This window comes from Pteronotus mesoamericanus, unplaced genomic scaffold (assembly GCF_021234165.1).
Source record: "Pteronotus mesoamericanus isolate MK-2021 breed Mesoamerican mustached bat unplaced genomic scaffold, CSHL_Meso_final scaffold_36, whole genome shotgun sequence".
Lineage (NCBI taxonomy): Eukaryota > Metazoa > Chordata > Mammalia > Chiroptera > Mormoopidae > Pteronotus > Pteronotus mesoamericanus.
Window position 1 is genome coordinate 24,021,012 of NW_026555313.1, and position 67,948 is coordinate 24,088,959.

The window sequence follows — 67,948 nt, forward strand, 5'->3', positions numbered from 1 at the left end:
CAAGTAGGAAACTGAAGCAATGGTGTGACCAGCGGACGGATAAAAATTCGGAGTATCCTTGGTGTTTGCAGAAAGCACCAGGCTTCACAATGTATTGGGGATGGGGTCTCAACTGGCCAATCACCGCCTCTGGAGGGCGGAGATTTCAATCTGTCCCCGCCCCTTCTTTGAGCGCCTTTCAAACGGGCCAACGAGTGCTCGATATTCCCTGCCGGTGGCCCTAGCTGATTGATCGGACTCCGTCGTCCCTCCCTCTGGTCACGGCTCTGGCCCACCTCTTCGCATACAAGATGGCGGCGTGCAGCGGAGTGGAGGCCGCTCCTGGGGTTTGCTGAGGTTGACTCCCTTCCCCACTTCCTAATTGCGTGCAAAGCGCCGCGCGCCCAGAGGACGGGGGCCGGGCGGGGACAGGGGCACCTGCGTAGCTGGACCGCGAGCCCGCGTCCAGCCTGCACTGCCCCACCCGGCCCCGGCCCAATCCCAACCGTTCCCGGTCTCCTCTCGTTCCGACTGATTGCCTGGCCCTGGTACGCCACCACCAGCTCTCCGAAGCTGAGGACCTTCCTCCACTCCAGGCTCACCTTCACTTTAAAAATGTTTGGCTTCTTCCTTCCTAGACAGCCAGCCTTCAAAACCGGGACTCCTGGACCGGCACCTGGTCCCCGTTCTCTCCACTGAGGCCCCGCTCACCTCTAACCCACTTCTCAGATTCTTGATTCTCTCTCCCTTAGTCGGAGACTTACTATTTCCCTTTCAAATTAATCCCTGACTTCCCACCACCTCCCTCCCCAATTTTTTTGGCAACCTTGCCACCTCTCTCAACCAAGAGCCAGACTTCCTTTTGACTAACTTCCGTAGCCCTATCATGGAGGCTGTGTACCTGGTGGTGAATGGTGTGGGCCTGGTGCTGGACGTGCTGACCTTGGTGTTGGACCTCAACTTCCTGCTGGTGTCCTCCCTCCTGGCTTCCCTGGCCTGGCTTCTAGCCTTCATCTACAACCTGCCACACACTGTACTGACTAGTCTTCTGCACCTGGGCCGCGGAGTACTGTTTTCACTGGTGGCCTTGATCGAAGCTGTGGTCCGGTTCACTTCTGGGGGCTTTCAAACCTTGTGTACCCTGCTGTACAGCTGCTGCTCTGGTCTGGAGAGTCTAAAACTCCTGGGACACCTAGCCTCTCATGGGGCATTGAGGAGCCGGGATATGCTGCATCGAAGTGTCCTCAATATTGTCTCCAATGGTCATGCTTTGCTGCGCCAGACCTGTGACATCTGTGCCATTGCCATGAGCCTGGTGGCCTACGTGATCAACAGCCTGGTCAACATTTGCCTCATTGGCACTCAGAATCTCTTCTCCTTATTGCTGGCCCTATGGGATGCAGTGATGGGGCCACTGTGGAGAATGACGGACATTATGGCTACCTTTGTAGCTCACATTTCCAGCAGTGCTGTAGCCATGACCATCCTTCTCTGGACCCCCTGCCAACTAGCACTGGAGCTCCTGGCCTCAGCTGCGCACCTCTTGGCCAGCTTTGTGCTTGTCAATCTTACCAGCCTGGTGCTGCTGGCTTGCGTGTTGGCAGTAATAGCGACTGTGTTGCACCCGGACCTCACCATGAGGCTGGCCACCTGGGCACTCAGTCAGCTTCACGCCTGGCCATCCTACCGCCGGCTTCAAGAGGATGTTGTGAGGCTGTCTCACCTAGCACTGGGCTTGGATGCTTGGCGCCAAGTCTGGAGCCGCAGCCTGCAGCTGGCAAGCTGGCCTAACTGGGGAGGGGCACCAGGGGCTCCCCAGGGTGGCCCTAGGAGGATGCCCTCAGGCAGGACCTGGCAACAGAACACTCTTCCTGAAGCAGGGACCAGATCAGAGGCAGAAGAGGAAGAAGTCGAAATGGCCAGAGTGACAGCTGCCTGGGGCCGGGAGAGGCTCAATGAGGAGGAGCCTACAGCTGGGCAAGACCCATGGAAGTTGCTGAAGGAGCAAGAGGAGCGGAAGAAGTGTGTCATCTGCCAGGACCAGAGCAAGACAGTGCTGCTTCTGCCCTGTCGGCACCTGTGTCTCTGCCAGGCCTGCACTGAAATTTTGATGCGCCACCCAGTCTACCACCGCAACTGCCCGCTCTGCCGACAGGGCATTCTGCAGACCCTCAATGTCTACCTCTGAAAACTCCACCCTCCTTGGCCACTCCTCCAGCTCCACGCTTTACACAGGCCCTGTGTTAGGACAGTGTTAACACCTGATCTCTGGGTCCTGGCTTGAATTTCCTTCTGCCCTCATGGCTGTCATGCCAAGCCTCCAAGCCATACATCCAGGACATTGAGATGGGATATCTTGGAAGACTGTGACCTGGGTGGGGGCAGGGTAACAGCTTTTCATGACTCTGTGGGTCTCTGTGATGCTGAGGGTGGTATGTCACTATGCCAGACCCTGAGACTGTTAGCAGTGGACACCCCTCCAGTTTGCCAGGACCTACTCAAATGCCAGCCTCTAGGGCTCCCCCTCTCTGCTTCTGGTTTTTCTGTTGGGGATTTGCAGGTCCTTTCCCTGCCCCCTCTCCACTGTCTCCCCAGCTTTTGCAGCCACAACACATCGGTGTCATTTGGGTGTTTTTGCAACTCAAGGGCCTTGGAATGATGTTGAACTTTTGCTTTCAGGCAGAGTTCTTGTGCCTGGTAGGTTTTGGGGGTAGCGTCTCTCAGGTGCCCTTAGAGCTACCACTTTTGCCTGTCATGATCTTATGAGGCACCCTCCCAACATTATCCAACAGCTGGGGTCAGGAGTTTATCCTTGGGGGCAGAGGCATGCATGTGCATCTGGCTTTGGGACCAAGAATCCTCACACCCCAGCTTCATTGGAAGCCTCAGGAGAGAGAACCAGATTTCTATTTATTTCTATTTCTATTTCTATTTCTATTCATATTCCTTTCACTCCCCACATCACAGAAAAATGGCATTCCTCTTCTGTTTGTCTCTCCCTGGCATTGGGGAGGGTAGACTGCACATTCCAGTAGGGTCCAAACACAGTAGCGGCCAGGCCTAGGGGCATGCAGTTCCCTGAGGGGTCTTTTGGCCCAGTTTCTAGTGAATAAAGTGTTTTTTGACAACTGACAGCCTGTGTGTGCATTCTTGCAAGGGCGAACAGGTGGTCAGAGTCAGTGACGCTATAGCAGTGTCCTTTAGTCCTGCTGGAGTCACAGGTTTGGTCTGTGGGGAACTTGATGGGGGAAGAGAGAAGACAGGATGGGATCACTGTGCCTTGGGGAGAACCCGTGCCACATGTGGCTGGATTAGCTTTCATCACCTCCAATTTGTGCCTTTGTACACATGGCTTTTGGAAAGCCCTCTCTTTTCTATTTTTGCCATAAGTCCTAGTAGACAGAAATGTGAACTTTCTCATCCCAGGTTTTCCTCTGGTGCCACTATTCGCAGGAAGGAAATTGGGTTGGGGTTCCTTTCACCTGGTGTCTAGTCTACTCTCTGATCCCTGTGGGAGCTAGTGCTTGTCTGTGTGCCTTGGCATAGAATGGTGCTGTGATGGGCTAGAGTATGGCTGTAGAACCTCCTGGTGCAGAGCAGGGAGTTGAAGCTCAGTACTCCTGATGCTTGTCTCCAGCTCACGTGGCCCAGTCCCCATTGGTCATATCTGCCCTTGCAAGGCCAGCAAGAGGGAGGGGGACATTCCCCCATAATTGTATGTTAAATCTAGGGGTATAATGCCAGGAACAGCCTTCTGGAAGTGGGGAAAGGGAAAAGGGGTAGGTCAGACAGAAACTAAGAGATCTCCACTTTCTCTTGCGTTGAGAAGGTGAGCTGATGTGGACCTGGTAAGCCCTGGTTTGTTAGTTATTGGGTTGGGGTGTGGAGCCAGGGCTGGCTTCTGAAGGTCAGAGGAGGGGAGCCTCGAAGGACTCAGACTTGGTGGCACAGCCTGAGTGGGAGTAGAGTTCATTCAGAACTCCATTTTGCAGTTGGGAGGCCTGAAGGAGGGCTTTTTCTTGCCTTCCCCCAACCCTGGAGGGGTAGCTGAGCAAGGAGAGAGCTTTGCCTCCTAACATTATTTAGTAGTCAAGTAGTCGTTGCTGGATTCTAGAGCTGGCGCGCCCTCTTGTGGTCATCTCAGAAACTACTTATCTCTAGATTTCCAGTGGCACTCGATTCTCCCGCCAGTGGGGGATCTCAGAGAAACAGCCTTCCAGCCAGTCTTCCAGCGACCAAGCAGGCAGCAAAGTCATAAGTGCAAATCCATGGCTCCTTTTTTGTTAATAATATCATGGTGTGTGTGCTAAAAGTAGCTCCTACCCAGTTCATATGACATCTCTGAGTTAGAAAAAGATGTCCAGAGCCCCACACCAGGAGGGTACTGTCCTCAGCTAGGCACTCCTGTTCGCATCCTACACATGGGCAACTCTGTTGAGTGGCCGCTCATTCACTTGGGCCTGACTCCTGTGTTTCCTTCCCCTTAGCTCATCCAGCCCAAGAGCCCTCCCTTCTCCTCCTCCCCCCGTCCCCCCCCCCACCCCGCACCTTCCCCCATCCTCACAATAAGGGCATTCCCACCCCCCCGCCCCCCCCACCCCGGCTAAAGAAGACGGCTGAGCCAATCGGAGGTTTTGAAAAGATTTATTGAATGGTCTCTAAGAAAACGGCCCAGGAGTAGAAGGAAAAAGGGAGGACTCAGCGAAGCAGACGACCAGGAAGAGAGGACCCCACCTTGGGGTCCTGGGCCAGAGGACCCACACCTGCCATCACAGTGCACTCCTTTGGTCTTGGGCAGAAATCCACCCAGTATCCTGTGCTGCAGGGCCTGATCTCAGACAGCCTCTGTCCGCATTCCCTGCCAGCAGCGGGACAGAGCGGCCTCCATTCCCCCTCCTAGTCATTCACAACATTCCAGGGGGCCAGCCTTCCCGGATGATGTGGCTAACACCGTGGCCCGCCCCCGCCCCCGCCCCCGCCCCGCCCCGCCGTGAGAAAGCGTAGGCTCACTTTCCGGTGGGCATCAAGCGAAAACAGGGGAGTTGTGCCAGTCAGAATATACCAGAAATCCAGAAAAGGTGCTGTCCGTCTTGATGCTGGCATAGATGCCAATGTAATCACCCACACCCACCTGCACCCACACCTGGTCCTCGGGCTCTAGCCTCACCATGGCGCCTCCGGAGAGCGAGGCTGGCTTGGGCCACCCCCCAAAAAACTGGAAGAAAGAGGCGATGGACTCGCCATTCTTGACCAGATCGAACTGCAGGCTAGTCCGGTAGACGGTGGCGTGGACCGCGAAGTAGTAGACCCCAGGTACCTGGCAGGTGAACTTGCCGGTGGCTGCGTCGTAATGGCCCTGTTCGTTCACCAGCACCCGGTCGAAGGGTAGGGGCGCGTCTGACGGCGGAGGCACCCGGCTCTCGGAGCGCTTGGCACTGAAGGCGGAGCGCGGGGGCACCGAGCACTCCCCCGCAGGCCCGGTTGCTCCCATGGGGCCCGCTTCTCCTCGCGGACCGGGTTCCCCACGGGGCCCCGGCATTCCTGTGGGGGTTAAGTGAAGGAGTTCGGGTGAGGGCAGCGGCTGGTCCGCCCACAGCGGTGTGCGCAGAGGGCGATTCTGGGAACCTCCTTGTCCTCTCTCACCTCTCCAGCCCACCGCCTCCCCGCTAGTCCCGCCCGGTGTACCAGCCTCCCTCTCCCCTCTCCCCCGCTCCACCCGTGTCCTGCAGGGCTGGGGCAGATCTGACCGGCTGGTCAAAGAGGGTCTCAGGGGTTCTGACCCCGCGGGCTGAGTTGCTCTCTCCTATTCCCTCCCAAGGCAGAGCGAGAAAGGGCAGGATCGGAGCGGCGCCCCCTGGCGGGAATTCCGAGCTCTGCAGAGCTGGAGCAGGGGCAGGCCAGCTCTGAAGGCCCTGTGGCCCTCTTACCCGGCCTCCCGCTCTCGCCTTTCTCTCCGGGAGCCCCGGGCGCGCCGTCTCGGCCGTCTCGGCCGTCGCGGCCAGGCATGCCCTGATTGCCGTGGTGGCCGGGCGTGCCTGGAAGGCCAGGGTGCCCCGGGCACAGGCTGGGAATCTTGTTGTCGTCCAGTGGGGGGGAGCCGGCCGCCAGGTCCAGGAGCAGCAGGGCGAGGAGCGGCCTCATGGCGCTGGCAAAGGGAGCCCGAATGCCGGGGTCTTCTCGTAGTCTGTGGGCTGGGCAGGACAGGAGTCGGGCCCAGAATTCTGGGGCCTTCCTTGCCCTCCACCCCAGGACAGCCGAGTAGGTCCCCACCCCACTGCCATATCCCTGTAGCTGAGCAGCCGCGGGGACAGAAAGAAACGGGGTGCCCCTAGGCCCGGGAACCCTGAGAACACAGCTGAGAAGGGAGAGGCCAGGCCCCTCCCTCTACCTCCACCCCTGCCCGCCTCTAGTCTTTCCCACAGTCCCCTCCCCCATCCTCATTCCCTTCCACCAAGCTCACCCACTTCCTGGCTCCCGGCACGGCTCCCTTTCTCTATGGCCTCCTTCCAGGCGCTTGCTTCTTCGGACGCTCCAGCTGACCTCTGCTCCTGCCTCTGCGCTTCTCCGCAGCCAGGCGCCCCGAGCCCGCACGGTCCGCCTGGCCCTGCGTAGTTCGCTCTCTGCCTGCTCTGCCCTGCTCCTCCCAGACTCCAAGAGGAAACCAAGAGCTCCCGCCGGGAAATAGCAAAGAAATAACTCGTGGTGTGCCAGGCGTCCAGCCAAACTTTGCGGGGAGAAAGGAGGGGGAGAGAGACTCGAGCCGGACAGACAGAGGCAGAACCGTGAGACAGACACTCAGGACACCTACTGCTCCAAGGAGCTGGAAAGAGAGAGAGTGAGTGACAGACTAAGGACAAGGCCCAAGTCCAGGAGAAATATAAGCTGAGAACTGAGGGTGGAGAGTTCTAGAGGCAGATAGAAAGCTGGATACCCAGGACTTAGAACAGGGCCTGCCACATTACTAGGCTCTCATTGAATAAATGAAAAAGAAGCCTGGAAAAATAGATGGAGAGGGAGAGGGCAGAAATAGGGACTTCGGTGGGATGCAGTCTAGGTTGTCAATGGCACGGCCTGGAGTGAAATCTGCTGCCTTTGGCAGCTGGGGCTAGTAAAGGGACAAGGAAGGAGCTGGGAGGGTAGAAGAGTCTCATTAGCCTGGCTGAGGACTTCTCCCCTTCCTGGGAGGCCTCAGAGAGGATGGGCAAAGTTCCATGCTGGTCCCCCTTCCTTTGTTCCCCTGCCTGCCCTCCCTGATAGGCCAGGGAGGAAGGGCAGGCAAAGGAGAGGAGTCCATTTCAGCATCAGGGCTGGGCACAAGCCTCCAGGCCAGCTGCCTCAGGCAGCCTGTTGCAGTTGAAGGGCCAGGGGGTGCCCAGCAGTGCCACACCAGACTGGCACTGGCGCTCTGCCTCCTGGCAGACAGAACGGCAGGGAGGAAGAATACTGCCCAGTGGGGTGCAGTGGGGCACCAGCAGCCTGCAGAGGAGTCTCCAGAAATTCTGGTAGCAGGGTAGACTTGTCAGGCTCTGTGGAAGGAGATCAGCCCTCAAGCACCTGCCCTCCAGGCTCCCTCCCCTTCCTAGGGGGTTCCCTTCTTATCTCTTCCCAGAGCACCTTGTAACCTCTGAGGACCTCCATCACCTCTTCCTGGGTGGCCATGCCAACCCAGATGTTAGGGAAGGCTGTGGTGTTGTAGCTTAGCCCCATGCACATCTCCACTTGGATGGGCTCACAGGCCATCTCTGCAGGGGTAGGAGGGGAGGGTCACTGTGGGGACTACCTGGCTGTGTAACCGGGAGCAAGAAGGGAGTTGTGAGAATCAAAGGAAATAAAATGGAGAGATGGCTTTACACATATTGAGGATTCTGTTATCCTCTAGCAGGGGTGTCCAACCTTTTGGCATCTCTGTGCTACACTGGAAGAAGAAGAGTTGTCTTGGGCCACACATTAAATACATTGCGACATGTAATCACAAAAAAAAAATCTCATAATGTTTTAAGTAAATTTGCGATTTTATGTTGGGCTGCATTCATAGTCATCCTGAGCTACATGTGGCCTGCATGCCACAGGCTGGACAGGCCTGCTAGAGCCTGCTCCAAGCATCATTGGCCAGCCCTGGGCATCATGCAGACCTCTATTTGATCTCAGAAAGCATGGGATACCAGCATTAGCAGAGACCATTCAGCATCTAGAAGGAACTTCCCTGATTTCACCTTCTTTAAGGTGGGCTATGGAGAGAAGGGCCTTCTCTCTCTTTCTGTGACAAGGCTGGACTGGTTCTTGAGGTCCCAAGCATTAATTCTCATTTAACTTGGGGGTGACACAGGACTCTGTAAAGAGCCAGGATAGTGAATCCCCCCATCAGGAAGGATAGGGATGGCCGCTATAAAGAGTGTTATGAATGGGTGCCCAGCCTGCTCAGGCCTGCAATCCTTGTCCATGGGGCCATGATGAAGGCTTCTCACCTGGGGGTGGAAACAAGGGGCTGCTGCACTTGTCATCACTGCTGTCTGTGCAGTCTCTCCATGTGTCACACATCCACTGCAAGCTCTTACATCCTCCATCTTGGCAAGACGATTCTCTGGGTCCACAGGGGTCTGTAAGACACAGGAGGAATGGCAGTGCTCTCAGATATGTCTGCCTGTCCCTCACTGCCTTCACAGTGCTCTGACCAGGGTCTAGAGTCCTTCCCCCATTCTCCTGAAGGTACCTCTACTGCGCACACCTTCTTGACCAAGGGCACCTACTCTCTGTGGCATTGAGAGCCCGGTAGATGGCTGAGAAGCCCATGTTGCTGATGCCATGACCTGTCCTAAAGAGTACAGCCAGTTGGTGATGCGAGGAGATGAGGCGAGGGGGCAGCTCTGCTCCACAGAACCTGCCCAAAGCAGAGAGCAGTCCTGGGCATGCTGTTCCTGGCTGGCTGGGGTGCACTGAGGCTGCACACAGGCCTTGCCCAGAGCTGGGTACTTTGGATGATGCCAGAAGGGATGGGAGGCATATCTGATTCATGGAACTCAGAGTCTAGTGAGGAAGACACATGTATTCAGTAGACAACGTACAATATTAAACAAACTGCTTGAACTCGAGCCCCTTTGAGATGCGAAAAATCAGCAAGTGTTCCTGAGGGGAGTGGAATTGGACCTGCAGGTGGGAGAACTGGGAGAGGGATAGGACTGGGAAAGGGTTCCCTGGAGGAGGGTGATATAAGGAACAAAGGCTCTGAGGTGAGAAAGGATAAGCCTTTTTTACGGTGACAGTGAAGAGACTTCTGGCTTGGAGTAGCCAAAGAAATGGAAGCTAGGGAAGAAGTTGGCTAATTTGTAGGAAGCTGTGACTGTCTGACTGTGGAGGATGGACTTGATCCTGGGCACCTCCCCTGGCATTGCTCGTACCTGCCCAAGAGGCCAAGGGCCCCTGAGTTGCTGGTCTCATACACCTCCACATAGTCAAACTTGCACTCTCCTTGAGTTTCCAGGCTGAAGTTGTGGAACTGTAGTTCTATGCCATGTCCAGCAGGAACTGAGATATGCCAGGTGCAAAGCTGGGGGAGGGCACAGATGGCATACTTCACAGGTTCCTTCTGTCCCAATCTGAGCATCCAGGCTGAGTGCCAGAAGGCCTTCCTCCCTGCTGCAGGCTAGGCAGTGCTACCTAGTTCTCACCATAGGTGCTTCTTCAGATAGGAAGGGCCTTTTAACTTGTCTGGTCTCAAAGATAGGTTTACTGAGCATGTGAACATCTGGGTATAGGGTAGGCACTTAATAATGCTCTCTTCCTGCTTGCTTAATCTCTGACCTTCACAAGTACAAGGCAGTGTCTACCATGCTGTTCCTAGACACACTAACTGGGTGCTCAGGTGTGCCCACATTGCCTTCCTCATGGAGTGCTGGCTTACATTTTGGTGAGGGTATTCCTGCAGGTAGCTAGTAGTAGAGAAATTTCCCTGGAGCCCAGTCAGGTTTCCCCCACATCCTGGAGAGAGGAGGAGACGTTCATGAGTTGTTCAGCATCTGTGCCTTTACCTAACAGGGCCAACATTAACTGTGGAGGAGAGTTTGGTCATGCCTGTGGGAAACAAATTCTAGGCCAGAACAGTTGCCAGGCAGATTTGGGGCTGGACCAGAGCTAGGGAGCTCAGCCTGAATCTAGATCAGATGCCTGACTATAGCCCCCATCCTGAGGCTGCTGTGGCCCATACCTGAGGACCGGGCACTGCAGTTGTTCTCGTCACTGCCATCAACGCAATTGGCAAAACCATCACACACTGAGTCAGGTAGCAGGCAGATGAGCTGGTCACAGGGAAACTCATTATGGGCACAGCTCCCTGAGTGTAAGGGGGAGCATCTGGATTCAGAAACATCAGAGTCTCCACCCATTTTGCCAGTGCTGGGAGTGACTGGAGGGGAGGGAAGTGGACCATTGACACATAGCTGGGTACACTGTGGGAAAACACTCACCATGCCCAGGAGCCACAGCCTGGTACCAGGCATAGAAACCAAATCCTTGCACACTGCTGTCAGAGACGAAGGCCACTCGGAGGTGGCTGGCATTGGTGTTGAGTGTAGGTGGAGGCACACTCCCACACACTCTGCAAGAAACCAGGTCAGGGGTGATAGAGGCTCAGAGCACAGGACTAGCCAGAATGGAGCCTGCCTGAGCTCTGCAGTCCTCTTTCCTCCAGCTCCAAACTTGTGACAATGTAGTCAAAAGGTTCATTTCATTTCCCAGGGGGCTCTGATTTTCTTATCACCTGTATATCCATCCTTGCAGCATTTATTCATGGGAAAGGAGGTACTGGCTCCGTTTTACAGCTTTGGAAAATGTGGTTAGAGAAGGGAAGTGACCTTCCCAGGGTTATATAGCAGAGCTGGGCCCAGATATCAAGACTCTCAATTTTGTCCCAGCTGAGCCTTTCCCACTGTCGCTCCCTTGCCTCTGCCCTCCAGATAGTGATTCAGGACAGGAGTGGGACCTTCTGGGGGCAGAGGGACCCACCTGAGGAGGGGGCCTTCAGGCTCAGGGAAGATTTCCAAACGATCAAAAAGACAGGAGGCCACACTCTCTATGCTGAGAACTTCGATCTTGAGCTGTATTGCATGGTTTGTGGACACCTGGATGTTCCACACACAGTGGACATTGGGTGGGTAAAAGTCTGGGTAGCTGGGGCTGTTGAAAAAGCCTCTTGGTCCAGGAAGGAGGCCCCCACAGGCTGCAGAGATAGAGGTTAGAGTTCAGAGCTCAAAAGGAGAGAGACCCTTTTTGTCCAAGGTGCCTCTTCCTGACCCCCTTCCCTCCTGCTGTATTGGGCCCTTCAGGAAGGTCTGCCCTTCGCACTCACCAGACTGGGGTGTGGGTCTCATGCCTGCTTCCTGCTGCCATTTAGATGTCCCAGTTGCCTGAGATGTGGTAGTGGTCATGGTAGGGGGAGTGCCAGTGGTGGTGAGGCTTCTGGCAGGCAGTGGATGAGAGGAGGCCCCAAATGGGAGTGCGGCCTGTAACTCTGGAGGCAGGAAGATGGGGGAGTGGGATTCAGAGGAACTGGATCCCTGGGAGATGGGTAACATAGCTCATGGAGTCTCGTTTGAAAGTTCTTCTCCCAAGCAGCAGGTCATAGGTACTTACGGGCCAGGATGATGGCTGTCAGCAGCCCCAGCAGCAGGAGCAGCAAGCTGGCCAACAGCAGGACACACAGCCAGGAGAAATGACAGTCTGGCTGCAGACCTCGGGGGCGCCAACCTGAGGGCAGGTCGGGTGGGATTTTGAGACATCCCTGCCCACCCTGCTCTGGCATCTTTCACACTGCCTCCAGCTCCTGGACCTCTCAGTCCTACCCCTCAGGTCACCCTCCTGAGCTGATTACCATGCCAGGGAGCTCGGATGCTAGAGCGGGCATCCTCCCGAAAGGCCAGTGGAGGGCAAGGTGGCCCTGATTCAGGCTCAAAAGCAGGATTGCAGAATTCAGTCTGAAAGGGAGAGATGTTAGGGCTGAGGGCAAGGTGGCAGCACTGCCTGGCAGGTGTGTCCACTGGGCACTGCCAGCCCTAGGCAGCTAGGGTTTGGAAGAGTGGTTCCTTGTGATCCTTACCTTGCTCAGTTCTGCTGACTCCACACACAGGATGGTATCTGAGCAGTCCTTCATGGCTCAAGGCTCTGCATGGCTTTCTGGAGTCCTTGAAAAAGCCCAAGACCCCCAAAGGTGCACTTCCTGACCCCAAAGTCCCAATCAAACGGGTAGCCTGTGCTTACTGAGGGAATAGGCTACCAGATGAGACCAACTCTCAGGCTACAATAGGCAGATTGGCTCAGGCTCCTGACTACTTTGGCTTTGTGTGGAGGAAAGAGCAGCAGCCAGAAGGAATTTGCAAAGGCACGAAATGGTCCCTTAATCCAGCTCAGCTGAGGACGCTAAGGTCAATACCCTGGCACAGGGCAGCAGTCTGTAAAGGCACAGGCAGTGGCTGAGAACACCCCATGGAGGACACTAGGTGCTCTCTGTGTGGGGGTATGATCAGGTGTGTACTGAGGTAGCACTTGAGGGGTGCTAGGAGGACAATGGGGGCTGTTTTGCAAGCATGAAGGAGTCATAGAAACTGAGTGTAAGGGTTTGGCAGCTTCAAGGCCTATGAGTCTTAAGAGCCCTGGACTAAACCAGCTGTCCACTGCTTCTCCCCATTAGGGCGACTGGGGCATTAGCCAAGCCTGGGTCTGTGGAAGGCCCCTGTTAAAGCAAGTGTATGACCAGGACGAAGAGATAAGCCATTATAGGAAGAACATGGTATATACTGGCTGCTTATGTCTGTGCTACCATGAGTGAGGGAACTTGAGAGATTGGCTGCTTCTTACTGGTACCCCTCAGCCTACAAAAGAAAGGACAGAGGAGAAGGAGAAGGTGCCTGAGGCCTTGGGTCGGGTTGCTCAGATCAGCTGTGGAGCCTGGCAGTTGGTGCTGTCTGCTATTGCAGGATAGGGTACATATACTCTGCAAACAAGATCACATCATACCTCTTTCTCCATCAGTGAAGTTCTCTTGGAAATTCTCAGTCTGGCCCAGATATCCTCAGGGAGAAAGGCAAGGGATGGTTAATCCGATTTGTGTTAGCCATGCTCAGGCTGAGAGTCAGGCAGGGCAGGAGGTAGGGAGGCAGCGTAATGTTTCTGGCTGCCATCTGTAGACTGTCTGTTATGTGTTAGGCCCTGAGCAAGAGGTCTTACATGCAGTTTCTCTCTTTTTCACTCTACGAGGTAGCACAACTATTTTTCAATTGATGGCACTAAGGCTTTGAGAGATTAAGCAACTTCCCCAAGTTCACACAGCTGGTAAGATACAGAGACAAGAGTTTAATGTAGGACTAGGGAAATCCAAAGTGCACTTTTTCTGATGCTCCTTTCTCACCCTACACCAGAGCCAAGGTAAAATGGAGGAACAAAGTTGGGGAACTCAGTAGGGAGAAAAGAAACAAAGCAGACAGATTATGTAATCCTAAGGCAGTTCTCCCAATCAGGAGATTTCCCCAGCCCCCAAATTCTACTCCATTCACCCCCTGTAGGGTCTTGGGCTGCTTTTTTCTAAGGGGCAAGCCTTTTCTTGGACCCTTAGATGTGGACTGCATTGAGGATTTCAGAGGTCAAAAGTATTTTTACAATAACACTGACATTATTTTCACTCTCAGTTGTGGAGTATACAGTGCAATTTTCCAGAGACTGCATGATGGGTGCTATTGTGACACATTGCGTGCAGTAGATGAGAACATAGCTGTCTTCTATTAAGCCAGGAATGAATGACATTTGAAAAAATGTAAAACAATGCTACCCTTCTTACTAATTTCTTTTTGACTTGGAAAATGTAGTTCTTTTAAAAAATAAATATTACTTATCTTAGGATGTAAAGGGTTCTAATTTTTTAAAACATATTATTAATACAGTATTTATTTGTCTTTCCTCTGTCAAACCCTGAGCCAACCACTTTCCCCGGGCTGCCTAGGGAGTATAAGAAAAGGAACATACAGGGCAGACAAGACACGAGAGAAAGAACTATGGAAGGTGGTGACGGCTCCTTCACATGATGAAGAGGATGAGAAAAGCCGCCATCAGGCAAAAGAGCCCCATGGCCTCTGAAAAGGCAAAGCTCTGAATGGCGTCCAAGAAGAGCTATTGCTTCAGAGAAGGGTTCCTGGCACAACCAATGATGAGGCTCCCAAACACAGTCCCAATTCCAGCCCCAGAGCCTGCCACCCCTACTGTGGCAGCCCCAGCCCCAGTGAACTTGGCTGCTGTGTCAATGTCCCTTGAAATGGCGCTGGTTTGGAAGCTGCCGCGAGAAATAGGTGAGTCAGAGGACGTGGGGCTGCCAAGCTGCTGGGGCTCTCATCTGTCAGTGTCTCTGTTTGTATCAGCACCACTGCAGATAGCGCCGGCTCAGCAGCTGAGAGGTGCTCCTGACCAAGGTGGGGGCAGAGACAAACTTGGCGCAGGTGTACATTTTCAGAGGATGAGAGGCTATGGCAGGAGAGCTGCTCCCAGTGTGGAGAAGACAGACAAGGGTTCTAATTTTAATATGGTAAATATTGATAGACATAAGCCATGTAAAAATGTGCTTTGGAGTTCTCAATCATCTTCAGAGTGTAACTGGGTGCCCTGAGAACTGCTGGTTTAGGGGACAGACATGAAGACAGTTTACTGGATCAGAAGATCAGAAATCAAACACTGGGTAAACTGAAGCAGCAATGCCTCCCTCTGATGGAGGGCAGGCAGGGGGCTTTCCTGGAAGAGGTGGGCATTTAGTCTGAAGTTTGAGGGTTGAAAAATATTTTAATAGGCAGAACTTGGGGGTTGGTAGGAAATTCCAGAAAGGAAGGGAGGCTTAACACTATGGCTAAGCTGAGGAGCCTGGGTTTTTAAGCTGTTTTAAGCAAGGACTAGCTTGGTCAGAACTGGGCTTAACTCAAGATGGACAAAAGACTTAAATATAAGTCACAACACCATAAAAGTCCTAGAGGAGAACATTGGCAGAAAACTCTCAGATATCCCACGCAGCAATTTTTTCACTGATATGTCTCCTAAAGCAAGGGACATAAAGGAAAGAATAAACAAGTGGGACCTCATCAAAATAAGAAGCTTCTGCATGGCTAAAGAAAACATCAGCAAAATGAAAAGGGAGCCAACCATATGGGAAAATATATTCGCTAATGATACATTAGATAGAGGTTTGATCTCCAAGATATATAAAGAACTCACTCGACTCCACTCCAAAAAGACAAACGATCCAATCAAAAAATGGGCAAAGGACCTGGGCAGACGCTTTTCCAAGGAGGAGATACAGAGGGCCCAGAGGCATTTGAAAGGATGCTCAGCATCACTAGCCATCAGAGAAATGCAGATCAAAACCACCATGAGGTACCACCTCACACCGGTCAGAATGGCCATCATAAACAGATCAACAAACAGCAGGTGCTGGCGAGGCTGTGGAGAAAAGGGAACCCTAGGACACTGTTGGTGGGAATGCAGACTGGTGCAGCCACTATGGAAAGCAGTGTGGAATTTCCTCAGAAAGCTGAAAATGGAAGTGCCTTTTGATCCGGTGATTCCCCTGCTGGGACTATACCCTAAGAATACCAAAACGCCAGTACAAAAGAACCTATGCACTCCAATGTTCATAGCAGCACAATTGACAATAGCCAAGTGTTGGAAGCAACCTAAATGCCCATCAGTAGATGATTGGATCAAAACATCATGGTACATATCCACAATGGAATACTATGCAGCAGAAAGAAAAAAAGAACTACTAAACTTCGCGATAGCATGGATGGAACTGGAGAGCATTATGCTAAGCGAAATAAGCCAGGTAGCGAAAGACAAATACCATATGATCTCACCTGTAAGTGGAACCTAACCAACAATACAAAGATGGAAGGAAAATAAGATCAGCAACACTGAAAGGAAAAGAAATCAACAGAGACAAGAGGGAAGGAGGGAGCTGGGGCGGGGAAAAGGAAGGGAAGGGGAAAGTCAAGGAACATATAGCAAGGACTCATGGACAAAACCAAAGGGGAAGAGCTGAGGGAGGGAAGAGCTGAGGGGGGCAAGGGAAAGTGGTGGGGGGTAGGCAGAGACAAATGTATTTGAAAAAATAAATTAAAATTAAATTAAAAAAAAAGTAGGGAAAAAATAGAACTGGGCTTAAAACAGTTTACTTGTAGGAAAACAGTGGAAAGGAGGCAAGGGGGAGGCTGGGAGAGCAGGATCCTTCTTCAACCTTGACCTTCACCTCCTCATTCCTGAGTCTTTCTTTCTTTTAAAGATTTTATTTATTTATTTTTAGAGAGAGGAGAAGGGAGGGAGAAAGAGAGGAAAGATACATTAATGTGTGAGAAAAACACTAGTTGCCTCTTGCATGCATAACCCAGGCATGTGCCCCGACTGGGAATTGAACCTGTGACCTTTAGCTTTGCAGGACGACACCCAGCCAACTGAACCGGACCAGTCAGGGCTTGGTCCTGGGTCTTTTCTAGTCTCTGGGATCCTGGAAGACTGCAGCTCAATCCCAGCCAATGCACCACTATCTCCAAGAGACACGTCATGCCGAATATCAAGAAATTGGCAAAACTTACCCCTTGCATTTGGAATGTCCATTCAGGGCCTCTACTTCACTAATGCTGCTAGATTTGGTCAATGCTATGCTGACTGTGCATTCCTAAGCCTTTGTCGAGTATGTTTTTGGTGAAAGAAAAGAAGGCAGAAGCATTTTGAGAGGCTAGGGAAACTAAATATTTGCTGAGGATCATCCACCAAGGGAATCTTTATAAAAAAATTTTAGTGAATTTATTGGGGTGACATTGGTTAATAAAATTATATAGTTTTCAAGTGTACAATTCTATACCACATCATCTGTATATTGTATTGTGTGTTCACCACCCCAAGTCAAGTCACTTTCCATCACCATTTATTCCCCTTTACTCTCATCTATCTCTCCCTACCCCAGTTTCCCTTTAGTAATCACCAAACTGTTGTCTGTGAAGAGAATCTTAATGGAGCATTGATGGTGTAGCCCTGGAAATGGTGTCGAGGTGGGGGGGGCAGAAATGGGCATTTTTTGAGTACCTACTATGTGTAGACACTCACAACTCTCAGTGGATATTGTTATGCTCAGATTACAGAGGAGGAATCTCTCTGAGGCTCAGAGAGATTAAATAATTTGCCTGGACTGTAAAATGCCAGCCTCTTTCTGCTGTTTCCTGCCTGTTTCTGCCCACAGAGTGAGGAAAGATGGGGACCTTCAGAGGGGCCCAACCCAGATGTGTTAGGGCCTGGTATGCAATTGATTGTGCAGCAATAGGTTTTGCTGTTGGGTAGGTGTGTATGTATAGGGTCAGGGAGTTCCCTTGTTACATTGCTGTTCAGTTCCTAATAGACACAGGGTTGGAAAATTTGGGCAGGAAGTCCTGAGAAATGCTGTAAATTATTCACCTAAAGGCAGAGTATTCAGATGGAAAGAGAACTGAGTGGTGAGTCAAAAATACCTGGGTTCCACCCTGCTTTTGTCACCCATAATATGGTGGACTTGAGCAGGGCCGCTCTAGTGCTTGTGTCCTTATTGGCAAAATGAGAACATAGACAAGGTGACCTCTATGGTCCTAACTCTAAAGTTTTATGGGAGAAAAGTAGTATGTATTTTTGAGCACTTGTCACATAAAGTATATATATGTTTATATATATTTTTATACATATACAAACTTCATAAACTGGAACCAGAGAACCAAAGATATGTAAGTCTCTAACTTAAAATTTGAGGCATGTATTTAGAGAAAAAGTGACTTAGAATGAGAAGACTTGAGCTGAGACCGTCAAGGTCCACTAGTTCAATCTCCTTAATTCACAGGTGAGGTGGGGAGGTTCTTGTTTAAGGTCACGCAAGGGCAGTTCCAGGGGAGCACCTCCCCCAGGGAGAAGCCTGCAGGGAACTCAGTCAGAGAATGTGGGAAGAAATCCCAGTTGCTAGGAGGCAAAGCTGACGGATAAAGAAACACAGGACAGATTTTGTTTGGGATCTGTGTAGCACTTGGATCTGTTGCCATGGGGATGAGAAAGCACTACAGGTTAAGTACAGAAGGAAGAGCTGGGAACAAGGGTAGAATAGGGAGCTGAGCCTTGCCCTTTATGTTACTTATAGTCCGTCTGTTCTCCAGTGAAAGACAGTAAAAATTCATAGGTGGCTTCTACCTCTAGGGAAAACTATTCAAAGGAGAGGTATAGCAACTTACATTGATTTGGGGTTCACCTGTCCACTTTGCTTCCATTTTTGTAGGCAATCCTATTCACCTGTGGTTTGGGGAAAATCAGCATTTAAAATCTTACTCTGGGCTAGGTCACTCCCAGGGCAGGCCAGGGAGAAATGCTAGGGTTTGAGCCACTGCTGTTTGCAGTCCCTCTTTTCCACTCTTGGGAAACATCCAGAATAAAATGCCCCCACTACTGTCTCCCCCTATTAGGTGAGTCTGACAGCAGGTGCTGCCTTCTCAGCAAGGATGGAACAGACAGGCCTTGATTTTTCAGTGTCGAGAAGGAAAGGCAGGTAGGAAAAATCCTGATAAAACACTGTAGGCTCGACCGGTGGAGACGTCAGCTTCTCATGTTCTACGATCAGTGGCAGAAATGGAAAATCTTAACAGTGTAAGAATTAAAAGATAAAACCAAAGGAAACTAGTCCCTGAATGCCCCAAAGAGGCAATCTCTCTAAGTAGCTAAACCTGTTGATGTATTGAAAAAGGCACTTTAAGAGAACAAAACCTTAAACATAAACACAGTTGTTTCTAGGTGTCAGTGGGGCAAGTTGCAATCTTTTGTTCATCAAGGAGCAAGCTTTGATCACTCCACATTCCAGTAGAGCCATTCTGCTTTAAGAGCAAACTTTGTTTTACTCAGCCTCTGCTGGAAGCATTTTAACTCATCACTGGTGAGAGGTACAGGCACCCAGGTATGTCAACAGAGAACCACCGGAGTACTCATCCCAGAAATTAAAAAGCAGCCCATTTAAAGAAATGTCTATTAAATATGCTCATTTTCTTAGGTGTGAAGAGGGTGTTGAGGTTATGTGGGAGTGTCCTTGTATCCTGGAGATGCATGCTGGTATAGAGAGGGTGATGACACCTCACCCCTAAATATTATCCTCAGAAGAATAAAGAGTATATAAACAAGTATGGTATTTAAAATATTTGTAAATGTTTATCAGTGAGTCCAGATGAAGTGTTCAAAATGTGTTATTTCATTTTTAATGGGAAAGTTTAAAATAAAAAGTGGGTAATTTCCCCCCCAGAACTCGCAATTTATTGTACAATCTGATTGAAGCAGTAAAATATTTGGCCACTGATATGCTAGGAGCTCTTTCTGGATTACCACCACCCCCTTCCCCTCAATCAAGATCCCATCACGTACCAACATATTTCTCAAAGCTATTATTTATTCTGTAATTCTGTACAAGGTTCCACTGTACATTAGATGTTCTTCTACTCTTGCTTACACAGTAAACAAGTGTACACCAGCCCTTTGGCTCAAGGTTCATAGGTCTTCCCTGGAGAATGGTGTCAGGCCAGTTAAACTTGGGGTGTCTTTCTCTGATTCCTCCTCCTGGGAGCACTGGAAAGCTCCAGACTACAAGGGGTACAAGCCAGGCCAACTCCATGCACAGAGCTCCTTGCCTTGGTGCTGAACAGCTTTACTCCCTGGGATAGCAAAGAAGTTTGCCCAACCGCTTAGGGCAAAATCACGCCCATGGGCAAGAATCCTAGGGCTGAGGCTAGATGTCTCAAAATACTCAAGCTCCAGCCCCCAGGGTAGGACTGAAGATGATGTCAAGGGGAGCTGAGGGGTGTCATGGGCATCCCTGAGAAACTTGGTCCAGGAGGCTCTGAAAAGGTAGGGGTGGGGAAGGAAAATCAGGGAGAAAAAGCATGTTAAGAGGGAATAAATTAAAGGTGAGAAGCTCTAGGGGTAAGGAGCTTGTGCTGTCCTTCAAACAGCTGGAGAGGAGACCAGGGGTGGGTTAGAGGAAGTGGGCAGAAAGAACTTGATAGACTATTATCGTAAGAAATATCCTTGTACCTACTCTCTTTTTCATCTCTCTGCAACGCAAACAAGCCAGGGGCTAAGGACATAACCCCTCTCTCTCCCAGCTAGTCTGAACATGGCGTGAGGAAAAGGGAAGTGGCTGAAGGGTATTTCAGGGAGGGACAGTTACCCCCTGGTCCCCAAATGCTATAAGGCACAATTTTTAGAGGCAACTAGATATCATCCAAAACATTTTAAAAAAATCCCTAAAAACAAACAAAAACAAAACTTGCTGGATCCCAGGTCTGCCGCGGCTGTGCCTGGGGCCTGGACAACACCTACCTAGCACCACTGGGGGCTGGCATTAGAAAAGTTGTATTTGAAGAATTAAAAAAAGAAAAAAAGCAACAAACAAAACTGACTTGCACAATATCCCAGCTGTGAAGAGGTGTGATGGAGAGCATTTCCAGTCTGAAAACATTAGTTAGGGTAATTAAAAAAATCCTTTTAAAAACCAAAAACAGCTTTCTTGGAAGATGTCCCCTGGTCTGTCCCCCTGGAGTTAGCAGCGTTAAGAGGGCTCTTGGCTCATGGGTGTTTTTCTTGCTTCTGGACCAGAGAGCAGGGTCCAGGTGAAGTCTGGTTCCAGGCTCAGGCATGACTCTTCCAGGCAGTGACCCTCCCAGCAGGCTCCAGAGGGCGCTATCTTCTCAGGAGGCTCTCCCCATATACCTCTGTGGTTTATTACACGCAGGAAAAAACCGAAAGTGTAAAAATGCAAACACTAGAAGCCAAGGAGGTACTGTGCTGGCTCTGGTCTCCATGTCCTGTTGATCCTCCCTGCTAGGCATGGCTCAGGTGCACCTGGCTCTCAGCTCCACATCCTGACCAGGCTGCAGCAACTGTTGCTCGGCAGCTTTAGTTCATTTTATTTTTCTCTTATTTGTCAGGTTTTTTTTTTTTGTTTGTTTTAAAAAAACTTAGGGTGTGGGGCCACCACCATGAGGAAGGGAGAAATGGATGTAGCTCCTCATGCTACATACGGCAGGGTGGATTGGCCAGTTCGTAGAAGAGCAAATAGGCATCACTGGTGCGCACTTGGCTGGAGAACATGGGTGTGACACTGTGGAGAGAGTGGGGGAAAGTCAGAGCCCTGGTGAGGGGGCCATCAGGACAGAGCTGACTGGCTGAGGGAGTGTGAGGGTCCATCTCTCATTTTTAGTATATACTCAGGGCCAACCTCTTTTGCTGTTTTCTAGAGATTGTTCAAATGGGCAGCAGACTCAGTGTTACATGGCTTTCCGGCTCTGACCTTTTCTGTCCAGTCAAGGCGGAAGCACTACAGAGGGGTGAGGTGCAGGTGTCTGACAGCCAGGAGGCCTGCCTGAGACGTCTTTCTCACCTGGAGTCATTGAAAGTGTGCCATTCGCCTGTCACTGGGCTCCGGCAGTAGGCTGTGTAGTGGCCGCCCATTGTAGTTCCGGAGTGATTGGACACAGCATACAGGTTGTAAACAGCGTGATCTGAGGGGAAAACAGGGTTTCAGGGCCCTGAATCACTCCTCCCTCTCCGGCCTCTATTCAGTTTTTAAAACTCACTCTTTAGCAGCTTCCCTCCAATTCTTGGCTTCCCATCTGTGTCTTAGATACTGCTGCCTTGTTTTTTCCCTTCCTGCTGAAATATACTCACTGGTGTTTTCTGAAGCGAATTCTCTCAAGTCTAGGTCTCTTAGTGGAAAATTCACAACTGTTGTAAGCTTGCTGGTTCGTATCCTGGATTCTGAGAATCGCTTCAGGTCTGGTATTGATGTACGTCAAGGACAGAGAGAGTGGCAAGAACAGAGTCAAAATAAAGGAGACTGGGTACTCAGAGGGCGAGCACCCTTCAGGTTAACAGAAGAGCAAACAAGAAAAGAAAAGCTACCAAGTCCCCCCTTTTCCTACTCTGTTGGCCTTCACTTTGGCCCTGTGTCATCAGGCTCTCTCTAAAGTCAAGTCCCTGTCTTCATGGAGCTTAAGGATACGAAGCACTAAGATCTTTGGGAACCTCTGGATGGAGAACTTCTTTATACACCGTTTTCTGGCTCGGCAGCGACAGCATGTCTGAAAGACATGATAAACAGAACTGGAGAGGACTGTGTGAATCCAGGAACTCCTGGGCTCGATCTGTGGTGGCAGTGTCTTCCCAGAGAGCAATCTTGGAAACTGCTATCACGAAGGGTGACTTACAGGCTTTTCATCACCATCTAGCACATCCTCTTTGGTGAAGAGCCTCATGCAGTCCATTAAAGTCACCTCTGGATAACCTCGCTGGGAGAGAAAAAAGTAAAGGTCAGAGGTCAACATCATCCAAGGATAAGACTGGGAGTTTCAAAAGTGGGGCAATAGGGGTACATACCTTAGCAATGGGCAATGAGAGGTCCCAGAAGGGATCGAAGACTGTAGAACAGTAACCACATTCAGTACACGTCAGGGAGCTCTTTAGCTGCCCAACAAAGAGATCTGGGGAAGAGGAGGATACACGATGCTTAAATGTGAGGAACTGAGCACATGGTCTTCTGCACATGTCTCATTTTACACTGCTCCTGCCTCAGTTTTTTGGACACTGGGCAGAACAAGGATTGTCTGGGAGAACAATTCTTAGGGCTTTTCATGCTCTGCTCAGGCAAAAGCACTTAACAGAAAAAGCAGGCATTTTCTCCTTTCATGCACTTACCCCCAATTCGACTGTCTTCTCGTTCTAGATATTTCCTCCACATCTGTCGCCCTTTGTCATCATCACTAGGGACCGAGAAAGGAAGACAACTGTGTCAGGGTACAAATGATGATGAGTCTAAGGTCTATCAATCTAAAACCTTAATATTCAAAATGTCCTTCAAATAACTACCCACGAAGAAGTAAGTAAAAAAAACCTCAGGTTCATACAGTTTTGCTTCCCACAGGTTTCTCCTCTTACTTACGGAAGATGATCGAGGTTCTCGGGGTTGGACTTGGGCCTCACTGTTACTCGGTTTACAGCACTGTGGAGCCCATCCAGGAGAAAGCGAAGAAACTCTTGAGCATCCTGCTGACTGAACCCAAAGAAAAGAGAGTGAGCCATCCCTCTTGTCCCAAGAAGCTGCTGTTGCTGCCACCCACCCTGGGAAGCACGTCTCCAAGGCCCTTACTTATAGCCAACGAAGCGTGGTGCATATCTCTGGATCTGGGTTTTGAACTCAGATGGGCTCACCACATCATTGAGAGATGAAGTCCATATGGTCTGGATTAGTTTTGCAAACTCTATTACAAGGAAAGGGTAGAGGGTGGAGGACAGGTGAGACATTTTCTATAACCAACTCTGAAACTAGAATCCCAACAAAAAGCCAAAGAAGGAACAGGAGAGGTACAAAAAGAATACAACTACTAGTAAAGCAACAGGAGAGTGGAAAAAGTATCCAGAGGGGATGCAGAACTGTATCCATGGATGGGTTCCTTACCTTCCATGAGGGCTCTGTGTGCATTGCTACTGTGGCTGAGATCCCGCATATAGAGCCTCTGGAGGCAATAATCTCTCAGCTCCCGGGTGTTGCTCAAGCACTGCAGGATGGAGTTCATGAAGCACTGCAAGACATGATCCAGATGATTGGTAGGGAAAGACAGACCTTGCCTGGCACCTCTGCTTACTTAGTACCAAAGGCCCTCAGATTCATATACCCCAGAAATGAATCCTCCCTCAGCATCAAGTTCCTTTCCTTGTAAGTGAAAAGGACAGAAGTGAGGCAAAGTCCCACTCTTGGCACAGGTGACATAACTAGTTACTGACTATAGCGGTGTATAAAAGGATGTGGGTGAACTGGCAGAAGCGGGTGGGAAGTGACAGACATTCTTGAAGAGAAAGATCCAGGAAAGTAATTAGCTAACATTTATAAGGGCTACTTCCTTTTAGCAGTGTCTCCTGCTTGGGGCAGGGAGTCTGCTAGAGCCTGGAGAGGACTCTGGTTAGACTGTCCCAGTTGGGAGAGCAGGGGATACCCTCGGGCAAAGAAGTAGGCTGGGAAGAACTCACCGTGTTCCCAAGGTTTCGAAGACCAGCCAGACCCTGGGCACTCTTAGAATTCTGTAAGCAAATAACACGGGGCAGGCAAAGAGGTTAGGCCTGTGCTAGGCTTTCTCATGTAACTCTGCCAGTTGGAGCCATGAGGCCACACGTATTATGCTCTCTTCACCTTTGGTCTACATACTTTGTAGGAAAGAGGATGGAGGAACGCCTGTCATTTTCAATACATAGCAAAAGTACTCTTCAGGGCTTTGCTTTCTTTTATTGACTATGTATTTCAATATCTTTGCACTACTCTTCATTCTCTGCCATACCGGAGACTTGAGATTAGAACCAGAGGCTAGGAGTTCATATACCTCGGAACATATTTGATTCCTGGCTACAGGAAATTTCAGGTCCCAAATCCAGACATTATCTAAAATATTTGTACCCCTAGGCATCCAGTATGTAAAGGAGCTGTCATAATAGGCACTTCAAAGAAGTCTTGCAAAGTTAATTGACAAAACCTCTTAAGTGAGTTTAGATCTTCAGCAGGGGTGGCAGGGGTGGGAACCTCAAGTCAGCCTGCTATTATGAATGGCCACAGACAGGTGGAATTCTTTCCAAGTAAACTCAGGTCCTGAGAGCTGATTAAAGCCTGGAAGAATCCTTCCTGCCCGGCTCAGGTTTCAACATCCCAACTGGCCACTGGCTGGGAATTCTTGTGATGGCAGATTATGGTCAGCAGAGGTAAGCAGCTGGCTAAAGGTGACACCCTTGCTCTTGTCCCTACTGTGGAGGCTGGTGAGGGGGCTGGAGAGAGAACAGGTGCTAGTGGAGGACTCTGAGCATGGTTTTTCCAGGTCAACGGCTAATTCTGGCTCTACCTCCAAAGAATCAGAAAACTCCAGGCTCAAAGTGTTAAAGCAGCAGTCTACAGATGAACCTCCCGCCCTCTCTCTCAGAGAGGGGGCCTGGGAGCAAGCAACTCTGGAGCAACACTGGCTGGGGCATGCTCAACCAGCTCACCCCTAATCAGAACAGGAGCCTGAAATAACTCAGCTACAATTACTCTTGCCTTGTACTGACAGCTCAAAGCCCAGGAGGTTGTCAACTCCAGAAAGTGGGGAGGAGAGAGGTAGGCTGAAAGAGGACTTTTCTCAGCAATTGACATGCTGATCCCACAAGTAAGAGAAAACCTCTTCACAAGTTATCAGGTCTAACACTAACAGGAAGGGAAGGAAATATATCCAGGAGAGAGGCCTGGTTTCCACTGGCAGCTAGAGAGGAAAGCCTGCTGGCAGCACGTGGGGTATAAGCATCCTTGAAGAACTCTGCCAAGACTAGAAGTATATGGCCCCAAACACAAAATTTGAACTTTACATTTCTGACAGTCTAAACTCAGATGTTCCAGTAAGAAGGTCACAACAGAAAGAATACCCTGGACAAAGACCTTATCAGCATTTTCAGGAAGACCTAGAGAAGGACTCCCCTAGTGCCCAATGAAAACATTGCAGAAGTCTCTGTATTGCATATTCGGAGCTAAACGTTAAAGCCTGGCCACAACATTATACCCACTCTACACATTTTTGGCAGTGCTTTATTCTTATCCCCTTTGCCTCAGACAACATTTATCTAAACAGGATGTAGAAGCAAAGTATTCTACCACTGGCGACCATGTCAATGTCCACCAATGTGGACCCTCAGCTGAAAAAGTAGTCACTCAGCACCAGTGAGGACGGGGCATTCCATGGTGTTGACACTGCCGAGTGAGGGTCAGGAGGAACTTGTCATTGCCCATAGTTACTATTTGAGGAGCTAACCCTACTTAACGGCCTGGTGGGTGGGGAGAAGTTCCTTTAAGGCATTGCTAGGACTCTTAGGTTTTTTGGAGCGGGGTGTGTGTGTGGGAATCATGCCTTTGTCTAAAATTTCCTGAGCTCAAAACCCCAAATAGAAGGTGATTGGATAACAGGAGTCAAAGGGTGGGAGTGGAGGGGACAGCAGGGCTATTGCATGCCCAGCCAGATACTTTTCTGCCATGAATAGGCAATCAGAAGCTTCAGGGAAAGTCAGCACTTTCCATTCCAGAGAGGAACAAAATGTCCCAGGAGTGACCTTTCTTACTGGGAAAACAATTCCTACCTCAGGGCTGACAGGGAGAAACTAGAACAGAAGTTGGGAGAGACCCTGCATAGCCAGCCTCTCACCAGGAGAGAAGGAAGTGACTCTAGCTGGCATGCTGGAACTCATGTGCAAAGAGATGAGAAAGTTTGGATCAGGATCTTCTTTAATATTAGCCATCAGCAAACCTAATTTTGACTTAGTAGCAGCCACTGTTCCAGAAAGCAGATGCCACCTTCATAGTCAGTAAACAGATCTGATTAACCTTCCAGTGAAGGAGCAGGGGGCTTGGGATTAATGAGTTAATGCAGAGGAAACACCTGGGTTTTTGGGCCATATAAGAAAGGCTGCTTGAGGTTTCTGTTTTCACACTCAAGACCCCAGTAAAGGGCTTTCCTGCTTACATCACCTGTGTCATGAGTGTCAGCCACGAGTCCTGGCTGCAGCCAAAGAGCCTGGGGTGGCCTTGGCAGGGGCAGTGCATGCACTGCCAACACAGGAGCTGGTGCCTGTTACGTAAGATCTGTCAAGCTCTAGCCCCGTCTTCCTTCCCCACCTGGGCAGAGCCCACCCTTTAGTCCAAGCATTACTGTAGATTGGCTACTTCATTTGAGGCGCCCACTTAGCAGACTTGGGGACTGCTGGAAAGAAAAAGGAAGTCGTCTTTTTTTCACCGGTCTGCAACTCTTCTCCCCTTCACAGAGTCAAAGGACCCCTGTTACTAACCCTTTGGGAGGGCGCCCTTGGGATCAGTGGAGATAAGGGAAGCTGCCCCGTTCCATCAGACTTTCGCCTGGGGTTTTGGCCTTAGAGCAGTCACACCCGCAGAGTCCAGCGTGCTGCCTGTTCCCTCACACGCTGAAAACTACTCAAGGTTACCCTTTCTTGCACCTGTCTCAATAGGTGCCAGGAATTAAGAGCCCAAGAACGACCTGGTGCTGGGTGTTATAGGGGCGGGGACGGGGGAGGAAGACTCGGGGGACTCGGGGGCCGAGACCTCAAGGAGGGGAGGGGGCTGCGACTACGCCTGAAATCACCTGGGGTGGGGGCATTCCTTGCCAGGACCCTGGGGAAGGAGGGGTGGGGGCTGGGAATAAGCCGTGCCCCGGCACCGGGCGCGCGTTGGGCTTGGGGCGCGGGGAGAGGTGGGCATCCCGGAGAGTAGGCGGAACCCCAGTCCCTCCGCGTGGGGGTCCCGGAAAGGGGCCCCGCGTACCTTGGCTTTGTTGAGCAGGAGCCCCACGAAGGTGGAGAGCAGCAGGGAAGGGGAGAGAGGGGAGCGTTGCCGCAGCTCCTTGGCGAGGGTGGGAAAGGGGGCGGCTGGGGGATCTTCGGCCAAGGTCACGGTGTATGAGGTGCGCATGCTGGGGGCGGGTGGTAGGCTCCGCCCCACGCTTAACTTAGGCAAAAGGAGCGCGGGGGCGGGGGCGGGTGTACCGCGCGGTCCTGCGGTCCTGACGCTGAGGCCGGCAGGGCTCACAGGACACCGCTCGCCGCGCCCGTGGATAACCGATACGGCGGGCCAAACGCACGCTCCTCCACCTCAACCTCCCGGGCACGCGCGGCCAACCGCCCTGGCACCCAGCTCCCGTGGCCCAGCCGACTGGCGGCCCCGCAGGCGCTTCGGGCCCTACGACGTCAGCGCCCGGGCGGAGCCAGGCCCGCCCCCTTCTCCGCCCCGCGGACTCGAGCGTTAGCTCTGCGAAACCGCGACACATCTGGTCCCGCGCCTCCCACGGGTCTGACCTGGGCTGGGCGGTCCCCATCCCATAGCAGAGACCTGAAACCCTTGGAGGGAGGGCAGGACGGGAGCACGAAGACCTGGACCGGCTTTGGGGTTGGGAATCAGGAAAATTGTCTTTGAGGCCCGTAGAGGACACGTCCCCAAGACCGAGTGTCAGCGGGGTGAGCTTCCCCTCTAAGGCAGCACACATCTCCTAAAGTTATTTGGGGCGGGAGGGGGCGCTGCCGAACATTTTGAGAACCCGATAAAAGCTCTGTAGTCTCTTAGGGGGGAAAATACACTTAAAAGTTTTGTACAGCATCAGGGGCGGGGCGGGGGGCGGGGAGCGGGACTCGATCCCTCTGGGACCCAGCATCCACACAGTCTGTGAGGGACCATGAGTCCAGGTCAAGGAGACAGATTTTCAAGGCTTCTGACTGAGCGTCCTTCTTTGCTCCAGTCCTAGTTTGGCCTATTGTTGATAGAAGCAATGCTCACATTTTATAAGGTCCAGTAAGTCACTATCCCTTTTGGCCCCATGTAAGAACGTTTTCTGGCCTCTTTTACCCAATTACTCAACTCCATCTCACAGAATCTCAACTCTTGATTTGTTTTTTGAAAGTGTGGCTAAAGTAATACAATGGTGGGGAAATGGTGCTCAGCTGGTGTGGGGGTGATGGTACAACTCTGACCCTAAGGGCAGTAGTGCCTTGAAGATCCTATATAGGTCTTTGTGTTTTGTTTGGTGTTTCACTCCCCCCCCCCCCCCCCACACACCTATCAGGGACCCACAGAGAATCTGCCTACAGAAGGTATCTTGCCTGGGAGTTTGCTATTTTTAGCCAATATTTTTAGCATTTAAAAAAAATACTCTGAGAGGCAGCAGTGTGTGCTGTTACTCATCTGTGGCCTCCTTCTGTTCCTCTCTGCATGCTTATTCCCCCATGTATATGCACTTTGCATCCATGATTATAGCCACATGGGGATGTGTTCAGGACACATGTATGGCTGTACCCTAGGCCACCCACAAAACAGCAGTTTCATGCTAATGAGAGGGGAGCACAGGTGGTTGCCTGCATGTGTTCCAGCAGTGGTGGTGGGAAGAGTGGGCAGGAGTCAGAAGCTTCAGGGCCTTCTCCTTGGTGATGAACAAGGGCACTCTTGTTAGGAACGGTGATTCCCAGTCACTGTGTCCTCACCCAGTGACCAGACCTGGACCCTGGACAAAACGCAACAGCTGTTTTCTGCATGCAACCCTTCTAACCACAGCCCTACACCATCTGTAGCAATGCTTAGATTTGATCACATCACTTTTCTGTCCTGAAACATCTAGAGCACCTGACTCTTGTATCTAGTCCAGAAGCCTCAGGTAGCCCTGTCTGTGAGACTTGTCCATAGGCTCCTTTCACTGTCACCACCCTCTCTCTTTTCTGATCCCTGCTGCCAGCCAACCTCTTACTTCTCTGTTTCAGCATTTGCTTTCTCTCACTTAAAAAACAAAACTTCCACTGATTAAATACTTAGTGTCAGGCACTGGCTAAGTGCCGTAGATAAATTATTCCAGTTAACTTCCATGATAACCATGGCATAGTAACTACTACCTCTATTTTATAGATAAGCCCTGAAAGTTCAAATGACTTTCCAGGGCTGCAAAGCTAATAGATGACAGTGGTCTTTGAACCGAGACCTGTCCTACAGTAAAACCCATGCTTTTAACAACTATGGGAAGATTTTTGGCATGCCCTTCCTGGTGTTTGTTAATTACTTCCTCATAAATTAGCGAAGGCTAAGACAATTAAACTTGTGGCCAAGGTGGAGGCGTAGGTAGATACACTTTGCCTCCTCACACAACCAAAAGAAGGACAACAAATTTAAAAATAAAAAACAACCAGGACTGCCAGAAAATCAAACTGTATGGAAGTCTGACAACCAAGGAGTTAAAGAAAAAACATTCATCCAGACCGGTAGGAGGGGTGGAGATGGGCAGCTGGAACGACGGGCCATCCCATATTTGCATGTGGATAAACTGGGAGGAACAACAGGGGAGTGAGACAGACTGTGCAACCCAGGGTTCCAGTGCAGGAAAAGAAAGCCTCAAAACCTCTGGCTGTAAAAATCTGTGGGGATTGAGGTGGTGGGAGAAACTCCCAGCCTCACAGGAGAGTTTGTTGGCGAGACCCACAGAGTCCTAGAATGTACATAAACGCACCCCCCCAGGAATCAGCACCAGAAGGGCCCAATTTGCTTGTGGGAAGCAGGGGAAGTGACTGAAAGCAGGCTGAGAGCCAAACAAGCAGCACAGTTCCCTCTCTGACCCCTCCCCCACATACAGTGCCACAATGCAGCAACAACATGAGTTGCCCCGCCTGGCAAATACCAAAGCCTCCACCCCTTACAATGTAGCAGGTGCAATGAGACAAAGAAATATGGCCCAAATGAAAGAACAGATCAAAACTCCAAAAACAGAACTAAGCAATGAAGCAATAGCCAACCTATCAGATGCAAAGTCCAAAACACTGGTAATTAGGATGCTCACAGAAATGGTTGAGTATGGTTGCAAAATAGAGGAAAAAGCGAAAGCTATGCAAAGTGATATAAAGAAAAATATACAGGGAACCAACAGTGAAGGGAAGGAACCTGGGACTCAAATCAACGATTTGGAGCAGAAGGAAGAAATAAACATTTGACCAGAACAGAGAGAAGAAACAAGAATTCAAGATGAGGAGAAACCTCTCCTCTGGTACCTCATTCCAACATTGGAATCGTAGTGGTGCCAGAAGAAGAGGAAGAGCAAGAAATTGAAAGCTTATTTGAAAAAAATAATGAAGGAGAACTTCCCCAATCTGACCAAGGAAATAGACTTCCAGGAAGTCCAGGGAGCTCAGAGGGTCCCAAGGAAGCACGCACCAAGGCACATCATAATTAAGTTACCCATGATTAAAGATAAGGAGAGAATCTTAAAAGCAGCAAGAGAAAAGGGGACAGTTATTTACAAAGGAGTTCCCATAAGACTATCAGCTGATTTCTCAAAAGAAACCTTACAGGCAAGAAGAGGCTGGAGAGAAGTATTGAAAGTCATGAAAGGCAAGCAAGCAGCACAGTTCCCTCTCTGACCCCTCCCTCACATACAGTGCCACAGAGCAGCAACGTGAGTTGCCCTGCCTGGCAAATACCAAAGCCATCCAAGATTACTCTATTCAGCAAAGCTACCCTTAGAATGGAAGGGCAGATGAAGCACTTCCCAGGTAAGGAAAGTTAAAGGAGTTCATCATTACCAAGCCCTTATTATATGAAATGTTAAAGGGACGTATCTAAGAAAAAGAAGATCAAAACTATGAATGTAAAATGACAACAAACTCACAACTATTAACAACTGAGCCTAAAAAAACAAAAACAAAAACAAAACAAGCAAACAGCTAGAAGAGGAACAGAATCACAGAAATGGAAATCACATGGAGGGTGATCAGTGGGGAGGGGGTGGGGGGAGAATGGAGGAAAAGGCACAAGGAATAAGAAGCATAAATGGTAGGTACAGAATAGACAGAGGGAGGTTAAGAATAGTATTGGATATGGAGAAGCCAAAGAACTTAAATGTACGACCCATGGAAATGAACTGAGGTGGGGGATAATGCTGGTGGGAGGGGTTTACAGGGTGGAGGGGAATAAAGGAGAGAAAAAAACATGGGACATCTGTAATAGCATAATCAATAAAATATACTTAAGAAATGTGGAAAACAAAGCCTTCTCTAATGAACTCCACCTAGCTTTAAACACCCCATTACAACATATGCTCAAGTCTGCTAGCATCCAGTTTACACTGTATTATCTTTATATATTTCTGTTTGTTTTTTAAGTGCCTCTAAGACTTCTGTAATTGGTCTTAAATTGTGTGTTGATTGTGCCATCACACTGAAACTCCTCAAGGGACAGGGTTGTGGGTTCTTAATAAATGGTGTTGCTCTCATCTTGGAAAGGGACAAGACCAGACTCTGCAGGGCATTGTGGAAGTCCCACTGAACTTCAAAGGGTGGGATGAGTTTGCATGTTGAATTAGGGTGCTGCAGGATGCAGTGTCCAACAGGTGCTCACCCGCTGGTGCATCTGGCCTATCTCCTTATGACTTAAGCCAGCGACGTGACTACTCCCAAGTCAGGATGTTGTAGCATTCTGCCAGCATGCTCTCTTCCTTTTTCCTGGGTTGCAGGAGGTTATGGGCACTGGTGGGAGCAGGGGGCCCAGATCAGGAAAGCTCTTACGTGGGAGCTCTCTGAGAAGATTAGGAGGAAGGGAAAGAGTTCACACAGAGTCACCTTGTCAAGCAGGTCTGCACAACCAACAAAGAATTGTGACTCACTTCTCAACTAGCCAAGCTCCTTTGAGACCCTTTCTTTTTAATGCCATTTCTTGAAGTGTGGAACAGGTAAAGCATATACAGTTGGCCTCCTATATCCGTGGGTTTCACATGCACAGATTCAACTAACCTCAAGTTAAAAATATTTTTAAAAATGCCAGAAAGTTTCAAAATGTGAATTTGACATGTGCAGAGCACTACACTGAATCCACATGAATGCAGTAATGTGCAGGCATACCCTGCTGTAGCCTGTATGCAAATATAGGTTATGTGCAAATACAACACCATTTTATATAAGGAACTGAGCATCAGTGGATTTTGGTATCTATGGTGGGCAGAGGTGGTGGTCCTGGAACCAGTCCCCAGTGGATACTGAGGGATGACTTTAGTCTCCTGGGCTCTGAATCTGACTCTGGCTTCGTGTCTCTGTGACTCATACACTGACCTGATCTGAGCAGGGTTCATTCTTGTAGCCTGAGACTGCTATTTCTCAGAGCCTTGTGGTTGGTCTGCCTCCCCTGTAGGATAAGTAATTTTTTTCACCTCAAATCCTTTGTGGCATGGGTGGAGTATAAATAAAATCAGCCTTAGCTTTGTGAGGGCAACACTGAGAGTGTCCTGCTTTATCAGATCTTAGTGGCCCTGCTTCTGCACACAGCTGCTATTATCATTGCAAACAGACTGGTGGCCTGATTGACAGGCTGTACTGGTAGGGGCTCAGAGTCCTTGTTAGGGGCTGGGCAAAGGCCAGTAGGAAGCCCTGGTTCCCTGCATCGCTCATACCCCAGGAGGCCAAAAGCTCTACTGCTTTGAGCCTCGGGGCAATCTGGCCTGAACCAGTTGGATTCTAGAGGCCTACACTTTCCTGTCTTGCTTATAGCCCTGTTCAGGGCACCAGTCTTACATATCCATTGAGGTAAGAGAGTGCAAGGGGGCCTCGTGTACAGCTCTGGGCCCTGAACATGATGTTCATTTCTATAGCCAGCGGTCAGTGGAGCAGCTCCTGCACGGGCAGGGAACATTTCGCCAGGCTTGGATTAACTTCTGCATTGCTGAGCCCCACCATGGCACCATATAACTCATGAAGACATCCTGGGCATAGGGGGCGGGGGAAGCAGGCAGAATGGTGCGGGCACTGATTGAGAAACTGAGTCTGGGTAAGGCAGCACCAAGGCCATGGGCCATGTCACAGCCCACAGATAGTCTTCAAGGAGTGGAGACATCAGTTTCTTGCTGACTGTAACCACAAACCACAAACTGACTGCCCTTTCTTTCTCAGTAGCTGGTACTGGTCTTGGCCACAGATACCCCTCTGGCTTGAGATCTCCTCTGAGTGACCTTTCCCTGCTGTCACACAGATTCAAACTCTCAGGAAGTTCAGCCTCTTCAGTGTGACTGACTGGGTGAGGACAGGCCCCAGGGTCTCAGGCAGCCAAGCTGAATAAACAAGACAGCAGGGATGCAGTTCAGCATGTCTGAGTAACAGTGAGAAAGCAGGGAATGAGAGAGGAAGGTCACACTTTTCACTCAGGAGCTCTAGGGCATCCCCTGCCATCTTTAACTTGTCTCTTTGGAGTACTCCCCCTTCAGTGCATGGCAGCAGTCAAGTCCAAAGTCCCACTCAAGAGAAAAATCACATGACTTGAGTTTATACAATATAATCTTCCTGTTACTGAACAGCTGGAACCCAGAGCTTCAAGAGATGAGTCTGCAGCCCCATTGGCAAATAGGATCCAGGTACTTTAGGTTCCCAGACCTTTCGCTCCTAGCAACAGGTCCCAGAGTAGAGGGCAAGGGTATGGAAGAGACTGCATAGGGAGAATAGGCTGGCCAGCCTATGAGCTTCAGTCCCTGGCTCTGCATCTAAACAGCAGGTGGCTGGCCTGGTGACTGCTCTGGAGGGCCCAGGACAACCTACAGCTCTTCTTGGGGATAGGAGAAGGTGGCCTGGGCAGGGCAGGGAGAAGGCAGAGCTGAGGCTGGTAGGCAGAATGCCAGGGCTGGGGAGGGAGCAGTGGGAGGAATGGAGTGGAAGAGGATTAGGATGGATTGTAGGGGTTAAAGCACAGCCCTGGCAGGGCTCTGTGGGAACAGCTTGTCCTTAGGCCCAGGAAACAGGAGAGGCAGGGCAAACGGGGGCATTACCAGGTTGGGTGCTTGGGCTCCTGGGTCTCTGCAGGGCCAATGCACCTGGCTTGGAGTCCCCACTGAGGATAGTGAAAGCTTTTTCTTTTTTCATACCAGTTTTGAGCCACCACATCCTTTCTCTCCCATGTGTCTGCAGTCTGCATTTAAACAGAAGGTAGAACCTGGGGGCAGCCTTCATTATCCCAGACTGAGCTGCAGTCCTGTGGACTGGCATTTTCTTGGGCTTCTGCAAGCATGGTGGGTTACTCAGAATTCACATCCCCCCTCTGCCAGCTCTTTACTATGCTCAGTTGAGTCTGTGGTATTTCAAGTTCATGTTGGCTGTTATTTGAGTGAGAGGAATGAGTCGGGTTGGAATTGTCTACCCTGGTGGGGCCTGCTATTGACCTTCCTACATGAATGCCAGCTGTAGTTCAAATCACCTGCCCTTGGGCCCCAGGGGAGTCAGGTCAGGCTGGATTCTGCCACAGCATGCACTTTTTCACATTTGTTCCTCCCAGGGCTGCTGCCCTCACCACTCTAGGGAGCTGCCAAATGCCCCTTCCTATCACCTTTCTCCCTAAGTCTACAGGAACTCTCCCACAGCACTGCCCTGGCTTCAGATCCTCTACATGCATTTTACTTCCTTTTAGTGGATGAGGAAACAGAACTTAGATGAGATGTGTCCAAGGTAAAGAGGCAACCTGTTCCTTCCAGCAGTCACAGCCCACCCCAGCCACAGAGGACCACTCCCTTTTCCACTACCTATGATGCTTGAAAACAGTGAGGGCTGCCTCCCTCATTGTTTGCAATTATTTGAAGACTTAATTTCCCCAAGTTAAATGTGAGTGCACTGAGGGCAGGGACCAGGTTCACATATCTCTTGCCTCCTGGAAGGGTATAAGGAGGATGAACACTCACTGAACACCTACTACATGCCAAGCCTTTTCACAAATAACCTTTGATTCTTCATGATAATCTATAAAGTGGGAACTCTGATCATTTATTTTACAGAGAAAACAGGTTCAGAAGTTAAGGAACTTCTCTGAGGTTTTAGTGCTAGTAAGCTGAGCACCCATAAATGAATGAATAAGGTAAGATCCCTAAATGCAGATGTGAAAAACAAGTGGGTTTTAGAAAGAAGTGGTCCAGCCCCCATGAGCAGGGTTGTTCTCATCTCTGCAAAATGCATTCAGCTCCAGAGTGAGCATGAGAGTGGTGAGGAGAAGGGATGCAGTTAAACCAGGGCCTTACATCACTGACCCATTGGGGCCTTTCCTGGTTGACAATATCTTTTTGAGTGTGAGCTCAGAGTGGAGCACTAACTCTGGTAGGGCATTACTGGCATTACTTAACAGTGTTGTAGGTTGTTTCTGGAAGGAAAGGGGAGTTGTTAGGGTGGCTAAGTGTGCCCCAGGGTAATTTGCCACTCCCCTGAGTTCCTCTCACAAAACTCCCTTCTCCCTGTCCCTGGGGCTAAAGGGTGGGCCGGGAGTCCACTTTGGATGGAGTGGAGGGTAGCAGATTCCAGGGAGGTTTGGGATATGCCTGTGTGGGAAGGAGGCAGAGTCCCAGTGGAGTCTGACACCTTTGAGGAAAGCAGGGTGGTCTGTACTTTATCTGTGAAGTGGATATTTTCAAGCCTCAGTGTATTTAATTTTTTAAAATTGACTTCAGAGAGAGGAAAGGAGAGAGAGAAACACCCATTTGTTGTTCCACCCATCCATTCATTCATTGGTTGTTCCCGGCATATGCCCTGACCAGGGATCAAACTCAAAACCCCGGAGTATTGGGATGATGCCCCAACCAACTGAGCTACCCAGCCAGCATAAGCCTTAGGGTACTTAAAGATGACCTGAAGAGCTTGTGAAAAAGGTGGATTCCCAGGCACTATCCCTAGAAAGTTTTATTCAGGGGATCTGAGTGGAGCGTAGGCCCCTGAATTGTTAAGCCCTGCAGGTGATTCTGTTGTAGGAAGCCTGCAGACCCCGCTTTGAGGAACACTGCATACCACAAAGAACCCTTCTCTTTAGAGCAGAGTCGGGGGGCACCCCTCAGACACCTCTAGGACCTAAGTCCCTCCACTGAGAGCCGCTTTCTAACTGCCTCTGAGATGAGCAACACCAGACATGCCCAAGTGAATCATGCTCCAAACCAAGCTCACATTTCTCTGAGTGCACATGTCTCCCAGGCCAGCTCTGGAGTTTCCCATTCTTCTTCTACACTAGCTCTCCCATGTAGCCAACCCTGTCTTGTCAGGGTCTGAAAGTTCTGGCAGGCAAGAGCTTTTGTATCTCCCATGGCACTTCACAGATGGCCCACCAAGGTCAAGACTCTGTAGGTAATGTTATCAAAATTGTCCTCTTAAGACCTTTAATTATTCCAAGCTTCAAGGTCTATGACCCAAAGCCCCACCCTTATCATGCACTACTGCTCTGTTTATCTGGACAAACCCACTAAGCAACATTGCTTGTTGTGAGGTAGCTATTGTTTAAAAAAGGGCACATATCCTAGGAGGGAAGGGTACATATAATAATGGAGATAAAACATCTAACTCTCCTGCCCATATGCTAGCCTGTCCATCTATTTACCCACCTACCCACCCATCATCCATCCATCCATCCATCCATCCATCCATCCATCCACTGATCTATCTACCCACTCATCATCCATACATGCAATCAGCAGGCCAGCTGAGTTCTGTGCTGCTCTAAGTACATGGTGAGGGCTCTAGAGATATTATTTTTTTCTCATCCTGGTAGCACTTGCCACCTAACGGGTTACCGAAAACTAGAGAAAAGACAGAATGTAGTCTGTGCCCCAGGAGGGATATGTTCAGGGATTAGATGTGAGTGAGACCATGCCAGTCCTTACTCAGTCTCCAGCAGAGCCTCCTACCTTATTCCAGCCCAGGTAGGACTGGAATATAGAGGCATTAGGTTGTCTAAAGCCCTAGACAAAAATTCCTCCAAAGACATGATAAGGGCTGCTGTCCAGGCATCCTGGTCCTGAGCCAGCCAGTGTCAATCAGAGGAGAGTCCCTGTTCTCCAATGACTAGGCCCAAATGCTAAGCCTGGTCTCCAGGCTGGGAAATGAGAGCCTGAGCAAGGGAAGAGATGCAACCAGAGCACAGGGGCCTTTCTTACCACAGGGAACACTGGTGGTCTTGGGGCCTCAGCTTCCAGTCCAGGATGGGGCAGGGCCTGCATGGGGCCTCGGCATGTTGGGTGGAAAAGTAGAGGGCAAGAGTGGCAGTGTATATGAGGGTGGCTGAACATTTCTGGGAGGACTGCTGGGCCATCATCAAGTGCACAGGTCCTGAAGTGGATTTCCTGGGGAGAGTGGGAAAGCCTCTGAGAAAGGCAGTGAGCCATCATGGCATCAGACATGCCTAGATGACTTCCTGTAGCTGTTGTGAGACTTAGAAAGAAAACCTCTGCTTTTGATCATCATCAGTAGAGTTGGGAATCCTTCCTTCAACCTGGTTCTTCTATATCAGTGACTGCCTCCCCAGCCCATCACCGGGTCCCCAAAGGGCAAACTCACCATGGTGTCTCGCCCTGGGGAGCTAGGGCGGCTGGGCCCAGGGGTCTGGCATTTACCCTTCTCCCACAGAGTAGAACGGCCACTGGGTCGGTAGGTGGGGCTGAGGACTTCAGAGACTCGTGAGGGAGGGGCCTGGGTGAGCACCTGAGGTGTGCCGCCCTTTCGACCACAGTTCTCCAGGTAGTCAGACAGGTACTCAGAGCGGCTGGCTGCCTGGTAGAGCCCCTGCAGGGCACACAGCTCCTTGCGTGTGCGGGCCAGCATGGGGCTGCGGCCCAGGTTCCCAGAGTCTGTCCGGTAGCTATCTGAGGTCCGCAGGCTGGAGAAATCCCTGGCCAGGTCTAACTGACTGATTGACTTCTTCTGGGTGAGGGTTACCCCCTGGTTGCAGGCATTCATGGGCAGGTAGCTCAGGGAGCTGTTGGTTACTCCATAAGGGAATCCACTGCCCCCGCTGAGTCCACTCCCTGAAGGCTGCTCAGTGCCCCGAGTCTGGCTCTCAGCCTTCTTACCACCCCCGATGATCTCTGGTCTCAGCAGGGGGCGGCCCCTGTCATAGTCCAGGATGGAGGATGGGCCATAGGTACGGGGGCGGGTGAGGAAGCTGGTTGGTGGGCCCGGTCTGAAACCAAGCTTCTCCTTCTCCAGGAAGGAGGCAGCCAGGTTGACCCCGTAGGAAGAGGGAGTGTAGGTGCCATAGCCTGATTTGGCGTAAGGGGCATCTGTGTAGCGGGCCGATTCTGTGTAGCGCTTCAGAGTGGAGGAGAGCTGGGACATCCTTCAGGGCTGCACTCAGTGGGGACTGGGAGCCTCATGGGCTGAAAGACAAGGAAAGCAGTTGTCAGAGGGCCTTGCCAGGTGTCAGGCTCCCACTGTACCTGCTCTCCATCCCCAGCTGGCCAGAATCTTAGATCTCAACCAGGGATCACATAGTCCATTTCTGCAAGAGGCTGGCCTGCTGCTGAAAAACATGCCTATGCATGTGCGTACACACGTGTGCATGTAAGTCTGCATGCACCCATGCATTCACACCTCAGTGAGAACATATAGGTGACTGGTTTTTATAAACCACACAGGACAATTAGTCTTAGCACACCTTGGCCTCTCTGAGTGATCCCATTCAAAACCCAAACACGGGAGCAGGGACTGTCCTCCCTTGTAGCCCTCTCCAAGCCACACATGGTATTCCAGCCCAGATCTAATCGACTCCCTCCCTTCAGTTTCTGTAGAAACTCCCCAGAGAGAGGGATGTTGCTGCCTCACCCTCTGGATTGAGAACACTGTACAGTTCAAGAGTTAAGACTGTTTCCCTCTCTTCTGACTTATTGGACGAAGAGAAATAAGTCTTTTTGGTATCATAGACAGTCTGAGCTGGAATGTCCTGGGGATTATTTGTTCATATTCCTGGTGAGGAAAAGGAGGGTCATGAGAGGAAGTAATGGGGGCTGGAGGGAAATGGAGGTTAGTGAGTATGTGGCAGAGAGGGGGCTTGACCTTGGTCTCTAGACTCCTTCCCAGAGTTCTTCCCTGGACACGGTCTCCTGCTGCAGTGGGGGAATCCTTGTGTGATAGAACCCACCCTCTTCCCTGAGCTAGGTCTTCAAAGTGGCATTAGGGTATGGGGGTCTTCCAGGAGTTCCCCTACCAACCAACATCCATCCCCAACTGCTTATGGTGATAATGATGTGTAATTGGGGCCCCCTAGAGGCTAAAATCTTGCACTACAGGCAGAGCTCCCTGTATCCACCCCAAATCCTTACAGCTGGGGTAGACCTAGTGAAAGAACACAGAATGTCTGAATTTTGAGTTTTGAGAGCTCTAAAGGGTCATCCATTTTAAACTCCCTGTATATATACAGGTGTATAGATGGGAAAAGTGACACTGATTTGCCCAAGGTCATGCACTAGCAGAGCCAGGATTGGAATCCAGGTCTTCCCAATTTCTAGCACAGTGCTCTTTACACTTTACCTGGATTCACCCCTCCCCATCAAATTTAGGCTCACCTGGAAACCCCTAGAGTCCCTTCATCACCCCAAAACACAGGTTTTATCTCAATGGAGGAGGGCAAAGGTGCTTTGGAGAGAGGCACAAGGAGGATCAGGCCCCTTTCCTGAGGGCCATCAGGGGCTTGGGAGGGGTTGGGAGGGCAGAGCCACCCAGGACTCTCAGAGAAGTGTGTGCAGGGCTGGTTTTTAACTCTCCTTGTGACTGACTAGTTGAGTGATTTTGCTGTGGTCATTTCACCTCTCTGAGCCTCAATTTTCTCACCTGTAAAGTGAGTATAACATCATCATCATGATTCCTACCTCACAGGGTTGTTGTGCAGATTAGGTAACATGTGAAAGCAGTGACAGCAGTTATTACCACCCCGGCAGGGGGCTCCCCCAGCCCCCTGCCGGGCAGCACTCTGGCCCTTCTCTTTGGAGGCCTATAATAAGTAACGTCAGGGCTGGCTCTCTCCTGGCCTCAGTGGCTTCTGACCTCATCCCTGAGCACTAAGGTTTCCCCCGATAGCCCAAGTGAAACGAACTGATAAATGGGCAGTGGCAACAATCTAGCTCATTAGCAGTCAGTGGCTTGGGCAGCCCACAGCCTGCTCCAGGCTGGCAGCTTAGCCCATGATGGCAGAGAGGAGCTGGTGCCAAACTCCCCATGCTGAGGGTTTGGCAGAGATCACTAGAAATTCAGTTTATGCAAGGCTTGGGATAGGTACAGGGGCAGATCAACAGGTGGCAACTTCCATATAGGCCCTAGAGCACAACTTCCAAGATCCTGCCAGCAATTTTCAGTCCAGATTGGCCCACATTTATTGTCTATGCTTTTCCCACCTGGCCTGGGACCCCCTACCTTCATGTATCCTCCCTTGCACATTGTGCTCCTACTTCCAGCACAACTTTCACCCCTTTATAGGGAAGGTAATTGTAGGAAGACTTTATTTAGGGTTGAGGGAAACTACAAGCTTTCCTCCCATTTGCTTAACTTTCTTGGGCACAGAGGAGGAAGGGAATGTAGGCTGAGGGAGGCCATGGGGAGAGACAGGCAGAGGCACAGGCAGCTGGGGCTGGGGCTGGGTTCATTCCTGCTCTATTTCACTATTGATGAGACCTCCATCAATAATTCAAAGTCATAGAAACTCCAAGTCTCAGGAGCTGGGCTCTGGAACACCTAGCAGCCAATCAGATACGACCCTCCCTGGGCAAGAGTTCATGTCTCTTCCCCAGGCTGTCTCTCCCCACACCCACCCTAAGGTCCCAGGGAATTGGTATTCTGCAGGCAGTGCCTGGAGCTCATGACCTCTCCTGGCACCACTGATGATGCAGAAGTGCTGGGGCCATACAAGGTGCAGCCTGGACAGGGACAAACAACTCTGGGACAGTTAATGAGTAGCACTGGGAAGGTTTAGGGGCTGGAGGTAGAGCCACGCCTTCTGGCCCACAGATTCCCAGGAGGGCTCCTAAATCCCTGCTTTCCTGTCTATTCCAATCTGGCAGCCAACTGACAGACCTCCCCACTTCCAACAGCAGCCCCCGGGGGTGAGGAGTCATGCTACTGCTGACAGACTCCTGGAAGCTACCTCTCAGCACTGACAGCTGGCTTACAGTTCCCATGTCTGGGGAGAGGATCCCTATTGGGGCTGAGGCCTTGAGCATGATTATTCCCCCTGTCCCCCACCCCCTGCCTGCCTTGTTTCGCTCTTGAGAAAAGTGCCAGTACCTCCCTGGTGAGCTGACAGTTTGGGTTGGCACCCCTTGGCATTACCTGGCAGGGCTGACCCTGGAGGCTGCAGATTATACCATGGGCGGGAAAACAGGCCAGGGCCCTGGCAGTATCCTTGCCGAACAAGACAGGGACAGGACTGGCACTCACATGGCTATGAGTCTCCTTGTTGCCACAGCAACAGCCTGAACTGAATGGCCGGTTCACGGGACAGTGAGAGGCAAGTTGATTGGCTGGGGCACTGCCCTCCCCCTCCCTGTCTGGTGTGGGGCCCCTGCTGCTTGGCACCTTTCACTGTTTCCTCAGAGCTGGCAAGTATAGGCACGTGGCTCCAGGAGGTGCTTCCCCAGGTGCCTGCCACCTTGGACAGCAGGGGCAGTCCACCTTCCCAGCCCCTCCTCCATGCCATCTTCACAGAGACGTTCCCATTCTTCACAGCTCTACTAGAGTTCCCCCTCACTTTGCTCAGTTCCCCCCTCTTGGGGAACTGAACCCAGCCCCAGCTGCCTGTGCCTCTGTCTCTCTCTCCCCATGGCCCCCCTCTTGGGGCAGCAGCATTCCTCTGCACAGAGCGTTCAGCTTCCTGATGGGATATGTGAGCCAAGAACCATGACCCTGGCCAACAGGTACTGAATATCTCTGAACCAGGTATCATGCTAAGTGCTTCTCATGCAGCCCTCACCACATGCCTGGTGCTCTGATAAGTGCTCTTCATACAGTGTCCCTCAAGTCTTAGTGCAGTTTTAAGCTTTAATTCTTTTGGAAGAAAAATTGCCTTAAACTTACAAACATCATTTGAAGGTTTAATTTTTTACATTAAATTGAAATAAAATATATTTTAATTCAAAACTTAAAAATAGACAAATTTAAATAATGAGGCACTCAAATGAAGCATTTAGCATCCATACTTCTGAAGTTATTAAAGTTTAATACAGCACTATGACCTCTGGGATGCCACGTTTAACTCATTTAATCCTCAAAACTGCTCTAAGCAGTAGGTGCTATTAACAATATGCCCATTTACAGATGAGGAAACCAGGGTTTGTGGAAGTGATGTGGATTTCCCAAGGTCACACGGGTAAGGATGGCAGAGCTGGACTGGGACATGTATTCAGTTCTCTAATAGCCACCCTGAAGTTGGCCCCTCACTTCATACCATCCAGAGCTCCCCATGAGCTGGCAGAGTGTCGAGGCCCTGTGGCATATGGTGGGGGCATCACTGTCTAGATAAGAGCATGGTGGGTACAGACTCTTGCACGAGCAGCCTTGTGGAGTTTCCACTGCAGTAGAATGAAAGCAAAGTCAGGTGCAACCTGAGCCCCAGTATTGATCGGCGTCGAGATGGTCCAGGAGGCCTCTATTTCACCTGCAGTGCCAAGCTCCTGCATGTCCCCTGGCACTAGGCTCTATGGACATGTGCCCCAGCCTCCTACCCTTGCTGCAGCTCGGCTCACTCCCCAAGGTACCCAGGCTAGGTGAGTCAGGGGTTAAAATGAAACCTATACCCCAAGGGCATCCAACCCCCTTGTAATCTGCCACTGTCATTTCCTGTTGCTTCTGTGAAAGGCTCCCTAACCTGCCCAACCGGGGGGGAGGACTTGCTCCCAAGGAATCCCAGGCACTCCTGGCATCCAGGGTAAGGGATGGGTAGTGCCCCACATCCCAGCAGTCTCCCTGGCTCTCTCTGTGCAGATTTGCCTGCTTTCTGGGGTGGAGGCATGCCTTGTCATTGCCTGGATAGAAAGCCCATAGGTGGGTTTCAGAGGCATGACTCAACAGGGTTCAGTCTCGTCCCTCCCGTCTACATGTCCAAGAGAGGTGAGTGAGAAAAACTGGCTAGTCCTGGCAGGTGCTTGGGAACCTTCACGGTGGTGATGTCAGAGCTTCCCATAGCCACTTGTAAAGGAATAAGGCACTGCTGATGTGCTGACCTGAAGGAAGGGCAAAGTGGGATGAGAGAGGGGCCCTGTCTCCATCTACACTTTCTGACCCTCACTCTTAGCCCTTCAGGCACTGTCTGGGCACAGGTGTCAACTTGAGAGTCCAGGGATGTCCTGGCAGGTGTGGAGGATGCAGGTAGAGGGAAGGATTGGGGTGGGGATATTTGTGCTCACATCATCCAGGAGATCTAGATTGGTCCACTCATCTCAGGCCCCCAGGAGCCTCAGCCTGCCCCTGCCTCCCCAACCCCTGCCTCCCCACCCCCAGCCTGTCACTAGCAGCTCTATCTCTGAGGGTCTAGGAGCCAGCGACCCACCAGTTTAGTGCCTAATAGTCTTGTATGCCTTGACAGGAGATCATCTAAGGGAATTTGGGTCCATTTCTGTCTCTCATGCTCCCAGTAGCTGCCCAAGGGCTGGGAGCGGGGAGGGAGAAGAGGTAAAATAAAGAGGTTGGAGATTAGAGCAAGAATCCTGACTGGTTGAAAAGATGTGGGTGGGCCCAGGGTAGTGTCTCTACTGGGTGATTCTTTGATTTGGGGTTGAGAGGGGTAGGCATCACTACACTTCCAAGAAAAGGCAATGGAAATGGGTCCCCAGGCAGTACTGAAATCCTTAAATTCCCTTCCCAGCCACCTCTGTTGAGGCACTCTTTTGTTGCCTCCTCCCCAGGGAAGAACAGCTTTCTCTCTCTCCTCCAGGACTTCATCTTTCCTCTGTCCTTGACCTCCAGCCTTTTGTTTTGCCCACAGCACCCACCAGGTCTGGTGGGACGGTCTCTCAAATGTACCCCCAAAACGGACAGTTCAGGGCCCTCTGTTCAGCGTCCCTGTGAAGTTCAGATATTAAAGGGGCAGCTACTAACCTGTGTTGCGGGGGAAATGGACAGGATCTGGGGGCTTCTCCTTCCCCAGCTGGGCCAGGAGTGCAGTGGAGAGCCGGGAGGCTGGAGTATGACTCTAGGCTGCGTAATCTGGTGCTCAAGTTACTGACTCTGATATATATAGTATCTTATCTGACCTCACAGAGATGGCTAGCTAGCCCAACTCACATGCATTACAAGCCCAGGGAAAATTAAAGGGGCAGGGACAGGCCTTCCCTCAAAGGGTTGTCCTGGTGGGCACATGCCAGTCAAGGAGATCCAAGAGGACTTCGAGTAGGAGACATTTTAAAGTAGAACAGAAGGACACAAGGTAAAACAACTGGAAAGAGGGTAGTGATATGGGGGGTAGAATTGAGGCAAAATTAGGGAGAAGCAGGTACCAGTCACAGAATTAGAGAAGAGGAAGAAGCCATAGGGTTAGTCTAACTTCTTTACTTTTGAGATGGTAAAGACCTCAAAATGGACAGCTGCTTGCTCAAGGGCACACAGATAATAAGAGGCAGAAGAGACTGCCTCTCATATTTCCAGACCAACTGTCTTATAATGGACTTCTAGGCTCTGAAACACTGGGCAAGTCACTTAAGCTGTCTGAATCTTAGTTATTTTATCTGTAAACAAGGAACAATAGTCATAATACTGCTCTACCTCACCATTGTGAGGGTTAAATAAAATGCCAATTTCCTGGCACATTATAAGAGCTCAATAATGAAAATTATTTTTATACTGAAGACTTCCACTTAATAATTAATTGTAGTATTTTAGTAGCGCACCCCTCCCCCCCAGGTGAAACTTCCTAGGGAGAAAAAGGCCTCTGTGCTACCCCTCGGAGCACCCTGTTTTAATACCAGAGAACAGCCCCATGCTTTTCTGAGTTGGTGTATGTTCCATAACTGGTAAGGGCAAATGAGGCTTGCTATATATTCCCAGCTGTCCAGCCCACCCAGCTGAGAAGGGACAGGAGCATTTGGGCTCCTTCCCCTTTTGCCTAGAAAAATATACCAGGAGCAGCTTCCGCCAGGCTACTAGGAGAAAGCCCAGCTGCTCTGGAGTGGCTCTACTCTACCTGCAGGAGTGCTCAGTATTCCAAGGCCACAGAACTGGGCCAGGCAGGGTCACAGGAAGAAGGAGCAGGATTCTCAACCTCTCAGGCCTTGGTACTCTTGTTGGCTGTCAGTCTGTTTCTCGATGGCTCTTCCTGTGGACTGTGTGTCCCTGAAACTGTGCCTCCACCCTGTCTCGGCAGAGGCTACTGACTCAGCTCAGGTCCTGATGATGCACTTTGGAGGACACCCTTGTCTGGGTCCTCATTCCAGCCCCTGTGATTACCTTGGTTTGGCATGAATCTACAGCATCGGAGAAGTGGGGTGCCCCAATGCCAGCTCAGCCAGCTCTCCTTTCATCCACCTTACAGGGTCCAACTTGGGGGACCTTCTCATGCTCATGTCAGGGGAGGTGAGCATCACCACAGTCTCCAATTCAGCCCCATTCTAGAAGCACGCAGGTCAAAAAGTAAATGTTCACAACAGCTGGACTGGGTTGGCCAGGGTTTCCCTTGGCTAAGTTACTCGCCTTGGAGCACATCCCACCTGCTTTTGGTTTGGGATTGGTGAGAATTTTAAAGATGCCTCTTTCTGGTTGGGATTGGTGGAAAACCTCTGCTTCCACTTAACTGCTGCCCTCCCGCCACCCCCACTTTACTGACCAGAGGTAGCTCCCCACCTTGCCTCTTTAAGAAGAGGGAGGACATGAACTGCATGCTCACGTGAGGAAGGGATTGACAGTGTCTAGGCGGCACTCCCAGGCCACATACCACACAGGGCACAGAGACCTGGACCTGCCAAGCAGCATTTCCCTGGAACACACTGATCAGCACACAGATAGCTCTTCCTGGCACACTGAGCTGTCAGCTGGCCGTCACCCCCACAACTAGCATCCGCAGCTGGAGCTCCTTCGCGCAGCTGGCACTCGCCCTACATTTCTAAGTGTCCACTCTGCCCAGGTAATCGCTGACACCTCACTTTCTGAGCCTCAGTGGCACTGACCTCCGCACCCTTCCTCCCCACCCTCCGACAGGTGGCACGTACCTGCTTTTTCTCCGAGGTTGGACGAGTCGAGCCGGGCACAAGCATCGAGCTGCGGGTGAGTCCCGGCTGGTATTAGCGCGGCGCAGTGGGCAGCGGCTGACGCAGCGAGCTCCCTGGCCTCCGCTCCAGCCCGCCTCTCCCCCACCTCTACCGGGGGCCCAGGAAGGACCTCCCCGGGAAATCGGCGCCACCCAGCGGGCAGCCGCTTCATTGCTCCCGGGCCTGCAAGCCACACCCGGCGTCTCGCGTCACGGAGACGCGTCACGGCTACTGGCTTGTTTCCATTGTGGCGTCATTAGGGCCCCAGCACAGCCAGGTAGATAGGTGTAAAGGCAAGTCCAGGTTTCCAGTTTCATCTGGACTATCAAACAAAGAAAAGTAACGCCGGTAGGGCTTCCCGCCTCCCCCCGCCCGCGCCCAGGAGGAAGCCCAGCAACTCCAGGCCAGTCCACCCAACTTGTAGGAGTGCTCAGGATATGTCAGTTTCCTCTCCCGTTCTTCACAGCTGGTATATTTGTTTATTACTACTGTCCTGAAATCCCTGTGTGTCTTCTATTTCCCACAGAAACTAGATGCAATCAGGAGAAAAATACTTAAATATTTGCCTACATTCTTACCTGTGCTCAAAGTAAGAACAAGTGTGTCTGTTCTTGTTCAAAACCAGTCCCTTCTGGATCTCAACCCTTTCTTTCTTTAGGGCCCTCACTAGATCACATTTTACAGATGGCTAATGAATGCAACAGACACTCTTCTAGGCATTGGGGATACAGCAGTGAACAAAACAGGCAAAACCTTGCCATCGAGGAGCTTACATTCTAGTAGAAGCAGAAGGACAATGATCAAATAATTAAACTATATAGTATGTTAGATGGCAGGAGTAACTGTGGAGGCAAATAAAGCAGGGAGGGGGATATGAAGTGTGAGTTGTAGTCAGAGATGACCTCAATGAGAAGGTGAGATTTAAATGATCTGAAGGAGTTGAGGGAGTGAGCCATCTGGATATCTCGGGGAAGAATTTTGGAGGCAGAGGAAACAGTAAATGCAGAGGTCCTGAGATGGGAGCATACTTGCTACTTTGGAGGAAGAACCAGGAGGTCATTGTGGCTGGAGTGAAGAGAGAGAGTGGGAGATGAGCTGAAAGAGATAAGGGAAAGACTTCACCTTGGAGGACTCCAAGGCCAATGTGATGACTCGAAGCTTTTATTCTGTCATGGAAGCTATTGGAAGATTTTGAGGGACATGAATTTGACTTTTTTTTTTTTTAAAAAAAACAACATAATCTTTTTAGCTACTGAAGGGAGAACAGATATGAAGAGAGCCAGAGTAGAAGCAGGAGACCATTTAGGAGAACACTGCAATCATCTGGTGAGAGATGGTGGTGGCTGGGGTTAGTGTGGTGAGAGATGGTGAGAAATGGTTGGATTCTGGATGTCTTTTGAATGTAGAGCTAACAGGTTCTTCCTATGGGTTATGTACTGTGAGAAAGGGAGGAATTTTTGGCCTGAACTTTGAGAGGGTATAGGTTGTGGGAGGAGCAGGTTTTGGGGTAAAGGTAGGTCAGGAGCTTGGTTTAATGCATGTTAAGTTTGAGATGTCTTTCAGACATATTAGGATGTCAAAAGAGCAGCTGGATGCACATGTTTGGCAAAATCTGGGTTGGAGATATAAAATTGAGAGTCATCAGTATATGGATATTATTTAAGCCATGAGATTAGAAGAGATCACCAGGGAGCAAGTATAAGTAGGGAAAAAAACTATGTGCAAGGACTGAATCCTGGAACTCTCCAACATTAAATGATTTTAGAAATGTATAGGAACCATCAAAGAGACTAAGGAATGGCCAGTGAAGGAGGGAGAAAACAAATCCAGGAGATGGTGGCGTGCTGAAAGCCAACAGCAGGAGACTCACTAAGGAAGAAAGATCAATTGTGTCAAATGCACACAGGTTAAGTAAGAAGAGTCTGAGAATTGATTTAGAAGGTTGTTGGTGATAGAGCCTGACAAAAATGCTTTTGGTGGAGTGATGGGGTGCAAGTTTGATTGTGGGTGCGTTCCAGAAAGAATGGGAGAGGGACGGATACAGTATAGAGAACTCTTTGGAGGAGTTTTGTGGTGAAGCAAGGAAAGATAATGGGTGGTAGCTAAAAAGAGAAGTAAGGTCAAGGATATATTTTAAAAGTCTTCTATTTATTTATTTTTAGACAGAGGGGAAGGGAGGGGGAAAGAGAGGGAGAGAAACGTCAATATGTGGTTGCCTTTTGTGCACCCCCGTACTGTGAGGGGAGGGGGCTGGCCCACAACCCAGATATGTGCCCTGAATGGGAGTCAAACCAGAGATCCTTTGGTTTGTAGGCCAGCGCTCAATCCACTGAGCCACACCAGCCAGGGTTAAGGATATTTTTTTAAATGGCAAAAATAACCATATGTTTATATACTAGTGAGAAAGAGCCAGTAGAGAGAGGGAACTGATGATGCTAGACAGAGAGGAGAGTAACTGGAGAAATATCATTGATGAGGTAAGAGAGGATGGAATAGAGTAGAGAGTGAGGACCTCAGTTGGTTAAGGGCACAAAGAGTTCATCCAAAGGGAGAAGAGGGAAGTCACAATATTTGGACACAGATGCAGGAAGGTGAATGGATGGTGCAGTAGAAGCTAGTGGAGATTCTCTCCTGGTGGCCTTTTTCCTCTCAGTATATTAGGAAGCAAGTTCAGCTGAGAGTGAATCAAGGATGAAGGAGGGAGGGCTGGGATTTTAGAAAAGAGGAGGAATTATAAACTAGCCATCTAGGAGAGTAGTTCTCAAGCTTGACTGTGTATTGGAATTACCTAGAGAGTCTGTTAAGACCCCACCCAGAGTTTCTGATTCTGGAGGTTTGGGGTGGGCCTGAGCACTTGCATTTCTAATGAGTTTCCAGGTGATCCTGCAGCTGTTGGTCCTGGGATGACCTTTTGAGAACCACTTTGGTAGCAAATGGGAGAGTGAATGAATTATGGAAATATAGTCGGGTTGTCAGGCAGCATCAAGGGCCCATTTAAGGTTAGAAATCATGGATTGTAAGTGTCTATTCAGCATTCTGATCATGTTCACAGTTATTGTTACAGGTTTAGAGTCCTGTATCTTTAACACTTTCATTTTCTATTTACTTATAATAGTCTCCAAATTTTCCCCCCTTAAAAAAATGAAAATCTTTAAGGGGGTGTGTGTGCATGGTGGAGAGGGATAAAAGGGTGAAAAAATGGGACAACTGTAATAGCATAATCAATAAGATATCTTAAAAATGAAAATCTTTAGGCACCAGCTCTCTCCTCTTCACAGTTCTCTTGGAAGAGTTGTGCATACTACATATCCCCACCTCCCTGTCTGTACAGCATCCTCTTGTCTTTTACCTATTGGACATCAGGAAACCTCTCTTACCCAGTCACTTTGATCTCCTACTTGCTTACTCCAAGGGGCTGTTTTAGTTACAATCAGTTACTTGACCTCCTGTAAACTCAATACCTCCAACCATTCCCTCCTTAAAGTTCTCTCTTCTTTTAGGCTTTGTGACAGTGCTTTTCTGGTTTTCCTCTTGATAGTTCTGTCTCATTCTCCTTTTCCTCTAGTGTTCCTTTATCCTCTGTATTTTAATGTAGTTTATAGCATACTGGTTGTTATACAGTAGTCCTCCTCATCTGCAATTTTGCTTTCTGTGGTTTCAGTTATCCATGGTCAACCATGGTCTACCATGGTCTAAAAATATTAAGTGGAAAATTCCCAAAATAAAACATTCATAAGTTTTAAATTATGTGCTCTTCTGAGTAGCTTGATGAACTCTCATGCCATCCCACTACAACAGGCCCAGGATGTGAATCATCCCTTTGCTTAAGGTATCCATGTTGTATACGCTACTTGCCTGTAGTCACTTAGTAGCTGTCTCAGTATTGCAGTATGGCAATGCTTGTGTTCAAGTAACTCTTATTTTACTTAGTAATGGACCCATAGCCACTCACATAATGTTTATTACAATATATTGTTATAATTGTTCTATTTTATTGTTAGTTGTTGATCACTTACTGTGCCTAATTTATAAATTAAATTTTATCATAGATATATATGTATAGGAAAAAAAACGTAGTATATATAGGGTTTGGTGCTATCCCTGGGGTTCATCATCCATTGTGAGTCTTGGAATGTATCCCTAGAGAATAAGGGAGGACTGCTGTATGTGCAGATTGTAGATTTCCTGAGATATCTTCTTCCTTTTTAAATAAAGAATTATTTATTTATTTTTAGAGAGAGGGGAAAGAAGGGAGAACGGGAGAGAAATACTGATTGGTTGCATCTTGTACACACCCTGACTGGGGACTGAATGTGTAACTCAAGCATGAGCCCCAACTGGGAATCGAATCAGCAACCTTTCGCTTTGCGGAACCATGCTCGACCAACTGAGCCACGCCAGTCAGGGCCTGAGATATCTTCTGGTTACTGTCTCTGAGGCCTGAAACATTTATATCTGTTTCTTCATATGTTAAAAAAAAAATGGGATTGGTACCTGCCTTGTAAAGTTGATTTGAGGATTAAATGAGCTAATGCATGTGAAAAGTTACAGCAATGCTCAGCACATACTGAGTATGTAACAGTACTCTGATCTGTCACTCATCCATCAGCTGCTACTTGTATGGGTCGATGATGCCAAAATCTGTATTTCCAGGTAGACTTTGTTCCTGAGCATCAGTTGTAATTATCCAACTGCCTCCTGACATACCCTTGGACGTCCCATCAGCATCCCAACCTCAACATATTCAACCTTAAACTCATCGTTTTCCACTCAGTTTGCTCCCCTTCCTTTATTCTCCACATCTATGAACGACACCATCATCTATCCCATTTCCTAGCCAGAAATTTGCTAATTTCCAACTTCTCCTCTCCCTTAATTTTTACAGAGATGATGTCTTAGTCTACAAAATCAGATATGCCGGAAATATAACCTTGTTTTAAATAATATACCTCCATATCTGTTTACAGCCGGCCCCTATTCTACTGGAGAGCTGAACACCTAAATTCTGGGAAGATGTCTTATATATATTTGCCCAAGCATTGGAGAGAGTGGCCCCTGTTATTAAATGGCCACCCAAGCATCTTCTGAGGTGTCTACTGCCTGGTTCCTGCTTGCATGGCCTCTGTAGGTCTAGTATCTCTGCTAAATCTAGGTCACCCTTGGACACATGGGCACATTTCTTTTGTTTTCAGGCCTGGGAGTAGCATGAAAAAGTGTTACCTGTTTAAAGTTACAGCTACTTCCAAAACAGGCTACACTCTGTAGTCATTTTCTCTTTCTGGGACCTCATCTCCTTCCTGAGGCTCTACCCAGGATGAAGGAGTGGGGCTGCATTGCTGTTGGATCTTGAAAACTTTCTTGGGGGTTTTGCTGTCTCTCTATGCTCAAGTCCCTGAGGGCAGAACCCACCAATGTCTCTACTATTGTTCTTGTGTGCTGGTGGTGCTGGTGGTGATGCCCCTGGGAGACCTGGCTTTACCTACGATATTTTCTCCACACCTTTTGTCCAGACTGTGGGTCCTTTCTGTTTTATTAAGGTCCTAGGTAATTGAAACTTAAAAGCCAGAAGTGGCTTGCTATTTGCCCCTCTGGTATTTGCTGTCATATTCTCTCACTGAGGCATAAATACAAAAGCTTGGCTGCTTAAAGTGGGGCTATAGGGCAAAAGGGAAGCAAACAAAAAAATCATATTTAAAAATATCCTCTCACCATATTCCCTACATCTAGGGGAGCTGTATCTTATCGATTCTGTCTCTTTTCCCTTAAGTTTCCTCTCTCTCCATCTCCATTGCTTTTGTCTTTTTCGGAGTTCTGTTCTTTCATGTTTCTCTTGGTTTGGCAATATTCTGTCCCCAACCTTGAGAGTCAAGTTGCTGAAACAGTAGGAAGTTTTGCAGTTGACCTATGAAATACTGATAATTTTTTTATCTTCACTAACATCAAACATTAAAATGTAGCATATTAAATAAAGGAAACATTTTTTCAAATCTCTCCCATCTTCCACCCATCTCCTTACTCTCATTTGATGATCTTGCTACTTGTATGGAAATCCCTGAACTTCCCATGTTCAGGTTCACAAACCTCTTCACTTCCACGCCTATTGTCTTTGACTATATTCCTAGCTCTGCACCCTTCCCATCTTTCCTCACCTGAGACTCAGCTTCTTTATGTTCTCCCACTTCATCAATATTTCCTTGTCTCTGGGAAAAATCACCATCAGCATACGACCATGCTTTAGAAGCTTCCATCTTAAAAATAAACACTCTTTTCTTAACTCCACCTCCCATACCAGTCACCTAAAATTTCTGAAAGAGAAGTATTCACTCTCCCATTCACTCGCACTCACCTACTCCAGTCTGGCTTCTGTTACTGCTACTCCATCAAACTGCTCTTATTAAAGACACTATTCTATTACTGCATAACAGGCCACTCCAAAATTTAGTGGCTTTAAACAATTTATTAATGTGCTTCATGCTGCTGTGGTTGATGGGCTCAGCTGAGAAGTTCCCATGAGGTTGGAACCAGCAGCAGTTAGGCTTTACCTCATCTGAAGGCTCAGCTGAGGTAGACATCCAAGATAGTGCACTGATACAGCTGACAGTTGATGGTGGCTGTTGGCTGGGAGCTTAGCTGGGGCTGGTGACTAGAGTGTCTACATATGGCCACTGTGTGACTTGGGTCTTCAGAATTGCAGCTGGGTTCTAAGAGGGTGTGCTTCAGGAGTGAGTATTCCTGGAGAACCAGGTGAAAGTTGCAAGGCTTCTTATGACCTGGCATTGGAAGTCATGAAGCATGACTTCTACCATATGTTATTGGTCATAAGCAAGACACAGGTCATGTTGCAAAAAGAGTATAAAGAGGTCCTGTGTGCCCGTCACTCAGGTTCCCCCAGTGGTAACCTCTTACATAACTGTAGTACAATATCAAAACAGGGAGATTGATGTTGGCAAAATCCATAGTCTTTACTCAGATTTCAAGAGTTCTTTCAGTTTTAACTTTATATGTATCTCAAAGTTACAACTTCTCTCTATTTTTACCACTACATTTTTTTTTTGTCTAAGCTGCCATCATCCCTTTTAGGACTATTGCAATATCTTCCTGGTTTCTTGCTCCTACTGTTATTCTTCTCCAATCTATTTTCCATAAAGCAGCAAGAGGGATCTTCTAACAACATTATTAAATCAAATCCTTTATTACTTACCCATTGCCCTTAGAATAAAATTCAAACTCTTCATCATGATCTCTAAGGCCCTATTTGACCTGGATCTTATCTACCTCTTCAGTGACATCTTGTACCATGCCTTCCCTGGACACCTCGAGTGCACCCTTACTGTTCCTGCTGCCTGGGTGCACTTCCTGCAGCTCTTCAAGTGGCTAGCTCCGTCTTGTCTTTCAGGTCTCAGCTCAATGGCCCTTTCCTCGGGCTGTCCTTGATCATCCTACCTGAAGCATCACTCATCATTCTTGTATTGCCTCCTACATATAAATGATCCCAATCCATAATAATCTGATTTATTTATTGGTTTACTGCCATAACTTTCCTCTCCTATACTATAAGTTTTATGAGGTAGGAACTTGCTTGTACCATTCACTATTTTATTCTTACTGTCCTGCACAGGTATTTGTACTCTTTGCCATGGAATGTGTACTTAGTAAATGTTTGAAAGACTGTTGACTGGGTTAGGGACTCTAATGATGGCACTCTGTAATCTAAGAGCTGTTCTATCAAACAGCAGTTGTGAGTTGCTCAGAGAAGAGCTAAGGCCTGTTCCCAGACTGAATGCACAATGGCTTCTACTTCCTCCTCCTACATTTTTCAGGATATAGAAGAAAGAAAATTTATTTTTTTGATAATCAGCTTGCAAAATAGTAGAGTTTGCTTTTTGTGTTAACTCCTACTCATGCCTCCCACCTGGGAAGGCCTTTAGCCTGGCAAAGGGGCCTACATATACTGCTACACCTCCATAGCACTTTAGTGAGCTAAAATTTTCCTTTGATGAAATTCACCCATTTTAAGTATGATGATGGGGTTGATGAGGCTGACCAATGTATATGCTCATGTAAGCACTCCAGAAAGTTCCATGTGCCTTGGCTGCTTCCATTAAAAAAAAAAAAAACAACTTGTGGTAAAATACACATAATATAAAATTTACCCTCTCTAGGCGTGCAGTTCAGTGGTATTAAGTACACACACGTTGTTGTGCCGCTATCACCACCATCCATCTTTTGAACGCTTTTCATATTGCAAAACTGAAACTCTGTACCCATTAAATAATTACTCCGTATTCCTCCATTCCCCTATCCCCTGGCAACCACCATTCTACTTTTTGTCTCATTAATATGAGTTTTGGCTCCTTTTTAAAATTGTGGTAAAATACACATATAAAATGTACTATCTTAACTATTTTTAAGTGTACAGTTCAGTAGTATTAAATACTAAACTGTTTTAAAAGTATGTTTATGTTTAGTTGTGATTGAAGAAAACTCAAAGTAACAGTAGTTCAAACACGGTATTCCATGGTATCTCTGAGAGTTCTCCCTGTCATCAGTACAAATGCAGGCTTTGTCAATGCAACCTTGTTCTTTGTCGCTTGTAACACAGCTTCTATCTCATAGTCCAAGGTGGTTTCTTCAGTTGCAGCCATTACCTCCATGTTTCATCCAGTGTGAAAATGAAGAGGAAAAAAAGCACACATTCTCCCTTCAAGAGCACTTCATAGAAATTACACACATTATTTTGTGTTTGTGTCCCATTGGACAGAACTTAGCCACATATGCTCATCTTGCTTCAAGGGAGTTGGGAAAAGTTGTCCTTGTTCTGGACCACATATTTCAATTCTAATCTGTGGGTTCTGTTGCTGAGAAAGAAGATAATTCATGTTGGGGAACATCCAGCAGTGTCTGTCACAGCTTCCCTGCTTCATAGCACTGATCACTGCACTGAAATCAATTATTCACTTCTTACTGAACTGTAGATTCCTTCAGCCAAGGGCAGTGTCTTTTTCCTCTTATGCCAGTGCTTAATATTTGTTGTACAAATAAATGATTCTAGCATAAACATCTTATTTTATTTTAAAATAAAGATTTAAAAAATCATTACCTGAAGATATATTTATTGATTTTAGAGAGAAAGAAAGCAGGGTGGAGAGGGAAGGTGGGGGAAGGGGGAGAAAGGTGGGGAGAGAGAGAAAGAAAGAAACATCAGTATGAGAGAAACACGATCTGTTGCCTCCTGTACGCACCCCAATGAGGATTGAACCACAACCTAGATATGTACCCTGACCAGGGATTGAACTCTCAGCCTTTTGGACCTGCAAGTGTATGGGATGATGGTCCAACCAACTGAGTCCCCTGGCCAGGGCACGCAACCATCTTATTTTAAAAATTAGAGAAGCAAGGCATTGAAGAGTTAAAAATGACTAGGGTCATTTAGTCCAGTTTCCCCCCAAATTCAGGAAACTCCTTTCCTGCAGACTGGGCAGGTGGCCCCCACTGACCACATCTACTTCCAGGCACTCTCTGCCTCTGTTTCTGGGAAGCTCCACCTGTCAAAAGCCCTTTCCCTTCTGCTTGGTGCTATGCTGCTCTCCCTGTGTCCTTTTCCATACCATCACCTGCTCCTGGGTTTTCCCTCTGTCAGGCAGTCTTCACAGGACGTGATCTTTCTTCATGGGTGGGTAGAAATTTAGGCTACGAACCTTGAACAGAAAGACAATCCCACCTTTGTCCTGAAGCTCTCCTGGTTTGAGCAGAAGAAAGCCGATGACCCTCACACATTACCAGGACTCTCAAGGACTTCAGCCTCAACATTTTCTCTATGGTAGATGAGGAAATGATTTAATCTTTGAGGATTTGCTTCTTTCACCTATAAAGACAGACATGCCTTTTACAACATGAAAGGTGCAGACACAGATTAATGTCATGTTGAGGAGGTAGGAGGATGCATGTCAGGGAGGATGACCCTGGACACTTGATGGATTTATTAGCTGGTCAGTGAAAGTCCCAGTGTTTCCTAATGGTGATCCCCTTGTCCTTCCCAAGGGAGTTTCTTGGTGTTGGAAGGACCCTCACACTGTGCCCCTCAGACATTCCTGTCTTGATGGATGATCCAATCAGAAGTGGCAATGTGGGGAGGGGTTTCTGTTGCCACTGAGTAAGAATCCCATGTTCTTACCTTAGGTGGGGACTGAGATAGCTAAGGGGGTGAGGAAGAGTTGGGAGCAGATTGATGAGTTGGGGTTGGGGGCATGTGTGCAGGAACTGGCCCCAGCCCTCTTTATCATTAGCCCAGTCACTGCAGATGTCCCGCAGCCTCCACAAGACCTCCCAACTTGACCAGAGAGGAACTGGTGGCTGTTGTGCTTGCCTCGGAAAGCCCTCAGCAGCCCAAGCCCACAGCTGTCTTTCTGGGCTGGCTGATGTTGCGAGGCCTGACGGCTCTGAATGGAAGTTGTAGGGCTCCTTCTTGGGCCCAGGCCTGTTTGTTTTCTTCTTCTCCTTTCCTGCTTTCGTATAGTCCCTGGTCCTCTGATGTCCGTGGTTTCCTAAGCTAAGCCCACCCACAGCAAGCCTCAGGTTCTCTTCCCTCAAGCATGGCTGCAGAAAGCAAGACTATCTCTCCAGAACCCTTGTAGAATGTGGTCTCCAGGGAAACAGTGCGAGGGTGTGACAAAGACCACATGTGAGACATTGCACATGTACCAGGTTCTCACAATAGTCTCACAGTTGAGGCTTCACACCTGGCTTCCCAATTTCTTTCAGAAAGAAGTTCTGGCTCTACCGTAGTACTCCCTGGATGGCATTTGAACTCCCTGCTCCCTCAAAGGCTCTTTTTGTCGGCAGAGTGTTTGCGGTTCAAAGCAGGGCAGTACAGAGGGGCTTGTGTCCATGGGTCTCTCCTTCTGGAGACCTCAGGCTGGCTGCACCATGCTGAGAGACTGTCAGTCCACACAGGGGTGGCTGGGTATCATGGTTGGTGAAACAGGCAGCTCTCACTTCCTGTGGGCCTCTCTTTTGCCTTCTTTGGGCATGGTTAGTTATTACAAGGGCTGCTGGCAAGGCATTGCTAAGAGGTGTCAGGAGTAGAAGCTGGTGACATGAATTTAGATACTGGACCTTTAAGCAAATGCTCAGAATTACTTTACCTAGAGCTAAATAACAAATGAGTCAGCCTCTGGGTAGTTGCCACCCTCCTCCCTCAATTCCCTGGCAAAACAGGGAAGGCTGTCTGGGGGCTGCCTCACTCTGTCAGCAACTGAAACCTGGAACCACTGTGGGATCCTATTCTAGCATCCAATGCCAGCATGAGCCCTGATGCTATTTGCTGTCAGCACATTGTCTTTTAGGGGAGGGAGCCATGGATGGGCTTCCGTGCTTTCTCCCCACCCCCAAGTTCTTACACCTTCATGATGTGGGCCCCACACCATGCACACTCCTGTTCCTCTACTTGCCCCAGCACTAGTCTTCTCCATAGCAGATGTAATTTGAGGGGGCATTTGAGAAAAATCATATCAGAGAAGAAAAAGCGGATTTTACATCTTAGTGCTTGTTAGCACATTCCAGAGCCAGGGCCACGTGACTCAGTCCACACATTGGCAGGTGAATCTGTCATTCCCATCAGGTGAGTCAGCAGAGATGGAACATTCATTTATTTGGGCAAATGTGTTATGTTAGAGTCATTCTGAGAAGTCCAGCATGCTTTGGTAGGAAAAGGGAGAGGAAGAGGTGGCAGGTTGGACCTCCTGGATGTATGGCTAAAGGAGGGTGGCAGGCCTGGGGACAGAAGCAAAGCAGAGCCAGGACGACAGATTCCAGAGGTTTGGTTTTATTGTGCAGTTTTCTTTTTCCTCAATGAGATGCTATAAGCTGTGGTGGCACTATACATGGTCCCAGGACAGGGCAGAGCTGCCTGATGGGGAGCTGGGTTTTGGGAAAACCCATTTCTCAAGGCATGTCGTGCTCATGGTATTCACTCCATGGCCTGTCTCAGGCCCCCCAGAGATCCCTGAGAAGGCAGGCTTGTGGGGCAGGGGGATGGCTGAGGCTCAGCTATCTGGGGTTGGCACTGGCTGTGGAGGGAAGGAAGAGCTTCCTGGAGAAATACTTGGGCCAAATTACTTGGCTCTGTGGCTCCCTATGGCCTGCATAGTGCCCCCAGGTCAGCATTCTGGAAGTTCTCTGGAGCTTGGGACAACCTGGGAAGGGGCCTCTCTTCCTCTGCCACCCTCCCAACTATTGGTTAAGGCAGTGAGGGACAGTAGGCTCCCATTTTTATCTTCTTCAGGTAGGGGAAGATAGTGGACCTTCCTTCCTATCCCCCTTTCCAACCCTCCATTAGCACTCCTCCTTGGACAGAATCTGTATTTCCACTGGACTGTGCCCTAGGACTAGGGCCCCTAGGGGACTTCTTCAGTAAAGAGGGCAGCTTTTGTGCTGGGTTGGAGAATGCTCCTAATGATGCTCAGTTCTCTTCTCATGTGATAGACCACAAATGCTTGGTCACAGATGGGGGTAGGGGGCTGATGAGGGATGTGCTAGACCCCAAAACACCCCATCCCCCTCCTCATCAAGGTCTCCCTCAGGTTTCTGGTCCCCGTCGGCAAAGATGGCCCCTCAGGGACTGGTACCCTCTATCCTACAACCCCTCCCAGGCCCTCACTCTTTATTAGGTCCCCAACTTTGGCTTCCCTTTTCACAAACTCCCAAAGAAAAGGAAGAAAAATCCCTAAATAAACAAGGCAGAAGCAGCTCAGGAACAAAGAGGACAAAAAGCTAGTGGTGTCCAGAGAGGGTGTGAGATGGCAGTTGGGGAGTGGGTAAATAATGGCATGCGACACTGAAATTCCTTATGAGGGATGGGGTTCCCATTTTTCCCCAAGGTGTGTGGGGGATTGGGGGGATGAGATCAGCCTACTTAGAGAAGTAGGATCTCTGGACAGGGCCTTGTGGCTTCCTGTGTCCTCCATGGGCCCAGCCAGTCAAAAGGAGATGAAATCCATGGCCAGCAGGAGGGGCAGGGAGAGCAGGGGCAGCAGCAACCACGATGTGTCCTGGGCCAGCAGGCTTATGCCTCCGCACTTGACCAGTTTGTCTGTGGAGAGAGAATGGGGTAGAGGGGTAAAGCAGGAATGAAGAGCAGGACTAGGGCAGCCACAAGCCCAGAGCTAGGGTGCATTTCCCTGGGGAGGGCTGGAACCAGGGCCAACCTGGTCTAACAGAACCAACCCTTTCTCTCATTGCAGGTTCCTGAGCCCTTGAGCAAACATCATATCACACCTTTACTAAGCATCTCCACAAGAAAACGGTGGGTGAAGGAGGATTGTGGAGGCCAAGTGATTTGCCTTCGGTCATGGCAGAAGCCTATGCTACACCACTTTGCCTGTCTGACTGTCCCCTTAACCCTTCCCCCCATTCACAATGAAGGCAATGATTCTCCAGGACACAGGTGGCCTCTTCTCTGGCCCAGCCAGGGGGACCGCCTGCTGTCCTAGGCAGCCTATTTCTCTCTGGCTTGCCTATCCCTGCTCACTTGGCCTTGTTGGGGGCTTTCCTCACCTCTGATCACAGAGACATTCTTGTTGGAGAAGGTGGGGGACTGGCTAGAGAGGTGGAGTTCACATGTGTATGTCCCCTCGTCCTTGGTGGTAAAGCCAGATAAGTAGAGGACCTTGATGTTGTACTTGCTGGTGAAGTTGGTTCGGGAGCGGTATGTGTGCTCAGGCACCCCCACAGTGCCAAAGAGCACGTGCTTCTTTGAATCACGGGTCAGGCTGAACTCGTACTGAATGGGCAAGGAGGTGGTGTTCTCATGGCGGCAGTCCAAACGAAGGCTCTGGTCTACCAGGCAGGCTGTCAGGCTGGTCACCTTCTGTCCACTGGCCATCTGCAAGACTGGCACCAGCAGTGCCTTCTCTGAGTTGGGGGGACCTGCAGAGCAGGGGGTCTCCCACCCACATTAACAGGACAGAGGGGCCTGGACAGGGAGGGCACAGGGGTCTGGTCTACTCTCTGAGCACCTCTCCCCACCACAGCATACTGCAGGTGCTAGCCTCCCTCCCTCATGTACTTTAGTTCTGCATCCCACCAGTGTGCCTTAGTGGTAGGAGATCTTGGAAAGTTGGTACGGGTTTCTGGTTCTCACATGGAGTTTCCACGTCAGTATGGAGTAGGCTCTGTGAAATATGTTTCCAAAACCAACTAGGTTGCTCAACTGACTTAGGGATAAAAAGGAGCCCTTTCTCCCTTAATCATCTCCACCTTCTGAGGTCATGAGGAAGAAGCTGGCTTCTCTGAAGGAAGGAAGCCAAGGTACTTGGAATCCCAGACCTACCCCTTGCCCAGTACCTGTCAGGAGGAGAGTGAGGCTGATAGCGGGGTTCATGGTGCCAAGAGCTCAGTTCTGGACCTGGGAGTGGGAACAGGATTGGAATCAGCCAAGAGATGAAACAGATGTGCCCACACGCGCTGCTGGGGCTGGGAGCCCATGGAATACATGCCATAATGGTCATGGCAGGCATCCAAACCCTTCTCTGCAGCCTTCTTCCTCCTACTTCTCAGTGAAGGTGACACTGCCAGTCATTCTTTCTCCTCAGGGAAAGCAAGAGGTGTGTGTCTGTGCTAAACACTTACCAGGTGGGCGATTCTCAGTAAGTGACTTTAACTTTACCATTTTACTTTCCCTTCAGGAAGGCAGCGTCTTCTTATTTTGTAATTGTGGTTAAGTACATATAACACAAATAGCGTTGTTCATTTATTCAATATATTGTTGTGCAACCAATATCCAGAACTCTTTTTATCTTGCAAAACTAAAATGCTCTTAAACAAAAACTGACCATTCATGGACTTCCTAGTTCTTATTCAGAAGAAAATCCCCAGTGTCCAAACAGTTCCTGGCACATAACAGATGCTCAAAAGATGTCGAATGAATGAATGGATCTGAGCCCCAGATAACCACAGGGTTGAGATGTCATTAAGAAAAATGACAAATATATGGCACTTTGCTCCATAGTGAGTGACTAATTTCCCTCATCTTAGTGACTGTGTGGTTGGGATGATGTCTCGTGTGTGTGGCTAAGGTATTCCCAGATAGGACTGTACTTGGCACACAGATAAGTGTATTTCCAGATGTGTGTGAGGGAGTGACAGTGTTCTCCTATTGTAAATATTGCCTGATTGTATAGAAACCAAGATGTTTCCAAATGTCCAGTTCTCTGTGCAGAACTGGCTTCAAATAGCCTCCTGCCTAGGCACTCTGCCCTGCCTTTTGCAGTGTAAGCTGGCAAGTCGACACGGAGCGGGTATCCTAGCCTGGCGGCAGGGTGTTCAATAGGGAGAAGTCATAGGACCAGCGCCTGAGAGTGTGACCCCGGCCAGGCCCTGGTGCATGCCCTGGGATGCTCTCTCTCGGAGTCCAGGGTCCCCGGCTCTCCGCCAAGGTGGGGCGAGGCTGGGGTCCTGCGGTGGCTGCGGTTACAGTTAATACCCTCTCGTACCCAAGTCGAGAGGGACCTGGAGGTGCTGTTGGAGAAGAAAGGGAGGTTGGCATTTACGGACACTGAGTTACCACTGAGTTACGGAAAAGAGGTGCTAGCTTGGGGTTTAGGAGCCGAAGCAGCAGCTAGGACAGAAACGGGAAGTGGAGCTGGGGCTGGAGGGGGTGGTACAGCCAAAGTGATGGTTATAGAGAAGTAGGGGAGACACAGCCTATTTTCATTTCCTCTGCCTAGGCTCTTTGCAGACTAGCACCCAGAGAAGCTCTGAGATACTGCCCTCTCCAGGTTCCCGTTCGACTAGCCCCACCCTTATTCCTTTTCCGTATTTGTGTCCTCTCCTTTCCCAATTGAGGTCTCCCTTCCCCCTCTCATCTTTTTCCAGTTCTCCCCTCCCTCGTCTGCCAGCCTTCCGCCCAGTCCCCTCCCGCGCTACTGCGGTTTCCCATTACTCGGATGCCCCGCACCCAGCCTGCCCTGAGGTAGCAGGGCAGATATTTCCTCCGGCTTGCCACCCTCTATTGTCTTCCCCCAACTTCAATGCCACTCCCCCCACCTTTGAGAGCTCGATTTGGGGTCGTCTGGTGGAGAGCAGAACCCAAGAACCCTTGGAGCCCTTCCTCCAGGTTCTCGCCTAGCTCCTTAGCTCCAGAAACCATCACCACGAGCGAGCGAAAGTCCGGGACGCCTTCTTCGAGAGGCAGGATGTGGTCAGGTCCCCTGCCCCGCAGCAGTTGCGTCGGGCTCCCGCCCCTGCCTGGGAAGCTGGCCCCTCCCCTGGAAGGTGACCCCTCCCCAAGCATTGTGCTCCTCCTTCCCAGGGAACCGTTGGACCATTTTCTGAAGCCTCCAGTTGAGAGAGCTTGCATGGGCACCTGGGGCCTACCACCGCACCGCTGCGCCGAGGGTCCCGCTGTGACTCAGGCTCCCACCTGGGCTCAGGTCCTGCGATGCTGCAGCCTCTTCGAAACACCGCCTCCAGATGCTGCACCCTGCCGGGCGCCCGCAGTTTTCACCAAGGTGGGAAAGGAGGAGCCAGGAGGGGGCTCGGCCAATCAGAGGCTGAGGGGGAGCTGGAAAGGATGGCAGAAGGAGGCGGCGGCGGCTCAGCACTGGTGTAAGAAAGAGTCTGTATGCGGCAGAAGGGGGACTTCACCGTGTGGCTCACAGGCTTGACCACTGAACCTGGGGATCCAGGCAGGGCAGCTCAGGGGCCGCCTCCCAAAGCTCCGCAGGGTTTGCTCCCCTTTAAAGGCGTTAACTTTCCCCCCCGCCCTTACCTAGGGTTCCGAAATCTGTGGGAAAACCAAGGCACAAAGAATGGAAGATGGAGGCCAGCAGCCTGTCCTCTTGGGCAGTGCGGTCACCTCCTTGTTTCTTTTTCAGTTGGAGTTGGACTCCTAGAGAGGCCCCGGTGAGAGGTTTTGGACTTGGAATTTTCCTGGCTTTTTCCAAAAGAAGATAGTGGGGTGTTTTCCCACATTGGAACAGACTTTGGAAAGCAAGGTGACACTGCACCTAATTTTTCCAGGTCCCCAGCCCCCCTGCCCCACCCTCTCCTTCATCCTAGAACACCTAGACCTTCGGGGGCTTTCTGAACTATTTGTCTATCTCAAATCCTGCGCTGGTTTTGTGTACTCACCTCTCCCCGCCACCCCGCCCCCGTCCTCCGCCCCCTCCCCCCTCGTCCCACGCCAAGTTTCTGAGTACTGTGTGTGCTTGGTCACCAGAAGCTCTTGGGTCTTCTCCTTTTTACAAACAGTGTTGATTACTTGTCTTTCCCACCCACAGGTGAAGGGAACTTTTTAAACAAAGGATTATTTTATTTATTTGCATTCTCATGGCCACTTTGTGAATTCTGGTCAGGACATCCTCTGTGCTGGCCTTGCCTCCCTCCTATCGACCTGCCCATTCTCTTATTTCTTCATAGAAATCAGCCCTGGCACCTTTGCTGCAGTTTCCATTACTGTGATGGCACTGTTGGAAGCCATCCCTGAGCTAGCAAGTGGGAAATTCACTTCCCTCTCCCACCCTTGGAGATTAGATGACCTCCCAGCATTTAGAGTGGTAGAACTTTCTAACTGGAATGAGCCTCATGGGCAGCCAAGTCCAGGGGTCATTCATTCTGGTAAACAACAGAAGCTCTGGGTGCACTTTAATGCAGCTGCCCCTGCCCACCTGGGATGTCCCTAGCATAGCAGTAGAGCTGCCTGAGTGTGCATTTTTCACAGCTCTTCAGAGTGCGGGGACTGCAGAACACTGGTCTGGTATAGGACCATTCTTTTCACTTGGACTTCTCAACTGGGCTTCTCATTGTTTGCAGGGTAATTTCTAAAGTTGCCGTCCTCTACCTCCAGCTCATCTTTCTAGACACTCTGGCCTCCTTTCTGTTATTCCATGTAGGATATTTTTTTCCTCTTTAACAGCTTTATGATTCTAAGTCCAGGGCTCTTTCCTCTCAGAACACTATTGCTTTGGCTTGGGGCCTTGTCCCCCCACCCCTCATGTGCATATGAACACACACAGGGGCTGGTGACAGTTAATTTTTTTGGCAGGACATGGGGATATCTGGGTTCTGGTTGGCTGGGACCCTGTATGTTTTGTCTTTCACTCTACAGACTAGTCTCTCAGTATGGCTGGGTGGAAGGCCTAGCTGTGCTATTTTGATAAAGTTATGAGAACCTGGCCTACTTTCTGGGTCCCCAAGCACTTCAGGAAGAGAGGAGTGTGTGGACTCTAGAGGGAGTGGCAATTGTGTGTTTGCTAAAGCAAGATCTCTTGCTGGATTCAGTTAATGGCTTAAATGAGATGATCTGGGAACACAGGGTGGTGAAGGGGAGATGATTTAAAAACTTCCATTTACTAATGGGACAGGATCAAATGCTGAAAGCAATAAGGTTTTAGAGGCATCTACCCAAGGCAAAATTTCTTGACAGATTGGCCACTTTGTTGGTCTCTTAGATCTTTCTTCTTTCCATCATCTCCAGTTGCTCCAGCTAGAGACACATGGGATACAAACTCTTCTAAAAGTGCACATTCCTTTAGGATGACTAAGGGAATACTTATTCACTGATTTCATCAGATTGTTCTTTATAGAATCACCGAGGTGGCAGAAACCATCCCATCCTTTTAGGGCTGGAAAATAAGGCCCAAGAAAGCTAATGATTTGCCAAAGTCCAGACAAATAATTTGAAGCACAGCCAGGAATAGCTAGATTTTAGATCTCCTGACTTCACATACAGTGCTTTCCATTGCTCCCAGGGTGGATCTTCAGACTTCTGCTTGACTGATTTTTCACTGGTTCACAGTGAACTAAGGAAAACAAGGACAATGTTGGAGCCCTATCTAAATGTCTCGGCATTGTGTAGGCACTCTGGTGGACAGTTCCAAGTGAATTTAGCCTTCAGAGTCATTTCAGCCCAGGCTTCAGACATGTAGATAAAGAAGCTTCCAGATAATCCTAGACCCACGCTCTATAAATTGTCCCCCTAGCTGTTTGTGTTTTTAAGCTGGCCCCAGATATTGTGGGACAGAGACAAATGTGGATTCCCAATCCACAGAGTCGCCAAGCTTAGTCAACGATGATTATTTTAGGTGATTTGTTATATAACAGTGGATACCTGATGCATAAATTGGTACTTAGTAGTATGGTGCTGTCTTGAAAACCTAAACATGCAGCATTGTCTTTGGGATTGTGTGGTGGGTAAAGGTTTGAGTGTAAAGCAGCAAGGGGGAGATTGTTGTGCAGGCAGGAGGAACAGTGAACAAAACTGTTAGAAGAGCCTGGAAACGTAGTAGGGAAACTGCTTGGAAGCTGAATCAAGGGTGATTCTATTATACAATGGTTAAACAATTGGTGAAATGTTGCTTGTGGTAACATGGGAGATAGAAAATGTTCCTAAAGAATTTGTAGATTTGGCTGAAGAGATCTGAAGATGGAATATTCAAAGTGCCATCTGGTTGCTTCTAGCTGGCATAAGGAACCATGGGGGGGGGGGCGGCGGGGCGAGAAAGAGAGAGAGAGATGAGCTAAGTAAGGATCTGTAGAGTTTTCTGGATTGGAAAAGAAATCTAGTTCTGATTTCCAGTCTCTCCAGCAGGCAACAGATTCTCAAAGTAAGAGCCAGTCTGAGTAAAGATGAAATCAAGGGTATGATTGTAGAATCTTTGCTAACACTCCAGGAAAATTTAAGATGGCGCCTAGCAGACCTACTCAGTTAAACAAAAGGATTTCCAATTATACTAAGGGTATTGGCCCATGCTGAACTAGCATCTTTTTTTAAAATAAAAATTTTATTTGTCAATTATAGTTTATATCAGTTTTATTTTGTATTAGTTTCGGGTGTACAGCATAGTAGTTAGACAATCATATCCTTTACAAAATGACCCCCCTTGTATTTCAACTACCACCTAGCACCATATATACTTATTATTATTGACTATATTCCCTATGCTGTACTTCACATCCCTGTGACTTTTTTGTGACTATGAATTTGTACTTCTTAATAAAGGTGAAGGGATTATTAAGAAGTACAAATTCTTAATCCCTTCACCTTAAGCCCATCAACCTTCCTCCCCTCTGGCAAATAATCAGTCTGTTCTCTGTATCTATAGTCTGTTTTCATTTTGTTTGATCATTTGTTTTGTTTTATAGGTTCCACGTATAAGTTAAATCATATGGTATTTGTTTTTCTCTGTCTGGCTTATTTCAATTAGCATAATATACTCTAGGTCCATCCATGCTGTCACAAATGGTAAGCTTTCATTTTTAAAAAATTAATCTTTATTGTATTTTTTCTGTTACTATTTAGTCCCCTTATACCCACCTCCCCTCTCCCAGCAATCACCACATTGTTGTCCATGTCTATGAGTCCTTTTTTGTTTTTGCTCAATCTCTCCATCCCCTAAAGCAACACTCCCACTAGCTGTCATCTGTTCTCCTTTTATGAAGCTGTCTCTGTTTTGCTTGTTAATTCAGTTTGTTTATTAGATTCCACATATGAGTGAAGTCATATGATATTTTGTCTTTCCCTGGCCAGCTTATTTCACTTAGCATAATGTTCTCCAGGACCATCCATACTGTTGCAAAGGGTAAAACTTCCTTCTTTTTTATGGCCAAGTAGAATCCCATTTTGTAAATGTCCTACAGTTGTGTTATCCACTCATCTATCGATGGACACTTGGGCTACTTCCATATCCAGGTGATTGTAAATAATGCTGCAAAGAACATAAGCGTGCTTATGTTCTTTCAAATTAGTGTTTTGGGTTCCTTTGGATATATTCCCAGAAGTGGGGTTGCTGGGTCAAAAGGCAGATCCATTGTTAATTTTTTGAGGTATCTCCACAGTGCTTTCCATAGTGGCTGCACCAATCTGCTTTCCCATGAAGAGTGCAAAAAGGTTCCTCTTTCTCCACACTCTCTCCAGAACTTGTTTGTTGATTTATTGATGGTGGCCATTCTGAAAGGTGTGAGATGGAATCTCATTGTAGTTTTAATTTGCATTCTTTGATGATTAGTGATGTTGAGCATCTTTTCACATGTCTATTGGCCGTCTGTATGTCCTCTTTGGAGAAGTGTCTGTTCAGGTCCTTTGCCCATTTTTTAATTGGGGTTTTTTAAAAATGTTTCTTTGGTGTTGAGTTTTGTAAGTACTTAACAAATTTTGGATATTAACCCCTTATTAGATGTATCAGCAAATATGTTCTCCCATTCTGTGGGTTGTCTTTTTATTTTGTTGATGTTTTCCTTTGCTGTGCAAAAACTTTTTAGTTTGATATAGTCCCATTTGTTTATTTCTTCTTTTGTTTCTCTCCCCTGGGGAGATATATCTGATAAAAAATTTCTATGAGCAATATCTGAGATTTTGCTGCCTATATTTTCTTCTAGGA

General features: G+C 49.2%; 5 protein-coding genes and 1 pseudogene across 12 annotated transcripts; 1 reads left to right on the forward strand and 5 right to left on the reverse strand.

Moving 5' to 3' along the window:
• Window positions 1-301: 301 nt before the first annotated feature.
• Window positions 302-3,106, forward strand: RNF26 (ring finger protein 26). Its single transcript, XM_054592412.1, has one exon. It carries the CDS (start codon window positions 866-868, stop codon window positions 2,165-2,167), a length of 1,302 nt encoding a protein of 433 aa, XP_054448387.1. The 5' UTR covers window positions 302-865; the 3' UTR covers window positions 2,168-3,106.
• Window positions 3,107-4,970: 1,864 nt separating this feature from the next.
• On the reverse strand, window positions 4,971-6,779 carry C1QTNF5 (C1q and TNF related 5). 3 transcript variants are annotated; one of them, XM_054592578.1, is made up of 3 exons: window positions 6,444-6,779; window positions 5,907-6,170; window positions 4,971-5,520 (listed from the first exon to the last, which is right to left on the reverse strand). In XM_054592578.1, exons 2-3 carry the CDS (start codon window positions 6,118-6,120, stop codon window positions 5,003-5,005), a joined length of 732 nt encoding a protein of 243 aa, XP_054448553.1. In that variant the 5' UTR covers window positions 6,121-6,170; window positions 6,444-6,779; the 3' UTR covers window positions 4,971-5,002. The 3 variants fall into 3 exon arrangements, with proteins under 3 accessions (XP_054448553.1, XP_054448554.1, XP_054448551.1); XM_054592579.1 differs by having other exon boundaries at window positions 5,907-6,163; window positions 6,440-6,779; XM_054592576.1 differs by having other exon boundaries at window positions 6,440-6,779.
• A 501-nt stretch (window positions 6,780-7,280) lies between these two features.
• On the reverse strand, window positions 7,281-12,203 carry MFRP (membrane frizzled-related protein). The gene is made up of 13 exons (XM_054592257.1): window positions 12,068-12,203; window positions 11,843-11,945; window positions 11,605-11,718; window positions 11,321-11,482; window positions 10,978-11,191; window positions 10,440-10,570; window positions 10,181-10,306; window positions 9,878-9,954; window positions 9,375-9,523; window positions 8,727-8,857; window positions 8,445-8,576; window positions 7,594-7,721; window positions 7,281-7,505 (listed from the first exon to the last, which is right to left on the reverse strand). The coding sequence occupies exons 1-13, from the start codon at window positions 12,119-12,121 to the stop codon at window positions 7,281-7,283; spliced, it is 1,746 nt and encodes a 581-aa protein (XP_054448232.1). The 5' UTR covers window positions 12,122-12,203.
• A 1,823-nt stretch (window positions 12,204-14,026) lies between these two features.
• LOC129085850 (ATP synthase F(0) complex subunit C2, mitochondrial-like) lies at window positions 14,027-14,515 on the reverse strand (annotated as a pseudogene).
• A 4,902-nt stretch (window positions 14,516-19,417) lies between these two features.
• USP2 (ubiquitin specific peptidase 2) lies at window positions 19,418-46,707 on the reverse strand. Of its 4 annotated transcripts, none has more exons than XM_054592414.1 (14): window positions 46,533-46,707; window positions 37,909-38,726; window positions 37,509-37,694; window positions 24,067-24,117; window positions 23,498-23,621; window positions 23,189-23,300; window positions 22,982-23,092; window positions 22,738-22,802; window positions 22,420-22,523; window positions 22,251-22,331; window positions 22,046-22,124; window positions 21,712-21,819; window positions 21,425-21,545; window positions 19,418-21,145 (listed from the first exon to the last, which is right to left on the reverse strand). In XM_054592414.1, the coding sequence occupies exons 2-14, from the start codon at window positions 38,683-38,685 to the stop codon at window positions 21,058-21,060; spliced, it is 2,007 nt and encodes a 668-aa protein (XP_054448389.1). In that variant the 5' UTR covers window positions 38,686-38,726; window positions 46,533-46,707; the 3' UTR covers window positions 19,418-21,057. The 4 variants fall into 4 exon arrangements, with proteins under 4 accessions (XP_054448389.1, XP_054448388.1, XP_054448390.1 ...); XM_054592413.1 differs by lacking the exon at window positions 46,533-46,707 and adding an exon at window positions 44,431-44,671; XM_054592415.1 differs by lacking the exons at window positions 37,509-37,694; window positions 46,533-46,707 and adding an exon at window positions 44,431-44,668.
• An 11,539-nt stretch (window positions 46,708-58,246) lies between these two features.
• On the reverse strand, window positions 58,247-63,060 carry THY1 (Thy-1 cell surface antigen). Of its 3 annotated transcripts, none has more exons than XM_054592419.1 (4): window positions 62,992-63,060; window positions 60,915-60,975; window positions 60,126-60,461; window positions 58,247-59,661 (listed from the first exon to the last, which is right to left on the reverse strand). In XM_054592419.1, exons 2-4 carry the CDS (start codon window positions 60,949-60,951, stop codon window positions 59,549-59,551), a joined length of 486 nt encoding a protein of 161 aa, XP_054448394.1. In that variant the 5' UTR covers window positions 60,952-60,975; window positions 62,992-63,060; the 3' UTR covers window positions 58,247-59,548. The 3 variants fall into 3 exon arrangements, with proteins under 3 accessions (XP_054448394.1, XP_054448395.1, XP_054448393.1); XM_054592420.1 differs by having other exon boundaries at window positions 62,946-63,025; XM_054592418.1 differs by having other exon boundaries at window positions 62,935-63,021.
• Window positions 63,061-67,948: the final 4,888 nt, after the last annotated feature.

Excerpts from the sequence above, each read along its gene's own strand:
- RNF26 (XM_054592412.1), top strand. The coding sequence starts at position 866 with ATGGAGGCTGTGTACCTGGTGGTGAATGGTGTGGGCCTGGTGCTGGAC.
- C1QTNF5 (XM_054592578.1), bottom strand. The coding sequence starts at position 6,120 with ATGAGGCCGCTCCTCGCCCTGCTGCTCCTGGACCTGGCGGCCGGCTCC. Across the intron at positions 5,521-5,906 it reads AGGCGAGAGCGGGAGGCCGG|GAATGCCGGGGCCCCGTGGG; the intron begins GTAAGAGGGCCA and ends TAACCCCCACAG.
- MFRP (XM_054592257.1), bottom strand. The coding sequence starts at position 12,121 with ATGAAGGACTGCTCAGATACCATCCTGTGTGTGGAGTCAGCAGAACTG. Across the intron at positions 11,946-12,067 it reads AGTCAGCAGAACTGAGCAAG|ACTGAATTCTGCAATCCTGC; the intron begins GTAAGGATCACA and ends TCTCCCTTTCAG. Across the intron at positions 7,506-7,593 it reads AGGTCCTCAGAGGTTACAAG|AGCCTGACAAGTCTACCCTG; the intron begins GTGCTCTGGGAA and ends CTCCTTCCACAG.
- USP2 (XM_054592414.1), bottom strand. The coding sequence starts at position 38,685 with ATGTCCCAGCTCTCCTCCACTCTGAAGCGCTACACAGAATCGGCCCGC. Across the intron at positions 22,803-22,981 it reads GAGAACCTCGATCATCTTCC|TGATGATGACAAAGGGCGAC; the intron begins GTAAGTAAGAGG and ends CTCGGTCCCTAG. Across the intron at positions 21,146-21,424 it reads CACACTTTCAATGACTCCAG|TGTCACACCCATGTTCTCCA; the intron begins GTGAGAAAGACG and ends CTCTCTCCACAG.
- THY1 (XM_054592419.1), bottom strand. The coding sequence starts at position 60,951 with ATGAACCCCGCTATCAGCCTCACTCTCCTCCTGACAG. Across the intron at positions 60,462-60,914 it reads CCTCACTCTCCTCCTGACAG|TCTTGCAGATGGCCAGTGGA; the intron begins GTACTGGGCAAG and ends TGCTGGTGCCAG. Across the intron at positions 59,662-60,125 it reads GAATGTCTCTGTGATCAGAG|ACAAACTGGTCAAGTGCGGA; the intron begins GTGAGGAAAGCC and ends CTCTCTCCACAG.